Raw genomic sequence first — 72,089 nt, forward strand, 5'->3', positions numbered from 1 at the left:
TAGCGATGCTTGGGGGAGAACAACAAGGCACGCTGATGGGGATGCGCTGGCAGTTGCTAAGAGCCGTCACCGAGGATAACTGAGTGAACGTTGCACCTTCTCACCTTCCCCGACGGAGAGGATCCGGCTGGATCTGTGACCAGCGATGAGCAGAGAGAGAGTGTGGCCACCGATGTCGTGTTTAGATCTGGAGAGGACGAGACAGTGCGAAGAGAGCAACACTAGCAAGCAAGCGCAGAGGCTCCTGCCTATATAGTGGAGTACTAGTTTTCTTTTCTCTACCGGAGCCGGCTTGACCTCGTTAATGACTGTCAAGAAGTCTTCATGCGTGTGCCCCGGAGGCGAAGTTGTCGTAATTTTGATCTGAAGCTAACATAGTATTAGACTAGCCATAGTGGGAGTAACTTCAGCAGTAACATCGAGTCCAACTCAGCAAATTTGCTTATGTGGTAATGAGTTAATGAGGTGAGAGGTAGTTTGAGTAACTTAGCTAGTTACTGTAACATCACGTGTCCCAATGAAATATGAGTCTATAACCTAATAAATGAAGTTTTTCATGTTACTACACTTATGTTACTACCCACTATGAAGGTAGTAACATAGTCTAGGGATATATGTATGTTACTAGTGTATGTTACTCTCCATTGTGACTAGCCTAACATGAAAAAATGTCACACGACAAGAAATCATAACCTCACTACCCAAAGGAGACAAGATGAATCCCGACGGACAAACAAGACTAGGATCAAAGCTCAAATTAAAGATAAACTCGTAGGAAAGGGGTCCGTCGATAGATGTCCTAATTAACATAGCCGCCTTGACCTAGATGGCAGCCGAGTAGTCTTCGTGCATGTGCCCCCAATGACTAGCCCAACTCAGTTGTCACTGTTTAACCCTCGAAGTGATCCGAAGCACATGCCACCTAATTTTGCGAGATGACAAGAAACCTTTTTTTAGATTTCTCACCAGAACTACATCCCTTTACAACACAGCATGCATGATATGTAGACGATAGTCAATCCAGGCGTGCATGCTGGAGTCTGGTCACATGCATGGATGAACTGATCTTCCATGACTTGCAGGGATCGTCCAGGCACCAACGTATGTACTCCCTCCGTTCCCAAATATTTATCTTTCTAGAAATTTCAACAAGTGACTACATACGAAGCAAAATGAGTGAATCTACACTCTAAAATATGTCTACATATATGTATATGTTGTGTCCATTTGTAATGCCTAGAAAGACAAATATTTTGGAACGGAGGGAGTACAACACTTCTCTCGTACTATCGCTCGTCTCTCTCTTCTATTAAGTCAGCGGACTTGCGGGGCTGGGGAGTGTGCCTATGGTCGGTTCTCAATTGCATTCCATTCAGAGAGCAGCGTGCCAGACCGACCGACCGTCTGGGGTGCGACACGAATGCGACGGGCGTGTTGTATACTCCGTACATGTGTACCGCTGTTTTCTTGAGGCTTTGCTCCATGGCGCAATCCATGGATACAAAATTAGTATACTATACTATTTAAAAGTCGAGGGTGGGGCTTTTCCTGCGCGGTAGGCGGGGAAGTTCCGCCTAGTCGGTTTGACAGAGACGCAAGAAGATGAGAGGGTAGGCTGCTGCAAATGTAGGGCTGTGTGATTTGACAGCGAGTTACTGCTGGACAGGTGGGGCCCCGTGATTTGACTTGCCATTATCATTTTAACTGCGGCGCTACGACCGACGTGAGTCTCCCGATTCCTGACCACCTCCATACATGTGCCTCTCCCAATTCTCCACCGTGTAGAGGCTAGCTCTTGCATGAGAGCCCACTTCTCCACTTTTTCCTTGCCTCTTTCCTCCACATATGCAAAAATGCCATGTAAAGCGGGCTTGTAGCCCACTATTGTACTTACTTGCTCCTACAGGTGCTAAGCTTGCCACATAGGCATAAAGTCTGATTTGGCAAGTTAATTGAGAAGAGAGAGACTAGTTTGGTGACCCAAGGAAGAAGCGGTGCTAAGCGCGTGTACCTAGGTGAAAAGACAATTTTGAGTCTATAGCTAATTAAATGAAGCAAACTTAGCAACAAAAAACTAAGCACCTATGCATTGGGGACTTGATTGCTAAGCCATTTAATGCCCTTAGCACCTCATCTAAGCACCATTTCATTGGAAAAGGTCACTCCTTGGCAAATGCAATAAATACTATGAAGAAAGAGATAGAGAGAAGTAAAAAAATACACTTATAGCCAACCTTATAGCTAACCTTGTAGTATGAGTGACTAAGTGATGACTATGTATGACATGCCAACATCAGATAACCTAACGCACCGTGTTAAATCTCCAAGGGCGCGACCGCGCGAGCGAGGTGACAGTCATGGTAGGCGCGACCATGATACGGGCTGCTGGCAGCCCTTGGATCTGAGATCGAACGGTCGCATGCTAAGTTGCGGAAAATTTGCAGAATAACCCTCCAGGATAGGATATTCACCCACAAGTCTAGAATCACACTATGCAACCATTCGATCTCAGATCCAAGGCCTCTCGGAAGTCCATATCATGGGAGAATGGAAAGCCACTACCCTGCCTATCACATGCTGGCAATTCGCTCCTACTCGTCCCTGGACGTCCTTTAACATTACGGCAGTTTGCTCCTAGTCGTCCCTTCCTTTCACATTATGGTAGTTCCACTAATACTAACCCTCCTCCCAAATCCATGGCATCCCAAATCTCCATGATCGGCGGTGAGTACAAGGTTAGAACCATCACCGGCGATGAGTTTGACGTCATCTACTCCCGTTCTTTCGCGACGGTGAAAGGATGCCTTGCTCGATTCAGACGCATGTTCGAAAACTCAAATGATGAGTGGGTCGCTGGGCTAGATGTTGAGTACACCACAGTCTTGGAACGAGAAAAGGATCTAAAGGAGGAAGAGAAGAAGAAGCCCGTCATGATCCAGGTTTGCATGCATGACTTATGCTTGGTCTACCACATATGCCATGCTGACGTTGAATGTCAGGATTTTAGGAACTTCCTCATGGGCGGCCGGGTCAAATTCATTACTGTAGACTTTACGAACGATGAAAGAGTCCTGGGTCGGATAGGCCTCGTTGTAGGCAACCCCTTCGACCTCCAGAAGAATCGGTTGCTGCCCTCCAGTGGTCAGCCTTCAATGTTGACCCTGGCAGGAGCCATGGTTCATCCTTCGTACGGTAAATTGGAGAAACCTCCGTACACGTTTCATCGTCATGCATGGTAGTGGAATGTACTATATATAGACCACATCCACTATGCTGTAATGGATGGCTACCTTTGTTTCAATATCTACAAGGGTTGGATGAAGAGCAAGAGCCAAGTGTGCGGTTCAAGCAAAGAAGTATCGGCCAAGAGGAAGAGGGACAAGGACGAAGTCGAGGACGTGGACGAGGACTCCGAGTAAGGTGGCAGTGTTGTTGCTCATGGTGGTTCTAATGCAGTGTCTACCGGATTAGTTGCATAGTTTAATTTTAGGTGTGCTTAGTTTAATTTGAGGGGTGTGTTGTGCTGAGCCCCCAGTAGAACTATGTTATGTTTCTTCTCATTACTTTAACTCTTCAGTACATACATACTAGTATTTCTTACATTTCATCTTTTAGTTGGTATAGTACTACCACTCGTTTCTTCACATTATATACACACAATATATATGGCCAACATCATATAGCCAGCAGTTTAGTTGTCAAAGAATTTCAGGGTGCTTAGTTTTGTCAAAGAATTCCAAGGTGCTTAGTTTTATTTGAGGGGTGGGTTGTGCTGGACACCATTATTGTGACTCAAATCTCTTCTGCCATGTTATAATGACATAAATACCGATGGACCAACATGCCAACTCTCCCTCTATCTCACTACAGTAAAATAAAGTGTGGGGCCTACTTCATCCCAACAGCGTTCTTATTTTCCTGTAAAATTATTCGCTTGGTTACTCCTGACAAGCAAGGCCACACTTATCATTGTGAGAATCGGCTTATTTTTGTCATGTAACATGGTCAACGGGGTTGACATGAAAATAACAACGTCTAATGTCCTTTTTGAGCAAACATCTAACTCAACGATGGCATTTTTTTGATATCTAATTGCATTTTTGAGCAGGCATCTCACGGGTCGATGGCATTTTTCAGTAGTTGTAACTTCTAATGGGAAAACTGAGTAGTGATACACAACTAGTGGCATGAATAATAAGAACCCAAGAATTAAATAGGTATGGTAATTTCTTTAATAGAATTTAGCACCCCATTTAATTAAGTACTAGCTTTTTTAATAGTACTATATGCATAATTTGGCGACGAGCGCTCTCTATATGTACCACTTTTTTTAATTTCAAGTTTTGCTCCATGGCGCGATCCATACTACTGTACAAAAGTATACATTTTTAAAAGGCTAGACGGCGGGGCGGTCTAGCTTGGTCGGTTTCACGAGAGGCAAGGGCCTTTGTGATTTGACGGCTCATTACTACTGGAAGGCGGAGCCTTGTGATTTTGACGGCTCATTGCTGGTGGAAGGCGGGGCCTTGTGATTTGACTGCTCGTATAAATGTGCCGACGACCTGAGGAGGAGCAAAGAACCGTGCGGTATACTCACGTTTTCCACTAGAGTAGTACTACGACGGAGGAGCATGAAACACGGCAGCCTAGTGCCATATGGCAATAAAAATGATCTAATTTGCTAGTCATCTCATTGTTAGCATTGTTCTATGCCTCGCAGAGAACATGACACGTGCGGCGAAACACCCAAAGAAAAAGATGAAACACAGGAGCAAAAGAAGAAGGAAGATTATCACCCCAAATGATCTAATTCGCCATGGAGTCGTAACTGCTTCTTCATCGCCTCCACGACCTCCATCTCCTTGTGCGTCTCCTCCGCCATCTTCTTCATTATGTCATTGACGCGGGATTTCTTGACACGAGCCTTCGTCATCTGTTCCACGGCCGCATTACGTACCTTGACAGCAGCCGGGTGCTTGATGTGGAGCTTCGCCAACTCCTCCTTCTGTTCCATGACAAGGGCCTGCAGCATCTTCATCGAGGAACTACTATTCTCATGCAGCTTCTTCCAGCCGGCGTTCTTCTCCTTCAACAGGTCGAGCTTGTCGTAGAGCTTCTCCTTATCCTCCTGAAGTTGTAGGATTTCGCCGGTCGCCTTCTTCTCCGAGGCAATGCTCTTCTTCAGCAGCATCACCAAGCCGGCGGTCAACTCCCCCTGCTTATTAAGCTCAGCGGGCATGTCGTCGAGGCTCTCCTTCAGCAGCTCCACCAAGCCGTGGATGAACTCCTTCTGCTTATTGAGGTGCTTATTGAGCTAATCGAGCATGCTATGACGGATAACGACTCCAGCGCCGCTGGCTCAGCATATTCGCCCTTCGTGGCTACGACGCTCCTGGGAGCCATCGCCTGCCCGTGAGAGATCTTTCGAGGTCTCTGCGTGGCGGCGAGCCCTCTTTTTTTCCACAACCTTGGTTGCCACTCCCTTGTTACGGGTAGTTCTCGACCTAGAGCTCTTCTCACCGGCCATGGCAAGTACGGACGAAGAAGAAGCACTTATGAAGAGGAAAGGTAGACTAATTTTCGGTTAGGTAGTTCCCCTTTTTATAACCTAAGTACTAGCACTAGTACTAATACCTGCATAGTGGGAACACGTTCAGGTTTGGTATGTACTAGTAGGTGTGAGCAGGCTTGCACTTAATTGTAGCACTAGTACTTATGAATGTGATGGGAACAAGATAATATTAATTGATGGTTTTGGTTTCGCGGCCCGAAATGGCTCCCGATGAGTTTGGTGGAACATAAATTTCAAGTAGACTACACTACTCAAATGCGTAAATATTGTGTTACTGTCAAAAATTGCCACAAAATACGAAGGAGACCAATGGAAGTACTACTAGCAACCCATGATTTAACTACTTGCATGCACGCAGTGGAGTAGTAATGCCTTTCTTCCGCCCTCACGTCCACTCAATTTGCATGCGCTGTATTAATTGACCATCAATGAAGTGAACGACTTTACACGAGTCAAATTATCACATGGGGTGGATCTTGGTACAAGATTGCGTTCGCCCATGTACCCGTGTGTGCGTGCGAGGGAATGAGTGTGTGCGTGGCATGCGTGCACATCTTCGCTTCGTGCATGTACCGCCAGTATGGCTTAGGGAGGACGAGTACATTCTTCTGGAACCAGCAGCACCTCACTATGATCAATCCACACAAGGAGGTCACGACAACGCCTCCACATGTGCCATGTGGCTTCATGAACTGTAAGAGAGAGACTGTGTAGCGTGCCATTGGAATTCTAATTTACGTGTTTTGCACATACTCGATGTACTAGTAAGGTACACGTGCATTGCACGCATAAGATTTTGCAACCAAATTATGAATAAATACCACACTATATATATCATGTAAGCTCTGAGTCATATATGCCTGATGTAGACCTTCGTTTAATTCTTATAGCTCATCTCATTCAAAATCAATTAGTTTTTATAAAAAAGCTAGGGCCTCTTGGATTCGTAGGATTTCCAAAACGCGGGAATAGGAAAAACATGGGATTATTGTGGAATGTCGTCTTGAATCCTACAGGATTGTATGAGTGTTTCCTTGTGCATAGAAAAAATGTAGAATTCTTTCAAAGAGGTTTGAGTGGATGGGATGTTTCCTATGAAATCTAGTGCAAATGAATCATATGGAAAAATTCCTATGGTTTACAATCCTACGAATCAAACAACCAAGATAGGAAAAATTCCTAAGGATTAGAATCCTTCTAAATTCCTTTGAGAATCTTTTGAATCAAAGAAGCCCTTAATCTATTTTATGATTCATGGAGTTGTGCATTGTAAAGCATAAAGTAAAAACAACTAATGGAAATTCAACTAGAAAAAAAGTTTGGGCAGTTATGATACGAAAGATTCTAGAACAAAAGAGAACCAATGTTGTTTTGAGGTTGTGCATTATGCTTAAGTTTAACCATGGAGTCTTCTAGATTGTACATGTGGCAAAATCCGGTGGGGGGCTAGAAGATGGTGCGAGGGGCCGAGTGGAGGGAGACTATGAAGGAGTGCACAGGTGCGAGATCGATATTTAGAGAGAGGGGGTGAGAACATGTGCTGTTGCGCATAGTGGCAGAGCCATGATAAAAAAATGAGCTAGGGGGCCAAGCATTGCTAATCCTTTACGAGGAGGGCCAATTCATGAACTTAAACCATTTTTACCAGCAACTGTCTAATGATCACATTCATATTAGCCTCGATATATACTGATGTTATAGGGGGGCAAGGCCCTTGCTGCCCCCTGTCTTCGCCATTGTGCGCGCGTCTGAGAGATGAAGCGGAAGGCATGGATGATGAGAGGGGAACGTTGGATATATAATTAATGTGGGTGTAATAGCTATATATGTAGGGGTTGTTTGGTTCTAGGCCTAGGAGTGCCACACTTTGCCATAGAATGTTGCCAAACTTGCCTAAGGTTAGTTCTTCAAAATGAGAGCCACAAGTTGGCAAGCCTAAGGGAATCTTGCCACACTTGTTGTGTGTATGTGATGTGGGACCATAGTGTGGCTTGCCTAAGATGTGGCTTGAACCAAACACACACCTAAGTTGGTCAAATTTGCCTAACCTCAGGTGTGGCAAGCTTTGGCAAACTTAGTCTCAAACCAAACAACCCCGTATATAGAGAGGTATAGATTGATCAATGTGGACGTGGGAAAGAGGGTGAGACCTCAATAGATATATAGATTGATCGGTTTGTGTGGAAAATTATGAAAGACCTAGCTATATACACACACACACATAGATGAACATCGATCGTTGCGCATGCATGTGTGAGAGATAAAGAATGCCCGATATGATGAAGAGGGGGATATGTGTGTGTGTGACTTCATGGGAGACCAACCTAAAGAAAAAGATTGCATGTGTGCGATGGATAATGCCGACTGGTAGTGTGTGTGCATGCATGCACGAGATAAAGTTAGTGGTACAATTATAAAGAGAAGACGACTGTGTGGGTGTAAAAGACTAGGTGAGGTCATAATCAATGTAAAGTTGAATTCAAATATTTGAATAAGAGATCATGATGTTTGAAACCCATGCATGCATGAATATAACGGATATCTGCATGGTATGGTTTGGAAACGAGCATGTTGTAATGTATACACATTGAACAAGGTCAGACTGATTTGAATTTGAGATACCGATGGCAGACATCGTTTGGCCACATTGCATCTGTGCATGGACACACTATTCTAATTGGAGATGATGGGTGGCTTTCGCATCACATATCTATGTCTATACCCCTATATATTATATTTTATATTTTTTATATTATGCACGGGTAACTTTAACTTTGAAAGATGGTCGTTGGATGAGGCGAATCCGATGGTGCAGAGATGGCAAATTTGAGCACTACTGGCCGTTGGATATCATCTAGATTCCACCAGATTTCGCCACATGTACAATCTAGAAGACTCCATCGTTGAACTTAAGCATAACACACAAACCTCAAAACACAAGCACTTCTTCTTTGTTCTAGAATCTTTCGTATCAGAATTTCCCAAATGTTTTCCTACATGATTTGCCATTATTTGTTTTTACTTTATGTCTTACAACGCACAATTCTATGAATCTTAAAATAGATTAGCTTTCTTATAAAAACTAGATGATTTTGAATGAAATGAACTATAAGAATTAAACGAACATCTACATCATGCATATATGACTCAAAGGTTACATGCTATAATGTGGTATTTATTCATAATTTGGTTGCCAAATCTCATTCGTGCAATGCACGTGTACCTTACTAGTCTAAATGGTGTTTGTGTGTGTGTGTTGTGCGTGTTGAGGTGAGAATTATCTTTTTTTGGGTACACGTTAAGCTTGTTCTCCCGAAATTTCAAGCCACGCCTTGTTATGCCGAAATTTCAAGCTAGCGTCTCTGTCTATCATGCTGCAAAACTCCCTCCTATTAAACCCGTGCCTTGTTACCCCGAAATATTTAATATATATCTTTGTCTCATTGTGCTCTGACAACTCCCTCCATCTCAACCCGCACCTTGCTATTCCAAAATTACAACACGCGTGAAAACTCCCAACTCCTGTGAAATCTCGACATGCGAAATGCCCATGGTAGACCTGAACCGAAAGAATCGCCTCAAATCGGTGGGGGTACTTTCGTAACTTACCCCACATTTCGGACAAGCGCGTCCCTAAGCCATGGTTCCCCACTCCCATCCCAACCGCCCACCCATTCGTACACTGAGGCCGCGAAAACCCGTGAAGCCCCACACCCTCCTCCGTCCGCCAGCCAGCCGGAGCCTCTTCCCCGGCGACGTCGTCCACAACAACACCTCGACGTCACTCATCCACCGTACCGGATGAGGATCCATCGTCGATCTTGTTGTCCTGCCGGTTCAGCCACCCCGTCCTCCACCTCCAAGGAGCTGCCCCGACGATCCCCTCGTCTTTCACGCCACCACCATTCCCACACCGCCGTCTTCACCTGCACCACCGGAAGAGCAGCATCATAATCGTTTCCTCGGATGAAGCTGTGGCCTAATCGGCGCCACCAAAGTGGTTGTACACTAATCGCTGCATTTTCTTCTTGATTCGATCTCACGATGCCGCTAGCGCTCGGTCCCGAGCCGACACGGCACGGCTCCATCCACAACGGCGTTGCCGGCCACTTCCTCCACGGCATCGCTCCCTCGGCGGCGACATCCACATCAGTCGGAGCTGTTGCTACTTTAGCTCTTGCTCACGCTGCTGCTCTGCTCTTGCTCTCGGTCCCCTGCCTGGTCTGTTCTTGCTATTGCTCTTGCTCGCGCTGCTGCGCTAGCTCTTGCTCTTGCTTGCGATGCTGCTCCGATTTAGCTACACTTCAGTCGACTGAATCGACTTTTGGGTCAGTCGATTTTCAGGGGGTGTGGGGGCTCGCCGGAGTGAAGGAAGAACCAGCCGCAGCGGGGAGGGGGGCTCTCCGGAGAGGTACCCCACTATCTATCTTAGGGTTCAGGGTGGGGGCGGTGGTCGCCGGCGGTGGTGAGGTGGTGGTGTGGGGATCACCGTAGAAAAAGCTCGGCACGGGGGGGCCTAGAGGGATGGCCAGGGCGGCGGCAGACCGGCGGTGGGGAGTGTTTTCAGGGCGGGCGGGGGGCGGCTGTTTGGCCGGTGGTGGCTGGCGGCTCAGGGGGCTGGAGGTTGAAGATGAACTGCAGGCCCTTGATTTTGTATCCAACGGCTGCAAAATCGACTGACCAGAGATGAAAAAGTCAGTCGACTGACGTGTAGCCTCACCTCTAGTGCGTTCAGTTTCGACAGTAAAATTCAGTTTTGACAGCAAATTTCAGTTTCGACAGTTAAGTTCAGTTTCAACAGTTAAATTCAGTTTCGACAGATAAGTTCAGAGATGGGCGGCTGATGTATTTTACATCTAGCACTTTATGGTTATGTACTTTATGTCATCTATTGGGGATGCCATTAGAATTCCACTCGGGTTAATGTTGTCTCTCTTGTCCTGCTTCAGCCTCGGCGTCGTACAACTCACCGGAGCTGCTCCAATGACAAAACCCTCCATCACAGCGGAGCAGTACCTCGGGCTCCATCTCCAGACTCCTAAGATCTTCTTCCCCTCCTCCGATAGCCAAGTCAGCCAGAGCATCCTCATCGGCCAACCCAATCACGTTGAGATCGACATGGCTTCGCCAAAGAGGTTGTACACCTGTTGAATCTCTTTTTTACTCTACATGTTATATATTGTCCACTGAGCACACGTAGTAACGTGAAATACGACTATTTTATCCTACTATATGACAAGCGGTGAGGTACCAAGCAACTTAGCTATCCATGATGGACTCTCTTGAACGCCATCATTATTTATCTCTGCGCGTTTGAGTTGTGCATTTGTCTATGGGCCTAGGAGTTGAGCTAGTAGGGCAGTGGCATGGTTCCAAAGTAATAGAACTAGCATAAAAACATTTTTTTAGTGTAGGCTTTTCCTTGCTCAAGCCTGCCTACTAGAATCGCCAGTGCTTGAAAGGAAAAGTGAATGAAAAACATAGGAATTGGAAAGTTTCCTATGGTACTACTTTTCATGAATTTGGTGCAAAGGAATGGAGCAAAGGAAAACTATAGGATTTGTTCCTTTAGTGTCTCCTTGAAAGAAAAACCCTAGGAATTCTAATTTCCACTTGCCCTCCTTTTCATATTCCTATTCATGAAGCACAAGACTAAGAGATAGTAGCATAATAGCATTATAACCGTACATTTTCTTGTGGTTTGACTTAATCTCACCATGCTTCTTTGCATCCTGTGATCTTCCAATTCTTGTGAATCAAACACCCAGATTGGCAGAAATCATGTGTTTTTAAATTCTCTGTTTTCCACGTGCATTCCTATCCTATTCCTGTCTATTTCCTATCCCTGCATTGTTAGAATCCTCAAATTCAAACAAGCCCTTACACAATTATTACTGTTACAGATATGTGTCAACAAAAACCTTGTGTGGTTTGTCCTGCTCCGGCGGCGCTGTGTTCCACCCCAGCTCAGCTACTCCAACGATGGAAGGGTTCACCACAACAGGGATCCTCTCTCCAGACTGTCTTTCGCCGCCTCAGATCTTCTTCCCCGCCCCCGGCAGCCACGACAACTGCATTACCATCATCAACTGAGCAGATGACCTTAAGGACTACACGGGTCCGCAAGAGAGGTCACACTCTTTCGTGTCTGCTTACGTTATGCATCGCTTAATAAGATGACATGCTACATTATCATCGTGTTCACCTATTAGACTCCGAGTCAGGTCCAAACTAATGATGAAACTTGTGTTTTTAAATGGTTGTGGGGTACATATTGGGGCATCAATCAGTACTATTTGTCTACTATCTGGTTAATCTCGGGTGTCTACTATGAGTTTCATGTTGGGTGCAAACAAACATTAAAGTAGCCATTATCTGTATTTTTTAACTAAAGCTATTATCTGCCTACTATCATCGGTTTTGGGTCTATCCACAGTTTGCTACCATCACTCTGGATTTGTGCATGCACTCCTTACATAATCTCACTATGTTTTATTCCTATGCATGCCAATTATTTTACATAATGGAACTGATCATGTAGAGCAAAAGAGACGAGCCTTGCATGGCAATAAAATTTCATGCAGACGTCGCTCCATGGTGGGTGCAAAGGCAGCCCCCCCCCCTCCACCCATTTCGGATTGTAATCAAGAGAAAGATAACTGTTCTAAGGGAGATTCATAAGGAGAAGAGCACTCCTATTTACCCCATGAGGTCTTCGCTCTAACTTGGCATGCTGATGTTGGTAATATCATGCATATGGTGCCTTGCATTGCTTACTGTATACATCAAAGATGTCATCTGCTTAGTTTAGACATGCTTTGTGTCAACGTCATCTGTTTAGTTTCTTTATCGTATATGTGATTCATGCAATGCCATCTTGTTTAGCTAGGCATCATATATGTGAATTTTGCAATGCCACCCTGGTTAGCCAGTCATCTTATATGTGAATTATATCATGCCATCATTTTTTTATGACATGTTAAATTTGTCAACAATTTTAGTACATTCAATTACTCTTCCTGTGCATCAACCATTCGGCACGGTCATGGAAAAATCTGGAGTGGAAACAAGGTCTTCAGAGAAGACAATGCTATCTGACGAAGCGCATGTCTTGCTGGTTAGAGATAGCTCCTCAGAGGAGGATTCAGAGACAGATGACCATCCTATTCCCCCCGAGGTGCATGCTCTAACTTGGCAGGGTTAGGTTGCTCATATCATGCGTATGGTATCTTGCATTGCTATGTCATTTGCTTAGTTTAGACATGCTTTGTGTGAATGCCACTTGTTTAGTGTCTAATTACCATATCTGTGAATTGTGCAATGCCATCTTGTTGCAAGACATTATATATGTGAATTATGCAATGTTATCTTGTTGCAAGGCATTATATATGTGAATTATGAAATGCCATGTTGTTTAGCCAAGCATCATATATGTAAATTATATCATGTCGTCCTTTTTTGCATTTCTCATTGCTTTTGTTGACAATGTTTCTATATTCAACTACTCTTCCTGTGCATCAGCCATTTGAATTGGTGATGGAGAAATCTGGAGTGAAAATAAGGTCTTCAGAGCAGACAATGCTACCTGCTGAAGCAGATATCCTGTTGGTTACATATAGCTCTCCAGAGGAGGATTCAGAGGCAGATGACCAGTCCTATTATCCCCCTGAGGTGTATGCTCAAACTTGGCAGGGTTATATTACTCATATCATGCATATGTTGTATTGCAATGCTTAGTTTTTACATCATATACATAATATTGAATGCCATCTCCTTAGTTGACACATCATATATGCATTTGCCCTCTGCTTACTTCCTTAGTATATAAATCATATATTTGAATTATATCACGTCATGATGTTTACATAGACAGCATGTATCTGAATTATGGCATGCCAACCCATTTTCTAGAGACATAATATAGTTATATCATCTCATCCTGTTTACATAGTCATCATATTTTAAATTATGTCATTCTATCCGTGAATTATATCATGCCATCATGTTTCCATCGACGGCATGTTTGTGATTTATGGCATGCCAACTACTTTAATAAACACATTGTATAGTTATATCATGTCATCCTGTTTACATAGTCATCATATTTTGAAGTATGTCATTCTATCCTGTTTAGTTAGCCATCATACATGTGAAATTGTGTCATGCTATCCTGTTTAATTAGCCATCATATATGTGAAATTATGTCCTGCTATTCTATTTGGTTAGACAACATAAATGTGAATTATTTCATGCCCTGTTTTCTTTCCTACTATCCATTGCACATGTCTATCTTACAATGTCTGTACATTCAATTACTTTTCTTGTTTATCAACCATTTCAACTGGAGGGGGTGATGGCAGTATTTGTGGGAGTAAAAACACGGTCTTCAAAAAAGATCGTGCTACCTGTCGATGCAGATAGAACCATGGTTGCACTTGCCCAAGAACCAGCCCCACCACACATAACCCAGACTCACGCAGATTGTACCCCTACCCAGTTGGACAGAGAACTTGCTACACCACTTCTAACCCCAACCCCAGCAGATAGTAACCCAGTTCTCATTGAGACAGCACCGTCTCCACCATAAAGCACACAAACACGAACAGTTAGTAAGGCAACTGCAGTGCCCAAAGCACGAGGACCACCACTCTGAACCCCAAGTCAATGCTTAAAGCAGAAGAAGAATTGTTCTTAGGTCAGGTTCTGTAGCTATGGTTCATACTACTTTGCTCTTGCATCACTATATTTACTCATACCAACTAATTTCAAATTTGAAGGATGCAATTGAAACTCCAATAGTGCAACAGCTATGTTTTAAACCTTTTTCTTTAATGTGTTTGCTGTTGTAACTTGCTCTATGTTGATTTCAGTTTCAATTGAATAAACAGTTATGCTCTCATGCCATGCACATGACAAGTGTTGTTATTGATGTGTAGTTTACCACACTTATATTCTATCTATGTTGCTTTGTCTTAAATAGATATGATACAAACTGTATCTATCTTGATTTGGCAACATAAACTAGAATGATATAGACCATACAGTGACCATACTATATAGATATGTGTTTGTTTCATGTTGTTATCCTGTCCACCTTACTACTGAATTGGTTTTACCAAAATGAGTTTCATATACTACATTGTAAACATGTGATGTGTTTGTTTATTTCTCTTTTAGAACGCGAATAAAATATTGGAGAAGAGTACCCTGTTATGCAATGGTAAAGGAAGTAATGCAGATAAGGTTCAAGATAGTGAGACATCCTTGTTGGTCTCCAAGAAAGCTGATAAAAGCTATATTGAAGACACTAAGACAACCCCAAAGTCATGTCTTGATGTAGTGTTCGAGTTACTGGCTACTACTACTGGCACCAGCTCTTCGAACTCGTTGCCTGAATCAGTTCGGCTTCTTGAGTCTCAATGTCAAGTTGAAATACATCGATCAGATGTTATGCGACAGGAAGCCGAAGGACTGAGGAAATCCCAGCAGAATTCAGATGCATACTTTATGGTGCAACAGCAAGTGCTGGAGGATTTAAGCACCAAACAAGAGAAAGTTAATAAGCTTGTTACGCATCTTTCCAGCATTATGGGTACCCAGGATATTGCTTCTTGAGCTCTTCTAAAGTGGTTTCAGTTCTGGACTTGTTTTGCTACGGCGTTTATATGCTGCTTTGTTCCCTATATTTGCACTAGTGGCGAACTTTGATGCCCAGTGGATGTAATATGTCTAATAGCCGTGATAGCCTAGTGTAAGTTGCTTCCTTATTTTTTCCTTATTGTCTTGTTTATTTCTTTTCTTGTAGTCAGTGCAGTTCTTTTTCTGCGGCTTGATAGTGGCCGCAATAACCTATTTTTTTAAACTAGGCCACAATAACCATGGGCTACATATTTACTTTAGTTACCATGGCCCTCCTATGGGCCGTAGAAACAATGGGCCTTCTACGGGTCGTAGAAAGAATGGGCCTTATACGGGTCATAGACAGAATGGGCCTTCTACGGGCCGTATTATCAATGGGCCTTCCATGGGCCGTATGATCGGTTGGCCAAACATGGGCCAATAACAGACCGCATTATGGCCGTAAACGGGCTAGAGTTGGAATCGTCCGTTCATGGGCCGACCAAAACGGGCCATTGTTAATCGGCCGTATTTGATGACGCTATGAAAACGGCCCAACGTATGAACGGGCCCTAAACGGGCCGACTGTAACCTCAGGCTGAATTTGGCCCACAAGCAGAAAATGACAGTAACGGGTCGTAAGTAAATGAATGCTGGAAATGAGCCCAAGAATAAATGGGCCCTGAGAAGGCCAAAAGATAACATGGGCTGGAAATGGCCCAACGAAATAACGGGCCATTAATAGGTATAAAGTGATACACTGTTCATTATGGGCCAGTTTCACCATGGGCCATTAATGGGTATAAAGTGATACACTATTCATTACGGGCCAGTTTCACCATGGGCCGTTAATGGTTATAAAGTGATACATTGTTCATTACAGGAAAATTTCACCATGGGCCATTAATGGGTATAAAGCGATACACTGTTCATTACGGGCCAGTTTCACCACGGGCCGTTAATGGCAATAAAGTGATACACTGTTCATTATGGGCCAGTTTCACCACGGGCCGTTAATGGCTATAAAGTGATACACTGTTCATTACGGGCCAGTTTCACCACGGGCCATTAATGGGCCAAGAGTTACAAAGGGCCTCATATGGGCCGAAAGACGTCATGGGCCATATGTGGACCAGAAGTTAAAACGGGCTGGAATCATATTGGACGGCCGAGATGACGCGACTGGGCCTAATTCGGATAGGTCGTAATGGGCCATGGGTTAGCGGGCTATAAATGGGCTATATGTGAACGGGCCATTAATAGGCTTCCCATGGGCCGGCCTGCCACCTTTTAACCAAGTCAAACAGACCAGCCTTTTCACAGGAATGGGCCTCTATTGGGCCGTGCCACGTGTCGACGTATCATAGGCGCCTTCTGTCCAATGAGTGGATGACATCTGTCCCAACGGTGAGCCGACACGTGTTTCCTCCAACCAATGATGATTTTACACGTGGAAAATCCCCATTGGTCGGGGCTATTAACGGGTTATCGGATCCAAAACCGTACCTGATAGCTTAACGGCATTCGTTTATGGTGGATGCCATGTGTCGGTCACCCTTGACGAAAGCACTTCTGCGACACACGATTTATTGTCATGGAAGTGGACACTTCCGTGATGATAATTTTGGTACTTTCGTGGAACACTTCTACGACAGCACAGGTATGACTATCTTGATTCTGTCAAAAAATCGTCATGGATGCACATGCATGACAAAAAACGCGACTGTCGGTGTCAAAACCGGCGGATCTCGGGTAGGGGGTCCCTAACTGTGCGTCTAGGCGGATGGTAACAGAAGACAAGGGACACGATGTTTTTACTCAGGTTCGGGCCCTCTCGATGGAGGTAAAACCCTACTCCTGCTTATTTAATATTGATGATATGGGTAGTACAAGAGTAGATCTACCACGAGATCAGAGAGGCTAAACCCTAGAAGCTAGCCTATGGTATGATTGTTGTTCGTCCTACGGACTAAAACCCTCCGATTTATAAAGACACCAGAGAGGGCTAGGGTTACACAGAGTCGCTTACAATGGGAGGAGATCTACACATCCGTATCGCCAAGCTTGCCTTCCACACCAAGGAAAGTCCCATCCGGACACGGGACGAAGTCTTCAATCTTGTATCTTCATAGTCCAGGAGTCCGGCCAAAGGTCATAGTCCGGCTATCCGGACACCCCCTAATCCAGGACTCCCTCAGTAGCCCCTGAACCAGGCTTCAATGATGAAGAGTCCGGCGCGCAGATTGTCTTCGGCATTGCAAGGCGGGTTCCTCCTCCAAATACTTCATAAAAGATTTTGAACACAAGGATAGTGTCCGGCTCTGCAAAACAAGTTCCACATACCACCGTAGAGAGAATAATATTTGCACAAATCTAATCTGCTGATGTATTCTGCAGCGTGACATCATGCAATGGCCAAGCCTTTATTAGTTTTACTATCCCACCTCAGCACATTTAGCGAGGCGGTTTCCTTGGCACGTCTTGTAAAAGCAGAGATCGTGTCCCCTTATTCCGGGATTCTCATCAATACGGGCGTGGGTAACCCAACCGTGCATGTTGGTATGTCTCCTCAATCGAATGTGAGCCCCAAACGGTCACGGGGAGGGCTCTTGGCATTCAACCCCTTTATAAAGGGACCAAGGCTCGACTCCTTTCTTTCAATCTCAATCAAATCCGCCTCTCACCTTGAGTTCCAACACCCAAAGCTCCAGATTCAGGCGCTTCGGACTTTCGACGATGTCCGACTCCGACCTTCGAGGCCGGTGGATGTCCTCCTCTGTTACGGAAGAAGACGTGTTAAAGCTAAGAGATGCCAGGTATCTAACCGGCGAAATCTCGCATAGGCTGCCTGCTCAACGATAGGTTATTCCCACTCCCAAGCCTGGTGAGAGCATGGTGTTCGCGCCTCACTTCCTTCAGGGGCTAGGCTTCTCGACGGACCCCTTCGTGAGGGGGCTCATGTTTTACTACGGGATGGAATTTCACGACTTAGCCCCAGAGTCCATCCTACATATCTCATCGTTCATTATCGTGTGCGAGGCCTTCCTCCATATTACTCCTCACTTCGGAGTGTGGCTTAAGACCTTCAAAGTAGAGCCGAATATGATCGAGGGGCAGCACGCAGAGTGCGGAGGTGCTACTATAAGCAAGATTGCCAACGCTCCATGGCCCGAGGGCTCTTTTCAAGAGGAGTTCAGCTTATGGCAACGAGAGTGGTTTTATATCATAGTTCCTAGGGGCACCAAATGGGTGGCGCCACCTGCCTTTCGCTCGGGTCCCCCACCACAACTAGCGTCATGGGTCAATAAAGGGCTTAACTGGGGGCCGTCCAAGGACGTGCCCTTGTTGCAGGGCCGCATTCGAGATCTCCTAGAAAGAGATATTAATCTGGCCGTAGTGACGCAGGTTATGTTAATTCTCTGCATACTGCCCTATAAACGTTGCCCCCTCCGCCTATGGGAATTTAATCCGGAAGGACCGCGAGCCCTCCAACATTTTATGGGCGCGACGCCCATGGAGATGTACAAATTGTTCTTCGGATCACAAGCAATGTGTCCAGACTCGTCCGAGGACGCAGGTCTGAGCTGCAATCGCCTGGATAATCAAGTAAGTAGCCCTGTACCCGGACACGTTATCCGTATATTTATCATAAAATTGCCCTTAAAAGAGCTATCCTTTAAACAGGAGTGGATAGCGAAAGCAAAGCTTATCAGGTTTCCGGCCCCTCTCCCTGAGACCACGCCGGATCCCGTGTTAAGCAGGATGCTGGAGGTTGCGCCTTTGGAAGAAGGCGAAGAGGGGAACAAGGAAGCTACCGCCTCCGCGAAGGAGGCTATCAGGAAAGGAGGAATCGAGAATTCCTCTAACCAGGGGAAGAAGAAGACCGTCTCTGAAGACCCGGAGGCGATGGCCTCCAAGCGGGGGAAGAAATCTTCGTCAGAGGGTCCGGCGCCGGGGGGTGCCTCGGTCGCATTGCGCCCCCAAGGGGATCAGCTCTCCACCGAGCCGTAACTAAAGAGAGGGGTTTTTAAAATGAAAGACATCCCTGCTCTATTTCGGAGGAAGATAACCGAAGTTTTACCTTGTAGTTCGGATCTTAGCCCTTCTCAGCAGAGCTCATCTTCAGGGGATCTTCGTCCGGAGATGATGGAGAGCGGAACGCCTCCCCCTGCCGTACCGCCTAGCGAGGCGGGCGACCCTGAGGTGTCGTCACGGAGGGTTTCTTCGAATCCGGCGGGGCCGGAAGGCAGTCATATGGCCCCCTGAGGCCCATCGTGTCCGGCCTTTGAAAAAGGCCATCGGACGAGTCCGGCACCGTCCGGTGCACGGTTGGAGGAGCTGAAGGATCAGCTCGGGCGAGCGTCTATCTCAAAAGAACATCGTGCGTTGATGGATATGGTGATTGGAAGGATTTCATTCTTGGAGAGTGGGTTGTACGAGGTCGTTAGGAGTTTACTGGCAGGCTTTGAGGTACGCGAAATGATATACCTTTTGACAGATCCGCATATATAAGATGCACCCTGTATAGATAGTAGCCCCTGAGACTCTGTGCGTTGTCAAAAATGACGGCACGCCGAGGATCATAATCCCAGGTATAATATGTCGCCTTTCCTATGTAGGTGGCGAAGTGTCCGGTGGCTAGCCGGACTGATGAATTTGCCGAGCTAATGCGGCAACTTGACGTGGCAGATGCCGACATCGCGCTTGTCAACAAGCGGCTGGACGAGACACAAGGTATGTAATTTCTCCGAAGACACCTGGTAAGAGGAGCTTGATGCTCGTACCTTACATCATGTGTGCTTGATGCAGATGGTGTCACTGCCATGGAGGACCTTCGGGCGGAACTTGCCCGAGCCAAGGAGCAGGCCAGGAAAAGCGATGCGGTTGCCTTAAAGCGGCTGAAGAGCTGAAAGCCAAACAGGCTGCTCACTGCAAAAGCAAGAAGGAAATGGCCGATATGGTTGTAAAGTTGAAGAATGCTGCCGACCGTTGCAAGCTTTTTGAAAAAGAAGATCAGGTGGCACAAAAGGACCTAGAGAAGGTCACTACCAAGGCCAAGGATGCTCGCTCTGCGATGAGAGCTATGAAGGAGGAGCTACGTCAGGCCGGAGATATCACGGCTGGAAAGCCCTTTATGCTGCGGATGAAGTTCGGGGATCCTAAATATGCTCCGTTGGACCTGCAGTGGAGTGCGGCGAACACTTATCTGGACTTGGCGGCGAGTGTCGCGGACGCGGCCGAACACTTCCACGATCAGAAGGACCACGAAGTGGACAAGCTTTTTTGGTCGCAGTTCCACAATCCAGAGCGCCCACTTCCATTAACCGATCGTTTGGCCGCGTGGGCGAAGCTGAATAAGTTATCCGGACTCGCCATGAAGTATGCCGTGATTCATCTGTGGCCGAAAAGGCCCGAGCCAAAGAGTTATTTTAGCTTGGTGCAGCAGTTCCTTGGTGTCGTGCCGCATATTAATGCAATGAAGAGGTCAGCGTGTATAGAGGGTGCGCAGATGGCTCTTGCCCGTGTCAAGACATACTGGGCGGAGATGAAGGCCATTGCTGTTGCATCCCAAGATTCGGACGAGAGACGAGTACCTGCCGCGCACTATTTTCAGGAAGTTCTGCAGGGTGCTCGTTTAATAGAGACGCAGTGCTCGAAGGATGTTATGTTCGAGTAACATGTATTATTGTAAAACAATGTTTCGATGGAATATAAAAGCTTTTTATACTTGTGCCTTCAAGAATTAGAATACCTCCTGTGCGGCCGTTAATGTATATGTGTATATAACCTGAAAGATGGCAGTCTTCGGCTTCAGCCCCCGCGCATATAATGCGGGGGTGTTCACAGAAGGCGCATTTTCACACTTGATCCAGCGTCTTGGTCCTATTAAGGAGGTGGTAGTGTAGCGAACGAGGCAACTGGACTATAATGCTTTATCACTTTCACTTAGCCATAGGAGTTTGACTATGGGGCTACTATGTAGCCCCTAGGGGCACCGCGCTCACCCGAATTCGGGGAGCATGTGTGCCTGGCCGGGAAACGGCCCTTCGTTAATGCAGAGGAATCCTAAAGATTCCAGCGGGTCATCGAGTGGTTGACCAGTCTCACGCTATATCATAACAGTCAATTTTCAGCTTTCTCTACTAAGGTGCTCGCCTGGCCGAATCGGGGCACAATCGCAGTAGTTCTCCTGGTGCCGCCTTAGCCGATAGAGAGGAACGTAAGGCAGCAAAACACAGGAGCCGGGCAAACCCAACGTTTGACCAAAGACATGATTCGGAGCTGATGCATATAAGGCCAAACTCGCGACGCCGAACACTCCCTAAGGTATTCGGTCTTTATGAAAACGGGCTGAACAACACCCTTGGTAAGAAGCCCCTGGTGTCCAGGTATGCGCAAAATTCTGACGTGGCCACATGCCAAGACACCAACCTCCTCCTCGGTTATAACAAGAAACCGGGGGATGTGTATCAACAAGAGACAGTAAAAAAGGTTTACGCAGGGTCTTAATCTGAAAAGAATCCTTGGAACGGGTCCCTACTGCACGTCTGCGCCTGTGTCTCCGTTGTGCCGTATCCTGGACGGGTGTAGCATGGTGTTCATCTGTAAAAGAGAGGAACTTAGTTGAAATAGATCATGCGAAAATCTATGTTATATTAAATAAACAAAGTATAATTCAGAGAATGGGTAGAATTGAGCTTTATTGTCTCTTGTTGTAAACGCGCAGGGCCCCTTGTACGGGGGTATGCGGCTAGTAAGCCCTTGTATGTGTACATCGGACTCGTCTAGCCATGTCCGGGGTCTGAACGACCTGTTTAGGTGCTTTGACTACTGAAACTGGTTTAGTGTGTGGCTGTCAAGGCAGCCGCACAGTCCTCCGTACTCGAGGAACACTCGATATTTCCCTTTAATGAGATGATGCCTCGCGGACCGGGCATTTTAAGCATAAGGGATGTATAATGCAGTATTGAGTTAAAGCAGGCAAAAGCTTCGCGTCCCAGTAGTGCTTGGTAGCTACTTGTGAATGGGGCGATGTGGAAAGTTAGCTTTTCGCGTCGGAAGTTGTCGGGGGAGCCGAACATAACTTCCAACAGGAGAGAACCCGTACAACGGGTATCTGGGCCTGGCGTTACCCCTTGAAAGGAAGTGTTGCCATGGCAAATTTTTGTTGGGTTTATCCCCATTCTACGGATTGTGTCCTGATATAGCAGGTTTAGTTCACTGCCGCTGTCCATTAGGACTTGTGTAAAGTGGAGTCCGTCAATTATCGGATCTAATACCAAGGCCGTCCAGCCTGCGTTCCGGATACTTCTAGAGTAATCCTGATGGTCGAAGGTGATTGGCTGTAACAACCTGTGGCGGGACTCCTCTGGGACAGGCCGTATGGCACGTATCTCTATAGGCGCCACTTTGTTTTTCCCTTTTGTCACGTGAAGTGAGTTTACTATTTTGACTTCTTGTGGGAATTTCTTTTGTTCTCTGGTGCTCTGCTTGTGGGGTTCGTCATCGTCCTCGCTTGGTATGTCGAGCCCCTTGTTTTCGGCGTTGAGTTTTGCCGGATTGCTTGAAGACCCAACAATCTGTGTGGGTATGGTTTGCAGGCTTCCCGGGAGTACTGTGGATTTGGCATATTTTGTCCAAGATTTTGTTTAGGTTAGATAGCTCGTCTCTGGTATCCTTGAGGGGCAGCTTTTTCTGATTCTGCCGAGAGCTTTTGAATCCGGCATTGACTGTCGTGCTCTTCGGGCTGTTTCCCTTGGTCCGGCTCCGTCGCGGTTTCCCGTTTCCATCCCTAACTTCGGATGTACTTGGGTCGCCGGTGCTGCTTCTTGCCAACCAACTATCATCTCCTGCGCAAAAGCGAGTCATGAGGCTTGTTTATGCGGCCATTGTTCTTGGCTTTTCTGGGCCGAGGTGTCTGGCGAGCCATTCGTCTCGAACGCTGTGTTTGAAAGCTGCTAAGGCTTCGGCGTCCGGACAGTCGACTATCTGGTTCTTGTAAGTGCATCTAGTGCCCCTTAGTGATTTTGGTGTATTGAAAACTTATAGGTTAAGGGACTAATGCGTCTATGAGTGTACACAGGTCTATAAGTCTATGAGGAGTTTGATATTTACAGGGAAAGTTGACCCCTAAAAATGAATATCTTGGACTGAAGATTTTGGTATTTCTGAAGACTTTCAAGAAGACTTTGAAAGTGAAGAAATTGGTGTTACCGTGAAGACTTAATATTCATGCGAGGAATATGAAGCTTGAAGACTTCGTTTTAATAGTTTTGTTTTTCTCTTTCTTGAGTCATAGGAAACACCGCACTGTTAAAGGGGGTCGAGGAAATACTAAGGAAAAATTTCCAAGTGATGCTCAACTCAAAATCCTACACCTACCAATCCCTTCGAGTGAAGCAATTGGAAATCTCATACAGTTCAGTCAATTTCTTCAGTGACAGAGACAAAGTTCTTCTGGTTGCTGAGGAATTTGTTCTGACTGAGGAGTTAGGAATTCGCCAGTGCGGATTGCCTACACAGGGAGAAACATGGTAGCCCTGAGGAATTTGGTCAAATTTCCGACCGTTGATGTGCTACGCGCCAGCTGTCCCAAAATATCTTATCCACCTAACGGTCATATCAGACAAGGGCATTTATGTCTTATCATGTCGGGCTGCTCCCTAGGCTATAAATAGCCGCCCCCTACAACCACTAGTTGGTTGGCTGCTCCGAGAGAAACTGACACTTGTCATTTGAGAGCAACCCATCCTCCGAGGACTTTGAGCGAAAATCATCGAGTGAGGAAAAACCCCAAACCCAAACACCTACAAACCCAAAGTGATTGAGCATCACTGAAGAGATTGATCCTGTGTGGATCCGACGCTTGTTACCTTTGAAGACTGTGCTTCTTCCAGACGGTTAGGCGTCATGGTCTAGAGCATCCAAGAGGAATTGTGGATCGCCGAGTGACCGAGTCTGTGAAGGTTTGGAAGTCGCCTGAAGACTTACCACGAGTGATTGGACGAGGTCTGTGTGACCTTAGTTCAAGGAGAATATGGTGAGGACTTGGTGTCCTAAGCTGCGTGCTCAGCAACTGGGTGTCTGGGACTGTGTGTCCTCGAGTTTAAGTACTCAGCCGCTCCAACCAGACGTACAACTGAGACAGCAGTTTGAACTGGTCTAACAAATCATTGTCTTCACCAACCTTACTGGTTCTATTTCCTCAACTCTTTCATTTCCTCATTACTGTGTTGAGTGATTGTTCATATCTGTGTTTGAAGACTTTGACTGAAGACTTTCTCAATTTCCTCAGTTCAATTTCTTCAGTCTGTTTGTCTTCATCTAGTGTTATCCTGTGTTTACGCTTTCTGTACTCTATGCTTGTCTTCATTTCATCATGATGACTATGTCGGTATCCTGTTATGCTTACTTCTGAGTACTTATTCCGCTGCTAGTAGTTCTTCGCTAAGGAATTTCCTCACCGGCAAATTCCTCAATGAAGAATTCATAAAAATCGCCTATTCACCCCCCCACTAGTCGATATAATGCACTTTCAAGTGGTATCAGAGCAAGGTACTCCCTTGTTCTGTGTGATTTTGGTTTAACCACCTGGAGTTCTAGTTATGTCGACCGCAGGTATGATCAAGGTCTCCGCTGGGTGTCCTACCTTCCATGGCACGGACAATCCCTACAGGAAGAATAAGATGCGAATGCATCTTGAAGCAATTGACAACGATCTCTGGTACGTTGTGGAAAATGGTGTTCCCTCGGTCACACCTTCTCTGAATGCTGCTGATGTGAAGAGATTCAAGCAACTCGATTCTCAAGCGAAGAATATCATATGTGGCCATCTGAGCAAAGGACAGTATGGAAGAGTGAGTGCTTTGGAAACTGCTAAACTTATCTGGGATAGGCTCTCCAAAGTAAACGAGGGGGTCTCAACTCAACGTGACTATCGTGTTGACGTTCTTCGCAATCTCTTCAACCGCTTCAAAAGACTCGACAACGAAAATATTCAGCAAACCTTCGATCGCCTCACTGACATCTCAAATGAGCTTCAAGCACTTGGCGCCACTGACATCACCGACCATGAGGTGGTGAAGAAATTGCTGAGATCGCTAGATTCCTCATTTGATACTCTGGCACTGATGATTCAAGAGAGAGCTGATTACAAGTCACTAGATCCCGCTGATATCCTCGAGAGGCTAAATACTCATGAGTTCCAGCTTGTTGAAAAGAGAGATCTCTATGGTTCAAGTTATGGAAAAACACGTGCCCTGAAGGCCAAGGCTGTGTCTGAATCTGAATGTGAAGACTCTGGTAGTAGCCTCCGTGATCCTGAAGAATTGAGCCAGGAGCTAGCACTGCTCATGAAGAAATTCCAGAAGTTCTCAAGACGTGGTCGCTTTGGAAAATACTCAAGAAGCAGTGATTCCTCATCAAGTGACTATAAGAGAAGACTTTGCCACAAATGCAAGAAACCTGGTCACTATATTCAGGATTGTCCTTAATGGGAAAAGGAATTAAAGAAGAAGAAATACAAGGATTACAGTTCTGATGACGCTAAGAAGAAGAAGAAATCTTCAAAATCTTCATCATCAAAATCCTCGAAGTCTTCATCTCACAAGAAGAGCAGCTCCAAGAAGGCTCGGGCATTCATTGGCAAGGAAATGGACTCTGAAGCTGAATCTGAGGAACATGAGGAAGAGGAGGCTTCTGAGGAGTCCGAGTCTGGTGTGGCGAGTCTGGCTCTCGCTACTGCTTTCGTCAGCAAGTCTATCTTCAACTCTGAAGAAATTGACCGCACCAACAAGGCTGACAAAGACAATGATGACTTCACTCCCACCTATTGCTTCATGGCAAAAGGTGCCAAGGTAACAAAATACCCCTCCTCTGAATCTAGTGAGGATGAATCTGATGAAAATATTAAGCCCAGTTACTCTAAACTTGCTAAGATTGCTGTGAAACAACAAAAGGCTATTGAAAAACTTCAAATCATGTTAGACAAAAGTGATGGTATGTTGGGTGATGAAATGGACCGCACTAAAGACTTAACTGAAAATCTTCAGAAACTTCAGTCTAAGTTTGACAACCTTCAAAGTCATCATAAAACTCTTTTATCCGATCACGAGAAGCTTTCCTATGAATTTCTTCAAAGGAAGCAAGATCTTGAGAAGCTAAGAGTGAGTTATGAAGATCTTCAGAAGGAGCACGATTCATTGCTTGCTCAACAAATCAGCGCTTCTCAGGAAGAATTTGTTCCTCCATGCTTAAAGTGCATTGAACGTGAATCTGCTAATTCTTCACCTGAATGTTCAAATGCTTCAACTGTTACAAATTCTTCACCTGCCTCTGCTATCACTAATTCCTCATCTGAGGACATTGCTAGTATCACTAACGATGCAGGGCTGAAGGAATTGTACACGACAGGCATGTACAAAAGCCTCAAAGGGCATCAGATTCTTTGTGATGTGCTCAAAAAGCAGATCCTCAACAGAAACCCTAGGAAAGAGGGTATTGCCTTTGAGAGGAAACTCAATGCTGATGGAACATATTGGAAGCCTGAGCAGTACCCCAAAACCTCATGGGTTGCTGCAAAGGGACCTCCAGTTGATCCATCTAACTTATCTGGCTTTACATGTGAATCTTCTCATTCTTCTGATGAGTCATTTGACTCCAACTATAAACTGTTCAAAAATCAGAATCGTGAAATATTTGCTAGATATGTTGGCACTAACTGCAGGAACGGTTCCCCTATGAAGAAAATCTGGGTTCCCAAAAGTTATGTTGAAAGTCTTCAGGTGAATGTCCTGATGACACCACCTGTGAAGAACAGGAACCCCAGATCCAATTCTTCATATGGACCTAATTCTTCACATGGATCAAATTCCTCAAATGGGTCAAAGTCCTCATATGATCATAATCGTGCTAACCCCTCTGTTTCGCAGGGTAGAGCTAAGGGCTATGAATATGCGCATTATTCTTCAAATCATTATGTTCTTAAGTGCTTATTCATATGCTTACCCTAACCCCTCTTATGTGAAACAAAATGGATTGGCCTCTATGCCACCTTTCTCATATGGTGCTCGCAGAGTGATGAACTCTTTGCCACCCCTTCAGATGTGGGTGGTAAAGAAAAAGAACTAATCTCTTATGCAGGGTCAGGTCTCCAGACGTGCTTTAAACATCTGAAGAATTTGCTGGAGGCCTGACAAAAATGCCTGAAAGGACGCAGGCGAATCATGATGAAATGAACTTTCATTTCACACGTCCTCATACTGAAATATCTGTTTTACTGCTTGATGAAATTCATCTGATGAACTTGATATCATATTCTTCACTGATGAAGTATATGAGATCGTAAGTGGCACTAATTCATCTGCAGGATGATCAGCCCAAAGCCAACGAGTGGGTTCTAGATAGTGGATGTACAAATCACATGACGGGTGACAAGAGTCTATTGATGGATGCTCCCTTAACACCATCACATCTGAAGCACATCATCTTCGCTGACATAGGCAAAAGTCAGGTATTGGGTCTAGGTAAGGTTGCGATCTCAAAGGATCGACACATGGAAAAGTCATGCTTGTCGAGTCCTTAGGATACAACCTCATGTCTGTCTCAATGCTCTATGATCTCGATATGGTTGTTGTCTTTGGAAGATATCGATGTGCTGTGATCATGGAAGCTGACCATTCCAAAGTCTTCGAAGGCTTTAGGAGAGGAGATCTGTATATTGTTGATTTTTCTACAGGACCACAACCAGCCATGTGCTTACTTGCAAAAGCCTCAGAAGGCTGGCTATGGCATCGACGACTTGGTCATGCTGGCATGAGGAATCTGAACACGCTTGCAAAGAAGAAGCATTTCATTGGCATTGAGAATGTCAAATTCCTCAAGGATCACTTATGTGGAGCTTGTGAAGCTCGAAAGATGACAAAGGCCAAGCATCCAGCGAAGACTATCATGACCACTACTCGTCCACTTGAATTGCTTCACATGGATCTCTTTGGTCCTAATCATTATTCTGCTGTTTCGAATGATGCATCTCTATATGGCTTTGTTATTGTTGATGACTATTCTCGTTACACATGTGTACACATTGTTACTTACAAACATGAAGTGCAGGAAATCTTCAAACGATTTTCCTCGAGGGCTTCAACCAACTTTGGTGTGAAGATCAAGTACATCAGAACTGACAATGGAACCGAGTTCAAGAATCCCGGTCTTGATGGCTATCTTGATGAAGTTGGTATTACTCATGAGTTATCTGCTGCTTATACTCCTCAACAGAATGGCGTCGTGGAGCGCAAGAACAGAACCCTCGCTGAAATGGCTCGCACTATGCTTGATGAATACAAAACGCCTCGTCGTTTTTGGATTGATGCAATTGATATTGCGTGCCACATCATCAATCGGGTATATCTTCACAAATTCTTCAAGAAGACTGCCTATGAACTCCTCACTGACAAGAAACCCAATGTGAGTTATTTCAAAGTCTTCGGTGCTAAATGTTGGATTAGAGATCCTCATCACAATGCTAAATTTTCACCGAAAGCACATGAAAGTTTTGTGCTTGGTTACGGAAAGGACTCGCACACCTACAGAGTCTTCAACAATGTTCTTCACAAGGTTGTTGAAACTGTAGATGTGCGGTTCGATGAAACTAATGGCTCGCAAAGAGAGCACCTACCTTCTATGATAGATGAACCAGAACCTGAGGATTATATCAAGTTCAAGGCTACTGAGGATGTTATTCCTACCGAAGAATCTGTTGAAGAATTCATTCCAGAACGTGAAGAAAATCGAGCTAGTGCACCTGAAGAAAATGATGAAGAAAATGGTGCTGAAGAAAATGCTGATCAAATTCCTCAACGACAACCAGCTCATCCTCGCATTGCAAAAGAAGTGCAAGTTGAAAACATCATCGATGACATTCGAGCGCGAGGTCCTATCACACGCTCAAAAGCTTCATATTTGTCTAACTTTTGTGGGCACTATGCTTTTGTCTCTATTACAGAGCCCACTAAGGTAGATGAAGCATTTCTGGAGCCTGAGTGGATTCAGGCCATGCAAGAAGAATTACATTAGTTCGAGCTCAACAATGTCTGGGAACTGGTCAAACGTCCAGATCCTCGCAAGCATAATATCATCGGCACAAAGTGGATCTACCGCAACAAGCAAGATGAAAATGGCCTTGTGGTGAGGAATAAGGCACGACTTGTAGCTCAAGGCTACACACAGGTTGAAGGAATTGATTTCGATGAAACTTTTGCACCTGTTGCTAGACTTGAGGCTATTCGCATATTACTTGCTTATGCTAACCATCATAATATTATCTTACAACAAATGGATGTGAAAAGTGCATTCCTCAATGGTAAGCTTGAGGAAGAAGTATATGTTGCTCAACCCCCAAGTTTTGAAGATCCAAAGAATCCTGACAAAGTCTTCAGACTCAACAAGGCCCTGTATGGCCTCACGCAGGCCCCTCGGGCGTGGTATGACACTTTGAAGGAATTCTTCATGAAGAATGGCTTCACACCCGGTTCACTTGACCCTACTCTCTTTACTAAATCTTATGATAGTGAATTGTTTGTGTGCCAAATATACGTTGATGATATTATCTTTGGCTGTACTGACCAACGTTATAGTGATGAATTTGCCTATATGATGAGTGAAGAATATCAAATGTCTATGATGGCAGAGTGGAAATTCTTTTTAGGTCTTCAAATCGTCAATAGCACAATGGCATATTCATATATCAGGAGAAATACCTCAATGAAGTTTTGAGGAAATTCGGCATGCAAGACTGCAAAGGCGTCAAAATTCCTATGCCCACAAATGGCCACCTATGCACTAATGAAAATGGTATTGACTTCGATCACAAGGTATACTGCTCCATGATTGGTTCATTATTGTACTTATCTGCATCTAGGCCAGATATAATGCTTAGTGTTTGCATGTATGCCCGATTTCAAGCTGCACCGAAGGAATCACACCATAAGGCTGTGAAGCATATTCTTCGATATCTAGCTCACACACCAACACTAGGATTATGGTACCCCAAGGGCTCTACTTTTGATCTCATTGAATATTCTGACTCTGACTATGCTGGTGATCGTGTGGACCGCAAGTCAACATCTGGTACTTGTCATTTCCTCGGACGATCTTTGGTCTGTTGGTCCTCAAAGAAACAGAACTGCGTATCACTGTCTAATGCAGAGGCTGAGTACATTGCTGCTGGTTCTTGCTGTGCTCAACTGCTATGGATGAAGCAAACCCTCAAGGACTACGGCATCAACGTGAATAATGTGCCTCTCCTCTGTGACAATGAGAGTGCCATCAAGATTGCTCACAACCCAGTTCAGCACTCGAAGACAAAGCACATTCAGATTCGTCATCATTTTCCTCGTGATCATGTGTTGAAGGGCGACATCTCCATCGAGCACGTGAAGACTGAAGAACAACTAGCCGATATCTTCACAAAGCCCTTGGATGAGAAGAGATTTAGCAATTTGCGGTGTGAGCTAAACACCTTAGAATCTTCGAATGTTCTCTGAAAAGGACACACATCCAGACACTTATGCAAAATTGATGACTTAGATGTGCAACACATGAAGAAACGTTTTTCTTCAAATCAATGAAGAATAACACTCTAAGTGTGAAGAAATTAATGAAGAATTTGATTCTCAGAACCCTACGACAATTGTACGCGGTGTCTGAAATCATCATTCTTATACGGTGGGTCACGCCACCACCAAAGTTGAAAATCTTCATTTTTGAAATTCCTCAGTTTTTCAAATTCTTCAGTTCTTCAAATTCTTCAACTTTGCAAAAGCTTCAATGTTTCCGTCGTGTTCTTCATTGGTGATATATAAATATATGAGTTTAAGTCCTATACAGCATTCACTTATGGCTAATTCTTCAAGTTGCATTTTCTGCTAAGTGAATGTGATCGGACCCTTCCCCCTCTATGCTATACTCAACCCAATCTATTCACAAATTCTTCATGTGCGTTCTATTTGAAACTCGTACAAAATCTTCACTGTGTCCTTGACAGCTGAAGAATTTGCGAACGAACTTTAAAATTAATCTTATCCAAATTTTTTGGTTTTACTGCTCAATCCGTTCTGGATCTCACGAAAGACTTATCTATTCACCCATGATCTAACACGATCTCCACTTCTTAGTACGTGGGTGACACATGTCAAGCGAAGGAGAATGGTCAGGGGCAGGTTCGTCCTAAATCTTCGGGCAAACAGTTTTTTTACTGCGACTATAAATACCCCATCATCCCTTCCTCACTTCCTTTACTCCGCTCGACCGCTCTCTCTCTCACTCGAGCTCCTCAAACCCTAGCGCCGCCGCTACTCCATCGTCGCCGGTGAGGAAGAACTTCACTGCCTGACCTCATCGCCGTCGTACTCGCGCCGACCGCGGAAATCTTCACTCTGCCGCCGCCGTAGCTGTCTTCCTCCGCCAAGTTAGGGCGTGCAAGATCTACACTGACGAACTTCACTGTTCTGCTTCTCAGTTCATCGTGTTCTTCATCCAGGGTAATTAAAAGTTACTTTTACTACCCCTTTTTGATTCGAAATTTCACAACAAAATCTTCAAAGGTGTTTTATTCTTCAAATCCTCACACACAAAACACCTCACCAGTCATCTACTCTTGATTCATTTCTCTAAGCATCATTTTTCTTCAAGATTCCTCAATTGTGTGGATCCTCGATCTATACAACTCTGGAACCTAAGATAAAGAACGCTTAGTGAATTCAAGGCTCATCTGGTTAAATTCCTCAAACTTGTTCTTTTTGAAAAACCTTCTGAGAACGCATATGACCTCTCCAAATTCCTCGCAACTATACTCTGTTCACAGGTACTCATGTCCGCTGCTGAATCACTAGGTTCTCATCAACTTAACTCATTTGCAACGTTCCTCGAAGAAAAGTTGCATACTTCTTCAGAAAATTCGATTGTTCAAATTCCTCATCTGAAGAATATGGCTGATGGTAAGAGGCCGCAGAAAGGAGGAAAGAAGCCTGAGGTCATGACTGCTTTTGAAATACCCGACGCCATCTATGCTGATTATTGCACACCTGATGAGGCTAAGTACGGAAAAGAAAATAAAAATCAGCGCAAGGTGTGCATACAGAAAATTGAAAGGAGATGGGCAAGAGAATGGAGGGAGTACAGATATGTGACTCCAAAATATATGAAGAAATTTGCACTTAATCCTCCATGCCCAAGAGCTCCATTGGCACCTGGCCAAGAAGCTGACCCCACCAGCATCAAGCGTGGTGAGGATTTTCCTGAAGAATGGGCCAAACGCCAAGCTAAGTTGGCAAGACAAGCCAAAAAAGCAGTGACGAAATTCAATGAAGACTCTGCTGCTGCTACTGCCACTGAGGCCTCTGTCAAGCCAAGAAAATCAATGGCAAAGAAGCCTGCTCACAAGCCAACTGCTTCACCAATAAAGCCCACACGGCCAGAATCTTCAAAGCCCTCACGGCCAGTTCCAACTACTGCTCCTCCTCCAAAGTCCTCAGTTGCTCCGGCAAAGTCCTCAACACATGTACATCTGGCCACGTCCCAAAGGACAATAGGCATCTCTATTGCCTCTGGTGCCTTAGCAAGTTCCTCGGGCGCACCAAAATCTTCATCAGGCCCCACTCTATTGAAGACTAAGGCAACGGCTGGTCGAGGTCCTCTGCCAAGTCCGAAGAAGAAACAGGTTGCCTTCCACGTGCCATCTGACGATGAAGCTGATGATGATGAACTTGCAGAAATCATCAGAGACCGACAAGAAAGGGCCGCTAGAGCCAAAGGCACAAATGTGCCACTGCTTTTGGATCCAAGGGCGATCCTTGATTGCATTGATCTCTGGCACAAGGATCCAAATACTCCTATGCCTGATTTCAAGTGGACTCCTGGTCAAAGCCACATGCTGACCCATTTCATCACTGAAGAGAAATGGAAATTTGAGAAGGCCAGGAAGATCAAGAAGACTCAGTTCGGAAAAGCGAAGTTCCTGAAGAATAACGTTGTCAATATGACACCTGATGAACTCCTCAAGATCCAAGCTGAAATCAAAACCATCAGCGATGACTTCAATGCTTACTATGCTGATTGGCAAGGAGCCAAAGTCAGGTTTGTGAAACTGACTGAGAAATTCACAAATGTTGCAGCCCCATCGCAACAAGAAATTCCTCATGCTGAAGCGTCTGCTCAGCCAACTGAAGAACATGCCAGCACCGCTGATGACATTCAGGTTGTTGAAGAAAATGCTAGTTCCAGGGCTGATGACTCCATTCCAGCCGCTGAAGAAATTGTCAGGGCATCCACTAGTGGTGCGCCTGAAGAAACTAAAAAAGTCATGGCAACTGCATTAGTTGCGCCTAAGGAAATTCAACCAGAAACCTCAGTTCCATCTGCGCCTACCCCAACTCCAATTCTTCCATGTGCATTCGATGTGAAGAAGACAAAGGTTGCAGAGCGAGCTGCAGTGAAGAAAAGGAAAGCATCCAGTGCTTCAAAATTTTCAGCTCCAAAGAAGATGAAGCCTTTGACAAGCTCTATTGACAATCCTATTGATGATGCTCCAATTTCCACCATGTCATCAAAGGACCTTGGTCCTTTTGGTGAGGAATATGTGATCCCAAGCGAATCTAATGAAGAACCTCAATCTGCTCCTTCGTCGGAGCAGGTTGATGAAGAAATTGAAGTGGATGCGATCCCTTCAACGCCTGTTGCTTCCTCGCCAATGCCTCAGTTCACAGCTGAAGAGGCTGACGTTGAAGAAATTGAAGATTAAGACGTGGACATTGGCTGCACAACGCCCGTGATGAATGATGACTTTTGGGAAAGTCAGCACCCCAATACTCCACTCTTCACCCCACTTCAACAAATACCTCAGTCCCCTGCACCAACTGTTCAAATGGGCTCTGAAGAAACTCATCCCACCTCGTCTATGCAAGAATACATTCCAGCCGCTAGTGCTGAAGAAGTTGTTGTTGTTGAATCCTTGAACATGCAGCCTGCCACTAAAGAGGAACCAGAAATTCCTCAGCCTTAAGAACCTGAGATTGCGATCCCTGAGGTTGTGATGCAACTCACAGACACTCCAGTGCCCAAGCCAACGGATCCATTCTCAAAGAAGCAAAAGTTCAAGGCTGAAGATTTCTTCAGCGAGCATGTGTTCTTCACTGATTATAACCCCTATGACTCTGCTCGCATAAGGAAGAGGCGTTTCTGGACTGCGAGTCAAGCAAATTTCTATTCCTCGGTACTGTTCAACAAAGACAAAGTCTTTGATCATGAACATATTCCTCATGTAGACATGGAGTCTCTGTCGTGCTTCGAGCCAGTCCTCAGTGTTCTTGACGATGCTGGATTGCTAAATTTCTGCACTGACATCTGTGACTGGAATGAAGAACTCATTCTTCAATTCTATGCAACGATGCACATCACAGGAAACTCTGAAGATGTGAATTCATTGGTGTTGGACTGGATGTATGAAAATACTCACTACAAGGCACCAGCAACTGAATTGCTTCGTGCCCTCCCACTCAGTCCTCCCCTTGACGGTGCTCGTTGTGTCTACAGTGAACCTGAACTTTCAAATCATTTCATGCAAGTGCTGATGAAGCCTTTGAAGCCAGGGCAGGCTCCTCGAACCAAATTCCTCGTCAAGGAATTACTATATGTGCCCCGGAGTTTCTATCGCATTCTGACGAAGACAATGAGTCCTATCAAAGGCCACGACTCAAATGATGAAGAGGTCATTGGCATCATGAAGAATATGCTTTTCAATATCATTCACGGTGTTCCTATCAACTTTCATGATTTCTTCATGAGGACTCTGGCGAATATTGCTATGTCACCATTTGAGCTGAAGCCTTATGCACCATGGATTATGAGATTCATCAGGACAAGGGCTTCACTAAATTACAAAGCTGACACTTTGAACCATGGCAGCTACTTGCCCCTGATTGAAGTCCTCAAACGAACATATTCCTCAGCTGATGACAAAGGCAAGGCAACTGCTGTGATAGATGAAGGCATTCGTCCATTGGATGGTCAATTTCACAAGGCTGCATCCTACTCCACCAATGATGACTCTGCGACACATGACTCTGCCGCCAAGCAAAATCCTCAAGCCACAGCACCCAGGGTGATGACTGATCGTGAGTTACTCCTCAGTCTTCATCAGAAGGTTGATCGCAATCATAAATGGGTCAAGCGTCAGTTTGGTTCAATACTTCACAACATGACCTCAACACACAATGCAGTGAAGAAAAACTAATACTACCTCCATGAAACCTTCAACCGTACCTGGGTTGTTCTATCTCATGTCTCTGCAGATCTGAAGAATATGGGTCTCAAGGAAGAATTTGACTGGTCTGCACCTCCACCGAAGAAATTCAAGAAGGTCAAAGTTCCTTCCTTGGTGGCCAGCTCCTATTCTTCATCGCGTGACACAGATGAAAATGAAGATTTGGACGACACTGCAGCAGGCCCTACTACGACTACCGACCCCAACAACACTGGCGCTCCTCCATCAACTTGATATTCTTCAGGGGTGTTAGTCCTCAGTTTCAATCCTTTTGGTCATTCAATGACAAAGGGGGAGAAATTTGAGTTAGTCTTCAAGCGGGTCTATTATATGGGCGTTTTTTTGCTAAGTTACAACTCTCGTTCTTCTGAAACTTTATTGGATCGAGTTGTAATCTTAAACCCGATGGTGCCCTGATACTTTTGATGCATTGTGCTTTGATACTCTCGATATGTTATTCTGCATGCTTGTTCCTCATTAATATTATTGCACGCATGCTGAATTTCATCAGGCACCATATTTCATCATGCATTTCAAATTCTTCATATCATATGTCAAATGCGTGTATGAATTACAAGATATAGGGGGAGATCTCCATGATTCAACTCTTCAAGTGTGCATTGCTTCAAAAGCAAATTCCTCACTATGCACATCTTCAGGGGGAGTTCTTCTATATCTTGCAATCAAATTCCTCAATATCAGTACTTACACTTCACATGTTTATCCCCGTTGAAAACTTAACCTATATTGTCATCAATCACCAAAAAGGGGGAGATTGTAAGTGCATCTAGTGCCCCTTAGTGATTTTGGTGTATTGAAGACTTATAGGTTAAGGGACTAATGCGTTTGTGAGTGTACACAGGTCTATAAGTCTATGAGGAGTTTGATATTTACAGGGAAAGTTGACCCCTAAAAATGAATATCATGGACTGAAGATTTTGGTATTTCTAAAGACTTTCGTGAAGACTTTGAAAGTGAAGAAATTGGTGTTACCGTGAAGACTTGATATTCATGCGAGGAATATGAAGCTTGAAGCCTTCGTTTTCATAGTTTTGTTTTTCTCTTTCTTGAGTCATAGGAAACACCGTACTGTTAAAGGGGGTCGAGGAAATACTAAGGAAAAATTTCCAAGTGATGCTCAACTCAAAATCCTACACCTACCAATCCCTTCGAGTGAAGCCATTGGAAATCTCATACAGTTCAGTCAATTTCTTCAGTGACAGAGACGAAGTTCTTCTGGCCGCTGAGGAATTTGTTCTGACTGAGGAGTTAGGAATTCGCCAGTGCGGATTGCCTACACAGTGAGGAACATGGTAGCCCTGAGGAATTTGATAGTCAAATTTCCGACCGTTGCTGTGCTACGCCCCAGCTGTCCCAAAATATCGTATCCACCTAACGGTCATATCAGACAAGGGCATTTATGTCTTATCATGTCGGCCTGCTCAATAGGCTATAAATAGCCGCCCCTACAACCACTAGTTGGTTGGCTGCTCCGAGAGAAACTGACACTTGTCATTTGAGAGCAACCCATCCTCCGAGGACTTTTAGCGAAAATCATCGAGTGAGGAAAAACCCCAAACCCAAACACCTACAAACCCAAAGTGATTGAGCATCACTGAAGATATTGATCCTGCGTGGATCCGACGCTTGTTACCTTTGAAGACTATGCTTCTTCCAGACGGTTAGGCGTCATGGTCTAGAGCATCCAAGAGGAATTGTGGATCGCCGAGTGACCGAGTCTGTGAAGGTTTGGAAGTCGCCTGAAGACTTACCACGAGTGATTGGACGAGGTCTATGTGACCTTAGTTCAAGGAGAATATGGTGAGGACTTGGTGTCCTGAGCTGCGTGCTCAGCGACTGGGTGTTCAGGACTGTGTGTCCTCGAGTTTAAATACTCAGCCGCTCCAACCAGACGTACAACTGAGACAACTGTTGGAACTGGTCTAACAAATCATTGTCTTCACCAACCTTACTGGTTCTATTTCCTCAACTCTTTCCTTTCCTCGTTACTATGTTGAGTAATTGTTCATATCTGTGTTTGAAGACTTTGACTGAAGACTTTCTCAATTTCCTCAGTTCAATTTCTTCAGTCTGTTTGTCTTCATCTAGTGTTATCTTGTGTTTATGCTTTCTGTACTCTGTGCTTGTCTTCATTTCATCATGATGACTATGTCTGTATCCTGTTATGCTTACTTCTGAGTACTTATTCCACTGCTAGTAGTTCTTCGCTAAGGAATTTCCTCACCGGCAAATTCCTTAGTGAAGAATTCATAAAAATCGCCTATTCACCCCCCCCCCCCCTCTAGTCGATATAACGCACTTTCAGTTCTTTTTAGTAAGAAATCTGTTCCAGAGTTTCCGGGCTGACTCTCTGGGTTGTTGAGTTATATGACTTAGATCGTCTGCATCCGGAGGTCGGACATAGGTCCTTGAAAATTTGCCCGAAAAGCATCCTCGAGCTCTTCCCAACTTCGGATGGTGTTTTCGGGAAGGCTTTTAAGCCAATGCCGGGCTGGCCCTTTGAGCTTGAGGGGTAAGTATTTTATGGCGTGGAGGTCATCTCCTCTAGCCATGTGTATGTGGAGGATATAATCCTCAATCCAGACTCCAGGGTCTGTTGTTCCGTCGTATGCCTCTATGTTTACGGGCTTGAATCCCACTGGATATTCATGGTCCAGCACCTCATCGGTGAAACATAGGGGGTGTGCGGAACCTCTATATTTGGGTGTGCCGTGATGTTCGGATACTTGTTGCGTTGCATTGCTTACTAGAGCTTGCTTTCTTGGCCCGTAGATAGATCTGGCTGGGCTGTCTTTTTGATGTGAATCCTTGCGCGGCTCACGTGCCGGCTTGTGTGCGGCGACCTTTGCCGCTCTATGTTGGCCATGGGGTTGTTTATCCGACCGGGTGTCCTCTTTTTTTGATTGTGGGGGCTCTAAGGCCTCCTCGTCGACAGTAATTTTCGCTTCGGATAGCTCTTTGTGTGGCGACTGTTGTCGTATTTATCTGCAGTGTTGAGTACTTTGCCCCATCTAATTCTGAGTGCATCTTCCGCTATTTTGAGCTTCCGCTTCTGCTTTTTTAGGCTACGCGCAGTGGCGATGAGCCTTTTGTGAAGGTTCTTCTGTTCCAGCAACTTGTCCGGTGTGAGGTCGTCCGGACTATTATCTTCGCCGGGGACGGTTTGTTCGGTTGTTTACCCAAGTTGCCCTGTTCAGACGGTTGCTCAATGGCATGTTCGTCGTCCGCCGGTTTGCCCTGCTCTATGGCTGGGTCTCTGTCGAGGTGGGCTTTGGCGCGGCGCTTACGCCGCCACTTTGATTGCTTTTCGAGGGAACGATCCCTCACTGCGTCCCTTTGTTCCTCGTCGTCGTTTCTTTTAGGTGTGTCCACCATGTATACATCGTGAGATGAGGTGGCTTTCCAGTGCCCTATAGGCGCTGATTCATGTTCGTCTCCCGCATCGGCGTCCATACCGTTGATGTCTTCGGAGTCGAAGTCGAGCATGTCGGTTAAATCATTGACAGTGGCTACGAAGTGGGTGGTGGGTGGGCCTTGAATTTCTTCGTCATCCACATCCCATCCTCGCTGACCATAGTCCGGCCAGGGCTCTCTTCATAAAGAGAGAGACTTTAGTGAATTCAGAATGTCGCCGAAGGGCGAGTGCTGAAAGATGTCCACAATGGCGAACTCCATGATCGGCGCCCAATCGGGTTCGATCGGTAGGGGCGCGAAAGCTTCGGAGTCCGGAAAGGAGTCCGGCACCTTGGACTCACGAACTTCGCAAAGCACAAGGCTAGTGTTCGGCTCGATCGCCATAGAGATTGCAGCCCCCGAGGCGGTGTCCAGCCACCCATCCTCGATTGGCGCAGCCGGCTCCGAACTAAGGGTCGGAGCGGACACTAGGGCGGCCTCCTGGGCACTGTTCGGTGGCAGAGCTAGATCATGCCCATCGTGACAGTGCGGCGCGCTCGGCTGTGGCTCGACCCCGCCGAAGATCAAGTCTCCGCGGATGTCTGCCATGTAGTTCAAACTTCCAAACCTGACCTGATGGCACGGGGCGTAGCTTTCGATCTGCTCCAGATGGCCAAGCGAATTGGCCCGCAGTGCAAAGCCGCTGAATACGAAGATATGTCCGGGGTGAAAAGTCCCACCCTGGACCGCATTGTTGTCGATGATCAGAGGAGCCATCGGGCCTAAAGATGACGACACAGAGGAACTCTCAATGAAAGCACCAATGTCTGTGTCAAAACTGGCGAATCTCGGGTAGGGGGTCCCGAACTGTGCGTCTTGGCGGATGGTAATAGGAGACAAGGGACACAATGTTTTTACCCAGGTTTGAGCCCTCTCGATGGAGGTAAAACCCTACTCCTGTTTGATTAATATTGATGATATGGGTAGTACAAGAGTAGATCTACCACGAGATCAGAGAGGCTAAACCCTAGAAACTAGCCTATGGTATGATTGTTGTTCGTCCTACGGACTAAAACCCTCCGGTTTATATAGACACCAGAGTGGGCTAGGGTTACACAGAGTCGGTTACAATGGGAGGAGATCTACACATCCATATCACCAAGCTTGCCTTCCATGCCAAGGAAAGTCCCATCCGGACACGGGACGAAGTCTTCAATCTTGTATCTTCATAGTCCAGGAGTCCGGCCAAAGGTCATAGTCCGGCTATCCGGACACCTCCTAATCCAGGACTCAGCGACCTACTGTGACAAACATGTATCATCACGAAAGTGTATTTTTTTGTAGTGTAGGAAACTTAACCATCTTTGATCAACGAGCTAGTCAAGTAGAGGCATACAAGGGACACGGTGTTTTGTCTATGTATCCACACATGTATCAAGTTTTCGGTTAATACAATTATAGCATGAATAATAAACATTTATCATGATATAAGGAAATATAAAATAACAACTTTATTATTGCCTCTAGGGAATATTTACTTCACTTTTTACCCGTGAGGGATTGACAACCCTTCTCTTACGTCGGGTTGCAAGTATTTGTTCTTTATGTGCAGGAGTTGTTTATGTGGTGTTGCGTGGTTCTCCTACTGGTTCGATAACCTTGGTCTCATTACTGAGGTAAATACCTACTGTCGGGAATATACCCTGCGGTATGACCGGGCCGGAATTATGACCCGGCCGGACTTGGCGATTCACCAGAGACCCGGCTGGAGCTTGGCGATTCACTAGCGATCCGCCCGGACATGGTAGTTTACATATAACCCACCTGGACATTGTGACTCACTAGAGACACGACGGGCGGATCAGATGGATAACAAGGCCCAAGGCCCAGCAGGGTAGATTATACTCTGGTGGGCTGGTTTACGAGGAAAGGCATAAGGAGTTTTCCCTTAAGGGGGCAGACTAGGATTCCACTTGTAATAGACTAGTCCTAATCCTAATAGGACTCCACATGTAACCCGCCCCTTCAACATATATAAGGAGGGGCAGGGCTCCCCAAGAGGGACAAGCAAAAATAATCTCTAGGGCTAGACACAAATATCTGGCTTACCGGCGACTCCCTGATGATCATAATGAGACCTAGCCACAAACAGCATGTAGGGTTATTACCGGATGATATTTCCCGGGGCCCGAAGCTGTCTAAACCCGTGTCTTATGTTGCGTCTCTCGATTCGTCCTAACCCCTCTCAAGCTACCACATAGATGTGTTGGCCTCGCAACTAAGTCCTCACACTAAGGACATCTGCCGTGACAATTCCACAACAGTTGGCACCCACCGTGGGGCCTGCGCGCGATGGTATTATTTCTTGAGGGAATTTCTTAAGGGATCGAGAAGGTTGCGAAGAGCCGCCAAGTTGGTTACTGGTAAGAGAATCGTGATTTACTTTGGGACAAAGAGTACAAGGATCAAAACAAATTAGGGTGCGTCGAGTACGGCGCCGCTGCTATCGCATATCAAAAGCATGCCCGGGATCAATCAGACAAAGGTTCAAAATCACCATCACCGACAGGATTTAACGACTCCATCATCCGAGTCAGGACCAAGTTCGAAGATGGATTTTTCTTCTATAGCACAAAGACCCAGATAATGGACGTGATACGATGGACTCTGGCGGTTGTTGCTCCCGAGAGTAATCACGGCGGTAGCCCCATGTGGCCTTTGGTGCAGCCACCGACCATTTCCTGTTCATCACAAAAAAAAGGAAAAAGGCCCCAACCTCGAGGGAAACCCGGACGTGAATAATTCAAACCTGCTATGACTCGGAGAGCCACCCATGATCTGTGACTTGCCTTGCTCCAAATCTGACTCCAAGCCGCTCGCAGTCTAGCAATCTAGGCAAGGGAAGTCACGGTCCAAGGCAGACTAGCTGAATCAAAGCGGATATTTCCACATGGTTCCAGGAAACATCACGTAGTGGAAGCGTGGATTGTGGCAACTGAAAGAGACAAAGCAAATCACAGGCAGAAACAACTTCTGCGCATAAGGATGAGAGACAAAAAACGGAGGGCCACGACCCGGAAGCAGATTCTCCACGGGGCTCGGACTCGCTCTATTGACTCGCTCCGTTGACCCGCCGAGCCGCCCCGGGCAGTTCCGTTATAATGAAAAAACTTTTGATCAGTGAAAATTATACAAAGTACGGAAAACTTTGGCAAGGCCCTTGAATGGATCAACACAAAAATTCCTAGTGATCAACGGATGGCGTATAGTGATCATCCATCGCATAAAATCAGGTGATATTTATCCTATATATTTTGTTAAGTGCATGTTGATTTCCTTCGACAAACAACTAATCTGCCCTGCTGTATTTTTTATATATAGGATAATTATTCACTTCAAATGTGGTTTACACCACGGGTATGGAGCACGGGCCGACAATGTTTCCGCCTGGCGATAGTCTGTGATAGATTACCCAATGAATGGACGCGCACAAACTGCCGCCCTTGCAGCCCGGTCTACATCAACTCGCTCTCCCGTGTGGCTTACTGCGCCTGCGATTACTCGCCTCGCTGCACCGGCTTACGAAACTGATGTTGGCTCTTCCTTCCACGCCGGTTTGTGAAGCCACGACAGTTGGTGCCACGGCTGATGACTGAATTACCTGCCGGCTCCTGCGTCCGTGCCGTGTTTGAGCCTGTGGAGGCCATCTTGATCCGCCGAGGCCATTCTAAGCCGCCGTTGAGCGCGGGCCGCCGGAGCCGTGTTGAGCCACCTCTACTGTGTTGATCCGCTGGGGTCGCGTTGAGCCGCCGCCTAGTGGAGTTTTTTTTACAATCAGACAATGATCCATTATCAAGGTGGTGCCATGCTATGCCTATGGAGTGTGCGTTAGCATCATCATGCACTGGTGTATGTGCATGTTTGTTGTTGAACAGGCTTACCACGCCCGCGATTGACTCGCCCGACCGAACCGGCTTACAACACCGTGGCCGGCTCATCTGTCTGCTCCCGCGGTCGACTCGGCTGTGATTGATTTCAGCTTCACCGTGGTGATCATCAACTCCGCGATGGATAAGTTCTGGCCTGGCATATCAGGTGAAATCGATCCATTATGTTCTTATATATTATATATTGTTTTCTTTAAAAAGAGAGCAATTACTCTGGCTTGCGATGTTTTTGATGCAGGACAATTGTTCACTACATCAACACGACGTGGTTGATTCGCCCGTCCGCGTGGCTTACCATGCCCGCAACTGCCTCGCCCGTCTATGCGGCTTACCGCGCCTGCGATTGACTCACTCGTCCGCGCTGGCTTACGACACCGCGGCCGATTCATCTGTCTGAACTTCCTCTGATGTTGCGGTCGTCTTTTCCACCCATCTCTTGTGGCCTGGTCTACATCAACACACCAGGCCGTGCCCATCTGCATGAGCTATTTATTGAATATGAGAAAGTTATTGCTTGGGAAGCCCTGTTTTCTTCCAACAAATTGGAGGAAAAATTATCATGTATTATCAGCCGCCATCTGCACTGGACGGCACGATGGGCAGGCGCACAAGTCGCCCCACTACAGTTTAGTTAACTTCAAATAGCCAGTTGGAAGGAACCATTGGCCGAGTTGCTGACACAGCTCATACGGGTTCATTTATAACCCACCGCAGTCACCTCAACTTTCTCTGGATTCGCATCGCGCTATCGACACCAATGATATACAATTTATGCTATGGTCAAAATATCAAGAATCTCAAGCCAACTCTTTGAGTTGTCTTAAGACTCGGGGGCTATGATGACATGACTCAGCAAATATTGCCAGTTTCAGCAAAAATCAAGAATCACAGGTCATTGAAGGGAAGTAACCCAGTCCAGGAGGCTACTGCTGCATTGATTTAAAGGCCGTCAGAAACTTTCCGGCTTAAAAAAGGTGCCTAGCAAACAACAATTTCCGTCTCAATTGAAGAGTTCCGGGTTATCAAAAGAATATCCGGTTTAAAATCCGGCTCAAGAGACATCTCTCTCCTACAAAGCTTTGAAGCTCTCAATATCCGGTTTGAAGTCCTGGTTTAAAAGAATCAATCTCTCGCAAGTTCGAGTTCTCAGGAAAAATTAAAGGGACCAAAGAGAGTCTGTTTCAAAGCACAACTCAAACATAGGTACCCTGCTTTAATGACCACTGGGGGCTGATCGTATTCGAATCTAGCTTAACTCCTTTGGCATAGCTTCCTGATCGTATTTGACTCATACCTGTTCAAACAACTTGATTATTTGGGGGCTGGATCGTATTCGAATCATAGCTTAACCCCATTTGGTCCGACTCTGGTCATTTTCAAATCAGAGTCGTTAAAATATATCCCAAGGTCACTTGGGGGCTTCCTGTTCAAACATAGGTCATATTCGAACCAAAGAGAACATAGCTGTCAGTACCCTCTTGATCGGCACAATGCCAAAACCCACTAGGGGGCTTCTTGACTGTATTCGAATCATAGATCAACCCCTTTTGGGTCTGACCCAGATCGTATTCGAATCAGAGTCATTAAATATTCTCAAGGTCACTTGGGGGCTTCCTGTTCAAACATAGGTCGTATTAGAACCAAAGAGAACATAGTTGTCGGTACCCTCTTCATCGGCGCAACGCCAAAGCCATTGGGGGCTACATGGTCGTATTCGAACCCTAGCTTAGCCTCTTTGGGACGGTTTACTGATCGTATTCGAATAATAAGCCTTGATTGGTCTTTCTATTCTTTTTTGCTTAAGTCTTTTTGAAAGAGCTTTTTGAGTTTGTCTTGAGACCTTTTTTGCATTCATGATTGAGACATATATAAGGCTTGACTTCGAAACAACGAGTCGCCAGGCATGTGACAAACGTCAGTTGAAGTCATGACTTCAGAAAGAATGGGTTATCACCCTTACTACACAGGTAACATAAGCCGGCAGTACAAATCAATATCACAGGTATGATATTGTCATTATAGTTATATTTAAAAGTTCTGGTTCATACCAGCCCTTTCTATGACTATTTTAAAACATTAGTGGTTATATGTGAGATATTATGACCCGCCCTACGGTAAACCGCCAGGGTATATGTTGTTTAAACTCTGTGCAGGATTTGCAGAACTATGACTTATATAAATGATTAAATTCAAGATCATCATCAAAATTGATGCTTCAAAATGATTATCCATTCTGGATTTTCTCAAAGGCTATAAGCCGCCGGGTTATAAAAATTCTGGCTTACAATGAATGCGCAATAAGTCGCTATCAGCCAAGAGCCGCCGAGTATTTAAACTTTGGATCTACTTGTCAACCGATAAGGTATTCAAATTTCTAATAGCCAAACTTGGCTGGATTTTCATGATGATATTGAATGATCGAGGTTTTCATACCGGATTATATTGTTCAAATCTTGAATAGACAACATGGCTGGATTTTTATTATGGTTATCAATAGCCAATATTATGATGGAGGTCTTCAAAGTCGCTTCAGCACAATGGTTATTATCTTATTAGTGGACATGATTTATTTTTACAATGAAGAGAATAGTCCTGAGTCGCTGCAGGCTTACGACCCGGCACTTGGGGTCTACATTATTCAAGTTGAGATTACATCAAGTATGCAAGTCCCATGTCACTGCCAGCATGCACCATGGTACTTGGGGGCTAATGCAAAATCATTTTTTGCTCAACTTATTGAAAACCCGACTCGTCACATTGTAATGAGCCGGCCCTTGGGGGCTACACGTTGCTGCACAAGTCTACATGATCACATTTACAAAGTCCCTGCTCATTATTGCATAATGACCTGGCCCTTGGGGGCTAGACTAGTTGAAGTTTTTATGAGCATAAGGCAATTACAAGTCCCAGGTTGCTGCAAGCATGACAACCCGACACTTGGGGGCTACAGGTGATATACATATGAGGGAAGGATAAACTTCAAATTCTCAATTTTGTGTAAAACGGGTATTATATTATTGGAGAAATCTGCAAAGTTTGTGACCCGGTGTCTGCAACAATCATGACCTAGTATCAGTATCATTTATTTATGACCCGGTATCATTTAGTTATGACCCGGTAGTTTTGGCAATCATAAATCGACAAGATCTACATCTTTAAGCCGGCTAAATATCAGTTGAATATTTCTAGACCAATATTTTTGTCAAGTCAGAGCATTCAAGGCCGACTCAAATAGATTATTTCTCTACAAGAGCCAATGTCAGCAAATTGATTATGAAGTTGTCCTATTGACCCAGATTTTTCAGAAGAAGTGCCTGGATCTATTGCATTGGCAAAGCACTGAAGCTCAATATCCGACTTCAAATCTGGTTCAGGAAGATATTTAACCCGGAGCACAACCTATCAAGTTTGTTTTTGTGTTTATTTTACAGCATCAGTTTAACATGGATAAATCCAAATTAAACTCGGGGCTAATGTCGGGGATATACCCTGCGGTATGACCCGGCCGGAATTATGACCCGGCTGGACTTGGCGATTCACCAGAGACCCGGGTGGAGCTTGGCGATTCACTGGCGATCCACCCGGACATGGCGGTTTACATATAACCCACCTGGACATTGTGACTCACTAGAGACCCGGCGGGCGGATTAGACGGACGACAAGGCACAAGGCCCAGTAGGGCGGATTATACTCTGGTGGGCTGGTTTACGAGGAAAGGCACAAGGAGTTTTCCCTTAAGGGGGCAGACTAGGATTCCACTTGTAATAGACTAGTCCTAATCCTAATAGGACTCCACATGTAACCCACCCCTTCAACATATATAAGGAGGGGTAGGGATCCCCAAGAGGGACAAGCAAAAATAATCTCTAGGGCTAGACACAAAGATCCGGCTTACCGGCGACTCCCTGATGATCATAATGAGACCTAGCCACAAACAGCATGTACGGTTATTACCGGATGATATTTCTCGGGGCCCAAAGCTGTCTAAACCATTGTCTTATGTTGCGTCTCTTGATTCCGCCCAACCCCTCTCAAGCTACCACATAGATGCGTTGACCTCGCGACTAAGTCCTCACACTAAGGGCATCTACCGTGACAATTCCACGACACCTACTGTTGTTGTGCTGCGTCATCCCTTCCTCTTTGGGGAAATACTGACGTAGTTCAAGCAAACATCAAAAGAAATTTCTGGCGTTGTTGCTGCATAGACATCATCAACATAAACCAGGTTCCTAATCACAAATCTCATCTCCTTGGAATTTACATTATTTGCCATTTGGCTCTCGTTTTCCTCTCCCCCACTTCACAAAAAATTGTCGATTTATTCGCCCTCTTTTTCGTTCGCCGTTTTCTTGTCAGATCTATTCGCTTTCTTGCTTTCTCGTCAGAATGGATGGTTTGACCACTCCTCCTTTGTTACCAGATTTTGAAGCTTTATACTTCAAACAAAGACAAGGAGAAAATTTGAATTATGCTTGGTATAGGCTAATGGAATCCTATCATGTTTGCAACTTAAAGGGAGACACAAAAATTTTGCTTCGAAATTTTTATATAGGATTGCTTTTGCATCATAGACAACTTTTAGGGCTCCTTTGATTCAAAGGAATTTCATGGGACTTTTGGAGGGTTAGAATCCTTAGGATTTTTTCCTACATTTGTCGTTTGATTCACAGGATTGAATCCTATAGGATTTTTTCCTATGGAATCAAGTGTACTACATTTCATTGGAAATCTAGCATCCACTCCAACCTCTTTTTTCAATTTCTTTGTTTTTCCTGTAGCATCAAACACTCTAGGCTAATCCTATAGGATTCAAGTGGACATGCCACTCAAATCCTGTATTTTCCCTATTCCAGCGTTTTGAAAATCCTGCAAATCAAAGAGGGCCTTAGATTTTGCCGCAAAAGGGAATTTTATTGAGCTTGATGTCAATGCTGCCTATGAAATCTTAGAAGGAATTTTGGGGGTTCCACCACAAAAGAAAGGGTTTTATTTCACCCTAGAGGGAATTCAAATTTTGGACAAACTTGGTGATTTTCATAAGCATATGGTTGAATTGCAAAAATATAATGAACCTCTCAAACATCTCAATGGTAGTATCAATCGTTTGAACACTTAGATAACCCTTTGCAATAAACGTTTGGATATTTTAGATCTCAAGATGGTTTCTATCGGCGTTCTGGGAATGGGGGTCCCCAGACTTGCCTGCCTGCGGCCTGCGGCGTGGCTCAAAGGGGGCCCAGCACGGCCCATCTTCATCAGCACAAGCTCAAGACCCTCGCGAGGGGCCAAGCCTCGCGGGGCGGACGACAAGGAGCTTCCTCAGGCACGGCCTCGTTAGGCTGGCTCACGAGGAGGCGGAGAGTTCGATGCGGGGTACCTCGTGAGGTGCCCATGAAGAAAGCCATGACGACCAAGGGCGACTGCCGGGCGCCAGCCCGTGCAGTGTCCTTCTTTCCTCTTTGGTGCAAGGGGAGCAAGCGCAGGCGGGAGCATCAAGCAAAGGCGTCCATTTCGGTGCAACAAGACCAAGACCAGTGCAACGGCAGGATGGAGGTCACCGTGGAGCCCAAGTCGGCGTCACCACCAGAGCCTTTGCCAGGCGAGGACCAACTTTAGTCAGGATAAGTGTACTAGATGTTCCCTTCAAATTGTCCAATTGTTGGCGCCCTTCCCGCTCAATATTTGGGAAGAGGCCCAGGGCCTTCACCTATAAATAGGACTAGCCACCCACAGGGTAGGGGGGGTTGATCCATCCGGCCGGCAAAGAGAGGGAGACCACAAGAACAGACCCTCGCGAGGCTGTTCCTCCTTGTATTGTTCATCATCAGCCCAAGAGGCAATCCACCACACCACACACTGGAGTAGGGTATTACACCACAATGATGGCCTAAACCAGTATAAATCATGTGTCTCTTGTGTTGTTCTTCTCGTAGTTCAGATCTAAGCGATTCGGCGAGGAACAGGTAGGTAGAAGGCGAAACCTCCGCGTGCACCCCAGTGTTCGAACCTCAAGGGTCTGTCGGAACCCTAAATCCGACATTTGGCGCGCCCGGTAGGGGTGCTCCGGAATTCGTCTTCCGTCGCCCTGTTCTTCTCCGACCGTCACGACCATGTCTGACGCACGTCGGGTTCGCGCCGAGCGCTGGGCCGCCCTCGCTTCCCGCGTCGCCCAGACGGCTCCCGTCGGCGGGCGCCCTCGTCGTTCCCCGTCGCCTGCCGTCAACGCCGCCACCGGCCCGGCGGGGAACGAGTAGCAAGCATCATCCCAGCACCCGTCCATGAGGCGAGACGGCCGCACCGCTATGCCCTCGCTCACCCCCGCTGGTTCTTCATACCGCGCGCCCCGCACGGCCATGGAGGCTCGAGCTGTGCTCATTGCGGCAAACGAGCTCCTGCACTACCGCCCAGTCGACGACGTCTACGAAGAGTGGCTCGACCGAGTCGCCGAACTCGTCCGCGCCGCTGGGGGCTCCCCGCGCCAACTTTCTCGCTGCACCGCGCCCCGCCATGCACGGGCAATGAAGCTCCTGGGGCGCCTCAGCTGCCCCCCCCCTCAAGAAGGCGCCCTGGCTCCAAGGCGCGTGGCCCCTGGGCGGAACCCGCCCCGTCAGGAACCAGCACGGCAGGAGCAGAGCTGCCAAGAGGTCCCACGCCCTCGAGAAGCTGCCCGAGCGCTCCCTACTCCGGCTCATCCCGACCATGCTCCTGCTCCAGCACGTCAAGACCCCACGCTGCACCCAGCTGCGGCGCACGGGGACCCGCAAGACCGAGCCCTTCGTCCTCCAAGGCCTCCTGTGGCCACAGCGGGCTGCCGCGCCTTCACCACCAAGCTACGCACCGTCGCGTGGCCCGGCAAGTTCAAGCCAGACCTGCCTCATCGCTACAACGGCACGGCAGAACCTGCAGAGTTTCTTCAGCTCTACGAGCTGGGCATCGAGGCTGCCAACGGAGATGAGAAGGTCATGGCGAACTGGTTCCCCATGGCTCTCAAGGACGGGGCCCGCACCTGGCTTCTGAACCTGGCCCCAGGCACGATCTCCTCCTGGGGCGAGATGCGCACCCGCTTCATCGCCAACTTCTAGGGTACTCGCGACCGACCACCCGCCGTGAGCGACATGCGCCACATCAACCAACAACCGGGGGAAACCCTGCAGAAGTACATCCAGCGCTTCAACAACACGCGCCTCAAGATTCCCAAGGTGACCGAGGAGGCCATCATCTCAGCCTTCTCTGACGGCGTGCGTGACGTCAAGATGAAGGAGGAGCTTGCGATGCATGAAGATCTGTGCACTTCCTTGGAGCTGTTCAACTTGGAGACCAAGTGCGCCAGGGCTGAGGAAGGGCGTCTCTCCCTCCTCGAATTGCCTGCCGGAGACCCTGAAGAGAAGAAGCCCAAGGCCAAGGACGTGAAGCGCAAGGGGGCTGCCGTGCTCGCGGCAGAACCAGACACCAAGCGGGGCAGAGATCAGCCCGAATCCTCCAAGGGCAGTCGGTACTGTGTGTACCACGACCTCCACAACCATAACACCAATGAATGCCAAGAGCTCAGGGCCGTGCGCGAAGGATGGACTGGCCGGTGTCCCGACCGCAATGACTGGGGCTACGGACGAGGAGGAGGAAGGAACGCAGGACGCTAGGAAGACCGCAGCCCACGTCAAGGGTGGCGCGACCAACCTCGCGAGCATCGCTGACAGGACCCGCCTCGCGAGGGAGGCTGGAGGGATCAGCCTAGCAAGGATCGCCCGCAAGGTAACGCAGGCCTCCCTCCGCTACCGCCGCAGCCAAGGAGAAATGAGGACCGTCATCAGGACGAAGGGGCTGGGGGCTTCCAGGAACCACGTGCGATCGCCTGCATCCTAGGCGGAGCTCAAGCCCCAGCCTCTCAGTGCATCTTCAAGCAGTTCGCCCGCGAAGTGAATGTAGTCCTCCCCAAGCTCGAGGCCACGCGCCCTCTCAGGTGGCCGGCGTGCGCCACCATGTTCATCTCACCGGATCAGCTCAAGTGCGCGGCCACAGCCGGAGTCCTCCCGATGCTTTGTTCCCCAATCATCAGCAACGTGCTAGTCACCAAGACCCTCATCGATGGCGGGGCAGGGCTCAACGTCCTGTCCGTGGAAACATTCAACAATCTCCAAGTACCCTACAGTCAGCTTCAGCCCACCAAGACTTTCTCCGGAGTCACCGACGGCTCCACGGTCCCGATTGGGCAGGTCCGCCTCCCTGTCACCTTCGGGGCACGCGACAACTACCGCACCGAGCTCATCGACTTCGACGTCGCACACATTCGCCTGCTGTACAACGCCATCCTCGGATACCCAGCACTGGCCAAGTTCATGGCCGTAACCCACCACGGCTACAACGTCCTCAAGATGCCAGGAAGTGGCGGAGTCATCACGGTGCCCTGCGAAGAGAGAGACGCAGTTTGCTCCCTGGACAGAGCCTTTCAGGACGCATCACTGGAAGACCCGGATCGCGGAAGCAGGAGGCTTCTTGAGGCCACCCCCAAGAAGAAGAAGACATCGACCGGCCCGGCCCCTCAGGAGGCAGGTCCCTCTAGGCCCGCGCCTGCTCAGCGGGAAGTTCCTTCCATCGCATAGGGAAGCGTGCCCGGCGCCCTCCTCAGGCAGGGCTCGGGGGCTCTCCCCTGGAGGGCCGTCGACCTCGCCGAGGTCATGAGGGAGGCGCTTGGGCACCACGTGGAGGCGTGTTTCGAAGCACGTTTCCATCAAGAAGGAGCAAGACAAGGAGGGCCAAACCCTCAGGAGTTTGTCAGCAAGGCTATTCAGGAGCTACAGGAGTCAAGGGTCATGAGAGGCAGCCGCCGCTTACCCGTTGTGGCCCCCCATCCAGGCGAGGATGGTGGGCTGCGCGTCTGCATCGACATACTAGGGCTCAACCAAGCCGCGTCTCAGGAGCGCCTCTGGCCTTCGCGAGTGGGACGCTGCGAGGGCCCGCCCCACAGCTACGTTTGCATGCCTTACAGCTGGCCGAACGCGGCTGCTACGTACCGGCGCATCATGAGGGCCATCCTGGAGGCTCAAGAGGTCAGGCGTTCCACAGCCCTGGCGGAGATGGAGACGGTCCGCGAGGAGCCACCAGCGCCTCCGGAGCCTCCCGAGGCCCCAGGGCCTGGGGGCTCGTGAGGATCTGCCTCCACAGCACACCAGCGACGGCTGAGACCAGCCCGAGAGTCGGGACCCAAGGACGTAGAGTTTCGACATCTAACCCAGCTTGCGCGTTAAAGGGGGGTGCCTAAGCATCACGACTCAGGGCTCCTACCGGCTCTCCGGCCCTCACCCTCTGGTCTGCCCACTATTGGGGAATGTAGTAATTTCAAAAAAATTCCTACGCACACGCAAGATCATGGTGATGCATAGCAACGAGAGGGGAGAGTAATGTCCACGTACCATCGTAGACCGTAAGCGGAAGCGTTATGACAACGCGGTTGATGTAGTCGTACGTCTTCACGATCCGACCGATCCAAGTACCGAACGTACGGCACCTCCGAGTTCAGCACACGTTCTGCTCGATGACGATCCCCGGACTCCGATCCAGCATAGTGTTAGGGATGAGTTCTGTCAGCACGACGGTGTGGTGACGATGATGATGTTCTACCGGCGCAGGGCTTCGCCTAAGCTTCGCGACGATATGACCAAGGTGGAATATGGTGGAGGGAGGCACCGCACACGGCTAAGGAACGATCACATAGATCAACTTGTGTGTCCTAGGGTGCCCCCCTGACCCCGTATATAAAGGAGGGAGGGGGAGGTGCGGCCGGCCCCCAAGGGGTGCGCCTGGAGGAGTCCTACTCCCACCGGGAGTAGGACTCCCCCCTCTTGCCTTGGTGGAGAAGGAAAGGGGGGAGGGGAAAGAGGAAAGGGGGGCGCCGCCCCCCCCCTTCTTGTCCTATTTGGACTAGGGGGAGAGGGGGGCGCGGCCTGCCTTGGTCGGCCCTCCTCTTCTCCCTCATGGCCCATCTAGGCCCAATAACCCCCGGGGGGTTCCGGTAACCCCCTGATACTCCGGAAAAATCCCGGTTTCTCCCGGAACGTTTCCGATATCCAAATATAGGCTTCCAATATATCAATCTTTATGTATCGACCATTTCGAGACTCCTCGTCATGTCCTGGATCATATCCGGGACTCCGAACAACCTTCGGTACATCAAAATATATAAACTCATAATAAAACTGTCATCGTAACGTTAAGCGTGCGGACCCTACGGGTTCGAGAACTATGTAGACATGACCTAGAACAATTCTCGGTCAATAACCAATAGCGGAACCTGGATGCTCATATTGGCTCCTACATATTCTATGAAGATCTTTATCGGTCAAACCGCATAACAGCATACGTTGTTCCCTTTGTCATCGGTATGTTACTTGCCCGAGATTCGATCGTTGGTATCTAATACCTAGTTTAATCTCGTTACTGGCAAGTCTCTTTACTCGTTACGTAATGCATCATTCCTTAACTAACTCATTAGCTACATTGCTTGCAAGGCTTATAGTGATGGCATTACTGAGAGGGCCCAGAGATACCTCTCCGACAATCGGAGTGACAAAACCTAATCTCGAAATATGCCAACCCAACATGTACCTTTGGAGACACCTGTAGTACTCCTTTATAATCACCCAGTTATGTTGTGACGTTTGGTAGCACCCAAAGTGTTCCTCCGGTAAACGGGAATTGCATAATCTCATAGTTACAGGAACGTGTATAAGTCATGAAGAAAGCAATAGCAATATACTAAACGATCAAGTGCTAGGCTAACGGAATGGGTCATGTCAATCACATCATTCTCCTAATGATGTGATCCCATTAATCAAATGACAACACATGTCTATGGTTAGGAAACATAACCATCTTTAATTAAGGAGCTAGTCAAGTGGAGGCATACTAGTGACTATATGTTTGTCTATGTATTCACACATGTATTATGTTTCCGGTTAATACAATTCTAGCATGAATAATAAACATTTATCATGATATGAGGAAATAAATAATAACTTTATTATTGCCTCTAGGGCATATTTCCTTCAGTCTCCCACTTGCACTAGAGTCAATAATCTAGATTACACAGTAATGATTCTAACACCCATGGAGTCTTGGTGCTGATCATGTTTTGCTCATGGAAGAGGCTTAGTCAATGGGTCTGCAACATTCAAATCTGTATGTATCTTGCAAATCTCTATGTCTCCCACCTGGACTTGATCCCGGATGGAATTGAAGCGTCTCTTGATGTGCTTGGTCCTCTTGTGAAATCTGGATTCCTTTGCCAAGGCAATTGCACCAGTATTATCACAGAAGATCTTCATTGGTCCCGATGCACTAGGTATGACACCTAGATCGAAAATGAACTCCTTCATCCAGACTCCTTCATTTGCTGCTTCTGAAGCAGCTATGTACTCCGCTTCACATGTAGATCCCGCCACGACGCTTTGTTTAGAACTGCACCAACTTACAGCTCCACCATTTAATAAAAACACGTATCCGGTTTGCGATTTAGAATCGTCCGGATCAGTGTCAAAGCTTGCATCGACGTAACCATTTACGACTAGCTCTTTGTCACCTCCATATACGAGAAACATATCCTTAGTCCTTTTCAGGTATTTCAGGATGTTCTTGACCGTTGTCCAGTGATCTACTCCTGGATTACTTTGGTACCTTCCTGCTAAGCTTATTGCTAAGCACACGTCAGGTCTGGTACACAGCATTGCATACATGACAGAGCCTATGGCTGAAGCATAGGGAACATCTTTCATTTTCTCTCTATCCTCTGCTGTGGTCGGGCATTGAGTTTGACTCAACTTCACACCTTGTAGTACGGGCAAGAACCCTTTCTTTGCCTGATCCATTTTGAACTTTTTCAAAACTTTATCAAGGTATGTGCTTTTTGAAAGTCCAATTAAGCGTCTTGATCTATCTCTATAAATCTTGATGCCCAATATATAAGCAGCTTCACCGAGGTCTTTCATAGAAAAACTTTTATTCAAGTATCCCTTTATGCTATCCAGAAATTCTATATCATTTCCAATTAATAATATGTCATCTACATATAATATCAGAAATGATACAGAGCTCCCACTCACTTTCTTGTAAATACAGGCTTCTCCAAAAGTCTGTATAAAACCATATGCTTTGATCACACTATCAAAGCGTTTATTCCAACTTTGAGATGCTTGCACCAGTCCATAAATGGATCGTTGGAGCTTGCACAATTTGTTAGCACCTTTTGGATCAACAAAACCTTCTGGCTGCATCATATACAACTCTGCTCCCAGAAATCCATTCAAGAATGCAGTTTTGACATCCATTTGCCAAATTTCATAATCATAAAATGCAGCAATTGCTAACATGATTCGGACAGACTTAAGCATCGCTACGGGTGAGAAAGTCTCATCGTAGTCAACCCCTTGAACTTGTCAAAAACCTTTTGCAACAAGTCGAGCTTTATAGACAGTTACATTACCATCAGCGTCAGTCTTCTTCTTAAAAATCCATTTATTCTCAATGGCTTGCCGATCATCGGGCAAGTCAACCAAAGTCCATACTTTGTTCTCATACATGGATCCCATCTCAGATTTCATGGCCTCTAGCCATTTTGCGGAATCTGGGCTCATCATCGCTTCCTCATAGTTCATAGGTTCATCATGGTCAAGTAACATGACTTCCAGAATAGGATTACCGTACCACTCTGGTGCGGATCTTACTCTGGTAGACCTACGAGGTTCAGTAGAAACTTGATCTAAAGTTTCATGATCAATATCATTAGCTTCCTCACTGATTGGTGTAGTTGTCACAGAAACCGGTTCCTGTGATGAACTACTTTCCAATAAGGGAGCAGGTACACTTACCTCATCAAGTTCTAGTTTCCTCCCACTCACTTCTTTCGAGAGAAACTCTTTCTCTAGAAAGGATCCGAATTTTGCAACGAAAATCTTGCCTTCAGATCTGTGATAGAAGGTGTACCCAACAGTCTCTTTTGGGTATCCTATGAAGACACATTTCTCCGATTTGGGTTCGAGCTTATCTGGTTGAAGTTTCTTCACATAAGCATCACAGCCCCAAACTTTAAGAAACGACAACTTTGGTTTCTTGCCAAACCACAGTTCATGAGGCGTCGTCTCAACGGATTTTGATGGTGCCCTATTTAACGTGAATGCGGCCATCTCTAAAGCATAACCCCAAAACGATAGCGGTAAATCAGTAAGAGACATCATAGATCGCACCATATCTAGTAAAGTACGATTACGACGTTCAGACACACCATTTCGTTGTGGTGTTCCGGGTGGCGTGAGTTGCGAAACTATTCCGCATTGTTTCAAATGTAAACCAAACTCGTAACTCAAATATTCTCCTCCACAATCAGATCGTAGAAATTTTATTTTCTTGTTACGATGATTTTCCACTTCACTCTAAAATTCTTTGAACTTTTCAAATGTTTCAGACTTGTGTTTCATTAAGTAGATATACCCATATCTGCTCAAATCATCTGTGAATGTGAGAAAATAACGATACCCGCCGCGAGCCTCAACATTCATTGGACCACAAACATCAGTATGTATGATTTCCAACAAATCAGTTGCTCGCTCCATAGTTCCGGAGAACGGCGTTTTAGTCATCTTGCCCATGAGGCACGGTTCGCAAGTACCAAGTGATTCATAATCAAGTGATTCCAAAAGCCCATCAGTATGGAGTTTCTTCATGCGCTTTACACCGATATGACCTAAACGGCAGTGCCACAAATAAGTTGCACTATCATTATCAACTCTGTATCTTTTGGTTTCAACACTATGAATATGTGTATCACTACTATCGAGATTCAATAAAAATAGACCACTCTTCAAGGTTGCATGACCATAAAAGATATTACTCATATAAATAGAACAACCATTATTCTCTGACTTAAATAAATAACCGTCTCGCATCAAACAAGATCCAGATATAATGTTCATGCTCAACACTGGCACCAAAATAACAATTATTTAGGTCTAAAACTAATCTCGATGGTAGATGTAGAGGTAGCGTGCCGACCGCGATCACATCGACTTTGGAACCATTTCCCACGCGCATCGTCACCTCATCCTTAGCCAATCTTTGCTTAATCTGTAGTCCCTGTTTCGAGTTGCAAATATTAGCAACAGAACCAGTATCAAATACCCAGGTACTACTGCGAGCATTAGTAAGGTACACATCAATAACATGTATATCACATATACCTTTGTTCACTTTGCCATCCTTCTTATCCGCCAAATACTTGGGGCAGTTCCGCTTCCAGTGTCCAGTCTGCTTGCAGTAGAAGCACTCAGTCTCAGGCTTAGGTCCAGACTTGGGTTTCTTCTCTTGAGCAGCAACTTGTTTGCTGTTCTTCTTGAAGTTCCCCTTCTTCTTCCCTTTGCCCTTTTTCTTGAAACTGGTGGTCTTGTTAACCATCAACACTTGATGCTCCTTCTTGATTTCTACCTCCGCGGCTTTTAGCATGGCGAAGATCTCAGGAATAGTCTTGTCCATCCCTTGCATGTTATAGTTCATCACGAAGCTCTTGTAGCTTGGTGGCAGTGATTGAAGAATTCTGTCAATGACACTATCATCAGGAAGATTAACTCCCAGTTGAATCAAGTGATTATTATACCAAGACATTTTGAGTATGTGTTCACTGACAGAACTATTCTCCTCCATCTTGCAGCTATAGAACTTATTGGAGACTTCATATCTCTCAATCCGGGCATTTGCTTGAAATATTAACTTCAACTCCTGGAACATCTCATATGCTCCATGACGTTCAAAACATCGTTGAAGACCCGGTTCTAAGCCGTAAAGCATGGCACACTGAACTATCGAGTAGTCATCAGCTTTGCTCTGCCAGACGTTCTTAACGTCGTCAGTTGCATCAGCAGCAGGCCTGGCACCCAGCGGTGCTTCCAGGACGTAATTGTTCTGTGCAGCAATGAGGATAACCCTCAGGTTACGGACCCAGTCCGTGTAATTGCTACCATCATCTTTCAACTTTGCTTTCTCAAGGAACGCATTAAAATTCAACGGAACAACAGCACGAGCCATCTATCTACAACAAACATAGACAAGCAAAATACTATCAGGTACTAAGTTCATGATAAATTTAAGTTCAATTAATCATATTACTTAAGAACTCCCACTTAGATAGACATCCATCTAATCTTCTAAGTGATTACGTGATCCATATCAACTACACCATGTCCGATCGTCACGTGAGATGGAGTAGTTTCAACGGTGAACATTAATATGTTGATCATATCTACTATATGATTCACGCTCGACCTTTTGGTCTCCGTATTCCGAGGCCATATCTGTTATATGCTAGGCTCGTCAAGTTTAACCTGAGTATTCTGCGTGTGCAACTGTTTTGCACCCGTTGTATTTGAACGTAGAGCCTATCACACCCGATCATCACGTGGTGTCTCAGCACGAAGAACTTTCGCAATGGTGCATACTCAGGGAGAACACTTCTTGATAATTTAGTGAGAGATCATCTTAAAATGCTACCATCAATCAAAGCAAGATAAGATGCATAAAGGATAAACATCACATGCAATCAATATAAGTGATATGATATGGCCATCATCATCTTGTGCTTATGATCTCCATCTTCGAAGCACCATCGTGATCACCATCGTCACTGGCGCGACACCTTGATCTCCATCGTAGCATCATTATCAATATGCCATCTATTGCTTCTACGACTATCGCTACCGCTTAGTGATAAAGTAAAGCAATTACAGGGCGTTTGCATTTCATACAATAAAGCGACAACCATATGGCTCCTGCCAGTTGCCGATAACTTCGGTTACAAAACATGATCATCTCATACAATAAAATATAGCATCACGTCTTGACCATATCACATCACAACATGCCCTGAAAAAACAAGTTAGACGTCCTCTACTTTGTTGTTGCAAATTTTACGTGGCTACTACGGGCTAAGCAAGAACCGTTCTTACCAACGCATCAAAACCACAACGATAGTTCGTCAACTTAATGCTGTTTTAACCTTCGCAAGGACCGGGCGTAGCCACACTCGATTCAGCTAAAGTGAGACAGACAGACACCCGCCAGTCACCTTTAAGCACGAGTGCTCGTAACGGTGAAACCAGTCTCGCGTAAGCGTACGCGTAATGTCGGTCCGGGCCGCTTCATCTCACAATACCGCTGAGCCAAAGTATGACATGCTGGTAAGCAGTATGACTTGTATCGCCCACAACTCACTTGTGTTCTACTCGTGCATATGACATCTACGCATAAAACCAGGCTCGGATGCCACTGTTGGGGAACGTAGTAATTTCAAAAAGATTCCTACGCACACGCAAGATCATGGTGATGCATAGCAACAAGAGGGGAGAGTAATGTCCACGTACCCTCGTAGACTGTAAGCGAAAGCGTTATGACAACGCGGTTGATGTAGTCGTACGTCTTCACAATCCGACCGATCCAAGTACCGAACGTACGGCACCTCCGAGTTCAGCACACGTTCAGCTCGATGACGATCCCCGGACTCCGATCCAGCAAAGTGTCGGGGATGAGTTCTGTCGGCATGACGGAGTGGTGATGATGATGATGTTCTACCGGCACAGGCCTTCGCCTAAGCTTCGCGATGATATGACCGAGGTGGAATATGGTGGAGGGGGCACCGCACACGGCTAAGGAACGATCACGTAGATCAACTTGTGTCTCCTAGGGTGCCCACCTGCGCCTGTATATAAAGGAGGGAGGGGAGGTGCGGCCGGCCCCCAAGGGGTGTGCCTGGAGGAGTCCTACTCCCACCGGGAGTAGGACTCCCCCCTCTTGCCTTGGTGGAGAAGGAAAGGGGGAGGGGAAAGAGGAAAGGGGGGTGCCGCCCCCCCCCCCCTCCTTGTCTTATTCGGACTAGGGGGAGAGGGGGCGCGCGGCCTGCCCTGGCCAGCCCTCCTCTTCTCCCTCATGGCCCATCTAGGCCCAATAACCCCCGGGGGGTTCCGGTAACCCCCCAGTACTCCGGAAAAATCCCGGTTTCTCCCAGAACGTTTCCGATATCCAAATATAGGCTTCCAATATATCAATCTTTATGTCTCGACCATTTCGAGACTCCTCGTCATGTCCTGGATCATATCCGGGACTCCAAACAACCTTCGGTACATCAAAATATATAAACTCATAATAAAACTGTCATCATAACGTTAAGCGTGCGGACCCTAAGGGTTCGAGAACTATGTAGACATGACCTAGAACTATTCTCGGTCAATAACCAATAGCGGAACCTGGATGCTCATATTGGCTCCTACATATTCTACGAAGATCTTTATCGGTCAAACCCCATAACAGCATACGTTGTTCCCTTTGTCATCAGTATGTTACTTGCCCAAGATTCGATCGTCGGTATCTAATACCTAGTTCAATCTCGTTACCGGCAAGTCTCTTTACTCGTTACGTAATGCATCATTCCGTAACTAACTCATTAGCTACATTGCTTGCAAGGCTTATAGTGATGCGCATTACCGAAAGGGCCCAGAGATACCTCTCCGACAATCGGAGTGACAAAACCTAATCTCGAAATACGCCAACCCAACATGTACCTTTGGAGACACCTGTAGTACTCCTTTATAATCACCCAGTTACGTTGTGACGCTTGGTAGCACCCAAAGTGTTCCTCTGGTAAACGGGAGTTGCATAATCTCATAGTTATAGGAACATGTATAAGTCATGAAGAAAGCAATAGCAATATACTAAATGATCAAGTGCTAGGCTAACAGAATGGGTCATGTCAATCACATCATTCTCCTAATGATGTGATCCCATTAATCAAATGACAACACATGTCTATGGTTAGGAAACATAACCATCTTTAATTAATGAGCTAGTCAAGTAGAGGCATACTAGTGACTATATGTTTGTCTATATATTCACACATGTATTATGTTTTCGGTTAATACAATTCTAGCATGAATAATAAACATTTATCATGATATGAGGAAATAAATAATAACTTTATTATTGCCTCTAGGGCATATTTCCTTCACCCACGACATCGCGCCCCGGCACACCAGCGACGGCTGAGACCAGCCCGAGAGCCGGGACCCGAGGACGTAGAGTTTTGTCATCTAACCGAGCTTGCGCGTTAAAGGGGGGGTGCGTGAGCATCGCGACTCAGGGCTCCTACCGGCTCTCCGGCCCTCACCCTCTGGTCTGCCCATGGCATCGCGCCCCGGCACAACAGCGACGGCTAAGACCAGCCCGAGAGCCAGGACCCGAGGACGTAGAGCATCGGCATCTAGCCAAATTTGCAGGAACACACTCCAAGATAAGGCCCAGAGCCAGGCGCAACCCGCCTTGAGGTAGGGCCCCGTGAGTCCCGTGCTGGCTCACGGGTGCCCAGATACACCTCGTCAAGCCCTACCGTTCCGGCCACGTGTCAGGGCGGGGCTGTACACGCCCTGGGGGCTCCTCCTGGAGGGGAGCCCCCTCCCACGCACCAGTGGAAGCACCATGCTCCGCGCTGGCTGACGACACTGGCGAGGAGCGGCTATGCCCGTACGCATACGGAAGCGCTATGCTCCGTGCTGGTGATAAACAACCGAGGGTGGCCCCCCGGGCCGCATCAACCTCAGGGAGCCCAGAGCTCAGTGTCTAGCCTCATCGCAACGCCTCCCCTCGGGAGTGTCGCGCGAGGGGGCTGGGCACGGGGGCTACGCCTGGGTCATGCCCAGGGGCACGCCACCCAGCCAGGCCCCCCGGGCCTGGTTCGTCGCGCGTCCCTCCCCGAGCGGAGCCAAGGTATGAAGGCCGTTTAAGCATCAAGGGGGACTCCTGAGCATCGCGACTCAGGAGCCTAACTGGTCACGTAGCCCCTCACTCCTTTGTCCCATCCTAGTTTCCGGTCGGGACTAACGGCGGTTGAGGTATGCGCGGGGCCGGGCTCTGCAGACGTAGAACGGTAGATCCACCCCCACATCTCACCTCCCTACTTGTTGTTCGGGCGCCAAGGGGGACTCCTGAGCATCGCGACTCAGGAGCCTAACTTGTCACATAGCCCCTCACTCCTTGGTCCCGTCCTGTTTTCCGGTCGGGGCTAACGGCGCCTGAGGTATGCGCGGGGCCGGGCTCTGCCGGCGTAGGACACAAGCAAGTAGGAAGGAAATAGCGCAAATTTCAAGGAATTCAAAAGCAAATATTACAGTCCATACTGTTATCGCAGCACCAAATGCAAGTCTTAACGCCTCCCCGAGGCCTGATACATGTGCAGAAACTAAAAGCAGGGCGGAAGCCACAACGGAGTCACTTGCCGGCCCTTGAGTTGCGCGGAGCGGGTTCGCCTTATGGAGCTGCCGGGCTAGCAGCGCTCTGTTTCGGCCTCGTGCTGAAGGCACGGAACTTCCCCAGCAGAGCCTCCACACGACCCTTCACAGCCTCAGCGGCGGCAGCGGCATGCTCGCCACTCGTCGGCTCCAGCAGGCTGTCGAGGTCGACGTTGGGGTCCCAAAGATAGATGTGGGTGAACACCCGCGTCAGCGCCGTAGAAGACAAGACGCGTGCCTCGACCTCGGCCGCAGGGCCGAGGCCAAGGGTGACATCATCAAGGGCACGAACCAGGAAAGGAAGCAGCTTGGCGGGGCCATCCTCCTCGCCGGCCAGCGGGCTCTCCAGACCGCTCTCATAAAGCGTCTTCAGTGAAGCTCGGGCCTTCTCCTCCATCTCCGCAAAGGCCACACGATCCTCGGCAAGAACCCGTGCCTTGCCGTCCAACTCAACCTTCCTCGCCTCCAGCTCTTGCTCCAGCGCGCCTAGGCGGTCACGGCGCTTCTTGAGCTTGGCGTCCCAGTCCTTGACGGCCGCCTCATGAGCCTTCATGCCGTCCTCCTGCTCTAGGCGAAGGCGAGTCTCCTCGATGAGTCGGCCCTGCAAGCCCTTCAGCTCGCCCTCCAGCACCTAGCAACGACCTCGGGCATTAGCCGCCTCCCCCAAGGCGGCGTCGCGGGCAACCTTCGCCCCAAGGACAGCCTGTTTCTCCTCGTCGCAGGCTGTCGAGGCCTGGACCTGCGCCACCCGAATTGAAGCATCGGAGCGAATCCAGCCAGAGGCTAGCTCCAAGCGCCCGGCCACCAAACGAGGGTCGGTGCTCAGAAGATCCGCCGCAGACGGTCCAGTTCGGCAGCAGCACGATCCAGGATAGTAGGAGGAGACAGGGAAGCAACGGTCGGCGGGGTAGGAGGAGAAGGCGGCAGCGTGACCATGGTGTCCTGAGGTGGAGCCTGCTGCGCCCCAGCGGTTGTGGCGACGGCGTCAAACGGGGGCGCCTCAGGGGTCGCTAGGGCCATAGGAGCCGAGCTCGCCCCAGCCGGCTCGGCAGGGCCTCGTAGGGACGCTTGGGCAGGAGAGGCCCGCGCGTCACGTTCATCTTCTTTCGCGTGCAGAGGCGCTGCCGCGGATGGAGTCTCAGGAGCCCCCTTCGGCTTCTTTGCCGTGGGCGCCAGCCTAGCTGGGAGATACGAGCGTCAAGCCTCAACGATGAAACAAGAAACAAGACAGGGATCAAGCACTTACAAGTCATCGCCCGCAGACTCGAGCAGCCTCCGGCCGTACTTGAAGCCTGAGAGCCGGTTGCAAGGGTCGGCCTCAGGGAGCGCGGGTGCAGCTGGGGCGCCTGCGGATCGCCTCGGGGCTGGGGCGGACCCGTGGGGGTCAGCCCAGTCCGGTCCTTCTTCGGAACCGGGGGCAGGCTCCCGCCGCCCTGCTCGCCATCACCCTCGTCGTCGTCACTTAGAGAGAGGCAGAGAGTGCGGGACTTGCACCGAGGAGGTGGAGCCCTTGACTCTGCCTCGGAGTCAGCCCCCTTTTCCCGCTCCCCTTCCTCCCTCTCTTTGCTGGAGTCGCCAGAGGATACGTCTACCAGGTCCTCGGGAGCCTCCGCAGGCACAAGCCCGTCCCCATTGAGGACGGGCATGGACCCCACAACCTGCTCCCAGTTCTCACGAAGGAACAGGGGCGTCGGAGTGCCCTCCAACCTTGCCACGTCTCCCCTGACCAAAGACTGGAGGACCGCGGCCAGATCCTCATCGGCCAGGACCGCGGGGCTCGGGTGGGGCCTCCACATCGGAAGCGAGTACTGACGAAGTGGAGCCAGCTGATGCTCCAGGAACTCCCTCAGCAGCGAGGCGCCAGTCAGCTTTGCCGCCGCCATGCTGCCCGACCTCATATCCGCATCCATCTTCTCCAACACCAGCCTTGCGCGGGGATCCACAAGCTCCACTCGAGACCAATCGTCGAAGCTCGAGGGGAGCCCCGTGGGCAAGGCCAGCCGGGGGTGGACGCGCCCAGCATCAACCAAGACCCACTTTCTCCTGAAGCCCTCAATCCTTTTCCCGGGATTCGAAATGGCGATGGAGCTGCCGTACGCGATGAAGCTCGCACAAGCAGAGACGGAGCCGCGAGAGGGCCGGAGGTAGAAGTAGTGGCGCAGCAGGGCCACTGAGGGCTTCACCCCCACGTGAGCCACGCAATAGTAGGCGAAGATTGCTAGAAGGAGGACAGAATTGGGGTGGAGATGCAGAGCTTGAAGGTTGTAATGGAAGAGGACAGAAAAGAAGAACTCAGAGAAGGGAGGCACCAGACCGGCAACAATGGCGCTCACGAAGAGCGGATAGAAGATGCTTCCTTGGCCCTCAGGGAGGGCAGAGCCGGCCTTGAACACCTTCGCCCCGTCGACGCCCTGCGTCGCTGCCAACTAGCGCACCCGGGCAAGGCTCGCCTCCGACACGTTTGGCGAGTCCAGGGCGGACGAGTACCAAGCTCCGGTCGGGGCCTGTCAAGGCGCCATGACTGGCTAGGGCGCACGGGTGGAGTAGATCTGGAGATTTCAAAGGAAAGAAGGAGAGGCGCAAGAAAGGGGATCTGAGCAGCAATTGGAGAGAGCAAAGAAGGCAGAGGGCAGATGCCGCTCCTTATCAACTAGTGCGGTTGCAGAGACACCCACGTCCAATCAACCGCCACGTGGCGCCCAAGGCCGCAGGCTGTTAGGGCCCGCGACGCTTCGCACTTGCCCTTTCGCCTCTCTGCTCGGCCAAGTACGGGCGCGCCTTGGGCCCGGGGGCTACTGTCGGTGTTCTGGGAATGGGGGTCCCCAGACTTGCCTGCCTGCAGCCTGCGGCGTGGCTCAAAGGGGGCCCAGCACGGCCCATCTTCATCAGCACAAGCTCAAGACCCTCGCGAGGGGCCAAGCCTCGCGCGGCGGACGACAAGGAGCTTCCTCAGGCACGGCCTCGTCAGGCTGGCTCACGAGGAGGCGGAGAGTTCAAGGCGGGGTACCTCGTCAGGTGCCCATGACGCAAGCCATGATGACCAAGGGCGACTGCCGGGCGCCAGCCCGCGCAGTGTCCTTCTTTCCTCTTTGGTGCAAGGGGAGCAAGCGCAGACGGGAGCATCAAGCAAAGGCGTCCATTTCGGTTCAACAAGACCAAGACCAGTCCAACGGCAGGATGGAGGTCACCGTGGAACCCAAGTCGGCGTCACCACCAGAGCCTTTGCCAGGCGAGGACCAACTTTAGTCAGGATAAGTGTACTAGATGTTCCCCTTCAAATTGGCCAATTGTTGGCGCCCTTCCCGCTCAATATTTGGGAAGAGGCCCAGGGCCTTCGCCTATAAATAGGACTAGCCACCCACAGGGTAGAGGGGGATCGATCCATCCGACCGGCAAAGAGAGAGAGAGACCACAAGAACAGGCCCTCGCGAGGCTGTTCCTCCTTGTATTGTTCATCATCAGCCCAAGAGGCAATCCACCACACCACACACTGGAGTAGGGTATTACACCGCAATGGTGGCCTGAACCAGTATAAATCTTGTGTCTCTTGTGTTGTTCTTCTCGTAGTTTAGATCTAAGCGATTCGGCGAGGAACAGGTAGGTAGAAGGCGAAACCTCCGCGCGCACCCCAGTGTTCGAACCTCAAGGGTCTGCCGGAACCCTAAATCCGACAACAGTTATATTGCTACTGCTTTCTTCATGACTAATACATGTTCCTCTGACTATGAGATTATTCAACTCCCGAATACCGGAGGAACACCTTGTGTGCTATCAAACGTCACAACATAACTGGGTGATTATAAAGATGCTCTACAGGTGTCTCCGAAGGTGTTTGTTGGGTTGGCATAGATCAAGATTAGGATTTGTCACTCCGAGTATCGGAGAGTTATCTGTGGGCCCTCTCGGTAATTGATGAGGACATGACTACCTTGGATACGACTAAAAATATTGCATACATGTATATTTGTGAGGTGATTTCTAATGCAAACTATGCAATAATTTATTTATGTCATCCGGGATAAATATACTTCACAAACTTTTGTGTCATTTCTAATTGCAGGTATATGGTACATTTGTACAATCCAAATATGAAGATAAGGGGAAAAGAGATGTTTAAGTGTTGTTCAAAAAGTCCTCTCACGTCACTTTTGGTCCAAGAGAAGATAGAGTCCAAGTCTCTCACATTCAGGATTCAGATTCGGACTGCACAGACATACCTGACTCAAAACGCGAAGAACTCTTTCATACCGACTCTGAATTGGGTGATTTTTTTTGGAAAGTAGATTTCATGCTCTTTCCAACCCAATTGGATTCACCCTAAAATTCGACCGGAGCGTTGAGTTATCGACGAAACAATCTGACGCTGCAGCAGAATCCGAGTCAAACTACAAGTCCAAAGGTGTTGCATCACCTCCACTTGGGCCCATGTGCCTTGTACGACCTAGGGTTAGTTTTAGGCTGCCTTGGGACGTCCTCCCACCTCCTTGGCCACCACCGCTTGCTCTTATATAAGTATATCCATCTAGCTTTTTCCTTGGGATTTGTTTAGTTAAAAGTTAGCCAACGCAACTTCGTGTACTTCATTTGTGTCCAACGAGCACACCAAGACCGCTTTCGGATCCCCACCATTATCAATACTTCATCTATATTCGCAATATTTAGATTGCTTTATCATATTTTTGCTTGTTTTTCGGTTGCTTACAGGAATAGACCTTCATGGTCAAGTTGATCATGCTCCGACGTGGTCAATAACCTCTCAGAGCTGGTTTAGCGATTGCTAAGGCGCAACGTCGTGCACGTTTGTAGTCGGATTGTCAAAGTCAACTCCACCGAATCGATAGTTATCATCTCATCGAAAGATCGGGACACCCCGCCTCTATCAAGTGGTATCAGTTTTCAGGTTGCTCGGTGAGAATTTCCAGTTATCACTAGATTATATTTATTTTCTTACCTATTATCCAAGAAAAAGCCACAAAAAAGTTAGATTTATTCACGCTTTGTCCTAGCCAGTCTGAGCCTTTGCAATTTTCTTTTCATTGTTTGCATTATTGAATTATCGGTTGCATCCTCGTGTCGAGTTGCTGGTCTTAGTGTCTAGTTAGTTTAGAGTTTTATGTTCTGTTCACATTACTGACGTCATCGCTGCATCGTTATCCCTTCTGTTGTCCACCACCCCATCCATCAATTCCATCACGTGCTAACCATCGTTCATTGTCACAATCATAGTTGAGGTCGTTCACATCGTCGCTTGATCCAATTTGCATCTTATCTAGTTTGTCTTGGAAAGAGGGGGAGAGAAAAAAGGCAGAGAGAAAAAAAAAGAGAAAAAAGTTTTAAAAAGTGAGAAAAAAAGAAATTTCAGATCTATCTAGAATCAATCTCGTACCTGAATTCATATTGGAATCTGTTTTGCACTGTGTTCAGTAAAACAAGCATATCTTTTTCATATGAAGTCCGTTTTGGCTCCACAAGTACTAAAATTAAAGCTAGCGACGAGCCACATCTGAAAGCTAGTTTAATATTTGGCTTCTTAAAATTGGCTTCTAAATATGTCTTTTGCCCTCCAAAGTTTGTGAACACAGCTTGTTCCAGTTTTTCAGGCCAGTTTTAGATTTTTTTTACTCCTCATATCAACTCGGAATTGAGTGATTCTTTTTGCTTTGAAAGCTTGAGTCAGTACCATTCTTGAGAAGGGCACAAATTTTTCCAAAGGAAAGTTGGAGAGAAAGTTGTTGGTATATCCAGCTTGGCAGTTGTTTCACATCATTATCTTTACTTCTATTGTGATATTCACTTTTATCTTGTTGTCCAGAGCTACTTTATATCCTCTATTGATGCTAGTTGTGCTACATCATGACCTCATTAGTGTTCTAGGCTCGCGTCTCTAGTCTGGTCTAGCCTAGGACCAACACAGTACCGTCGTTGAGCGTTTATTCAACATTGCATCTATGAATTGATTATTGATAATCTTTTGCTACCAAATTTTTAAGCCTTCCAAACTCCACATATTTCTACATGGTGCATACGTATGTTCCCCTGACAATCGCTTTACTCAATCTTCGAAGTTAATTGACACTGCTGGTTGCCTGTTACCACCTGCTGCATGGTAAGAACTTGTAAGATATTGATATTTGCTATGCTGTGAGCGTTTTACCACCACATCCTAGTAGTTCATAGGAACATTATTCTCGGATTTTGTTTCTTGTTATCTACTAACTATGGCAGGTTCTGGAGTTGTTAGTTCTTGGGCTTCATCGATCGTGGGAGATTTGCCACCACCAAAGAAAATACAACAATCGTCACAAGAGGAGCAACAACATCAGAATGCACATAATCAGGTTAATGTTTTCATGCCACCATTTATTGGTCGTTTTAGGCCTGATTTACATATTGAATGGGAGTACAAAATAAATGCTATATTTGCTTCCCATAATTTTGATGAGCGTGGAAAATTTTCAAGCTGCGGTTAGTACTTTCATTAGCTTTGCTTTAGTTTGGTGGAGTGAATATTGTCGGTTAAACCCTGATTTTATACCTACTACTTGGGATGATTTAAAACTTGTCATGAGAGATAGATTCATTGATGTTTATTATACTCGTGGCATGATTAAAAAAATTATAACTTTTAAAACAAGGCACTGACACGGTAACAAAATATTATGATGATTTACAAACTGCATTGTTGCACTCATTTTTAGAAGAAAGTGAAGAAGATTTTATGGATAGATTTTGGGGAGGATTAAACCCTGATATTCAAGAGATACTAATTCTTGAAGAGTGTTATCCTGTGGACCATTTGTTTCGTCTTGCTTGCAAAGCTAAACTAGAAATAAAATGACGTGTTGCCCATAAGGAGAACAAGCGCACGGTGCACACTCCAAGTATTGATATAGATGTTTCTTCAACTACTAGGCATACTATGACAACCACATCTGTTGTTGTGAAGACTACATCATCTACACCATGTGACACATCACCACTGAGAGTGCCTACATCATCTGAGTTGATCATAAGAGGTAATGACAAAGGTACAGATTTTCCACTTTCACATGAGAATTATGCATGCCTAGTTAACTTGAATACATCATGTGTTGAGTTACCTATTGATTTTGTCACACCACCTATTTTAGAGAATTGTGTTACTGTCATGAATGCATCATGTGATCAAACAACTAAAATACCAACAATTTTGAGTGCACCCATTGAATTAACTGTTGATGCAAAAGAACCAATGTTTAATCATTTTGATATGACCTCTAATCTTGGTGATGACTCTGTGACCAACGACTTATTGCATGTTTGCTTATTTAAGCATGTTATAGCATGTAAATTTGATGCAAGTAAGGTTTATTCAGCAATGTTAGGATGGTTTAATGATGAACATTGTCAACCTTTTGAAATGAATAAGAGATTCGCTTATATGTGCAAACTGAGTTGCAATATTTTCATGCCTTCTACTTCTTGTGATAGTATTTTGGCTTTAGATTTTATGAACTATGAAGGTTACTCATGTATACATGTGTCATATGTGCAAAAACCAAGGGAAGTAAAAATGGCTGACATATACATATACAACATGTACACCTTGTCTCTTTTGTTAGCCACATTTCAGATTAAGCAACGCCGAGGACGGCTTTGTTTTCAAGAAGGGGAGGATGATGAGGACATGACTACCTTGGATACGAGCGCAAAAATATTGCATACATGTATATTTGTGAGGTGATTTCTAATGCAAACTATGCAATAATTTATTTATGTCATCCAGGACAATAATACTTCACAAACTTTTGTGTCATTTCTAGTTGCAGGTGTATGGTACATTTGTACAATCCAAATATGAAGATAAGGGTGAGGGAGTCCTGGATTAGGGGGTGTCCGGATGGCCAGACTATGACCTTTGGCCGGACTCCTGGACTATGAAGATACAAGTTTGAAGACTTCGTCCCGTGTCCGGATAGGACTTTCCTTGGCGTGGAAGGCAAGCTTGGCGATACGATATGTAGATCTCCTCCCATTGTAACCGACTATGTGTAACCCTAGCCCTCTACGGTGTCTATATAAACCGGAGAGTTTTAGTCCGTAGGACGAACAACAATCATACCATAGGCTAGCTTCTAGGGTTTAGCCTCTCTGATCTCGTGGTAGATCAACTCTTGTACTACCCATATCATCAATATTAATCAAGCAGGAGTAGGGTTTTACCTCCATCGAGAGGGCCCGAACTTGGGTAAAAACATCGTGTCCCTTGTCTCCTGTTACCATCCGCCTAGACGCACAGTTCGGGACCCCCTACCCGAGATCCGCCAGTTTTGACACCAACATTGGTGCTTTCATTGAGAGTTCCTCTGTGTCGTCACCTTTAGGCCCGATGGCTTCTTCGATCATCAACCACGACACGGTCCAGGGTGAGACTTTTCTTCCCGGACAGATCTTCGTGTTCGGCGGCTACGCACTGCAGGTCAATTCGCTTGGCCATCTGGAGCAGATCGAAAGCTACGCCCCTGGCCATCAGGTCAGATTTGGAGGTTTAAACTACATGGCGGACATCCGTGGGGACTTGATCTTCGACGGATTCGAGCCACGGCCGAGCGCGCCGCACTGTCATGATGGGCATGATCTAGCTCTGCCGCCGGATAGCGCCCAGAGCGCCGCTCAGGTGTCTGCTCCGACCCTTAGCTCAGAGCCGACCGCGCCAGTCGGGGACGGACGGTTGGACGCCGCCCCGGGAGCTGCAATCTCTATGGCGATCGAGACGAATACTAGCCTAGTCCTTTGCGAGTCCTGTGACTCCAAGGTGTCGGACTCCTACCCAGACTCCGAATCTTCCGCACCCCTTCCGATCGAACCCAATTGGGCTCCGATCATGGAGTTCACCGCCGCGGACGTCTTTCAGCACTCGCCCTTTCACGACATCCTGAATTCACTAAAGTCCCTCTCTTTGTCAGGAGAGCCCTGGCCAGACTATGGTCAGCAAGGTTGGCATGCGGACGACGAAGAAATTCGAAACCCACCCACCACCCACTTCGTAGCCACTGTCGACGATTTAACCGACATGCTCGACTTCGACTCCGAAGACATCGACGGTATGGACGCCAATGAAGGAGAAGAACAAGAACCAACGCCTATAGGGCACTGGACAACCACCTCATCACACGATGTATGCATGGTGGACACACCTAAAAGAAACAACGACGAGGATCAAAAGGGCGCAACGAGGGATCGTTCCCTCGAAAAGCAATCAAAGTAGCGGCGTAAGCGCCGCGCCAAACCCCACCTCGACAGAGACCCAGCCATAGAGCAGGGCGAACTGGCGGACGATGAACATGCCATTGAGCAACCGTTCGAATAGGGCAACTTGGATAAACAAACCGAACAACCCGTCCCCGGCGAAGACAATAGTCCGGACGACCTCACGTCGGACAAGTGGCTGGAGCAGAAGAACCTCCACCAAAGGCTCGTCGCCACCGCGCGTAGCCTAAAAAAGCAGAAGCGGAAGCTCAAAACAGCGGAAGATGCACTCAGAATTAGACGGGGCAAAGTACTCAACACCGCGCACAAGTACGGCGACAGCCACCACACAAAGAGCTATCCGAAGCGAAAATTACTACCGGAATTTGATGAGGAGGCCTTGAGCCCCCACAGTCAAAAAGCAAGGAAGCCACCAGGTTGGATAGACGACCCCACGACTGACATCGAGCGAAAAAAGGCGCCGCACTCAATCTGGCACGTGATCCGCACAAGGATTCGCATCAAAAAGACGGCCCAACCAGATCTATCTACAGGCCAAGAAAGCAAGCTCTAGTAAGCAATGAAACGCAAAAAATATCCGAACATCGCGGCACACCCAAATACAGGGCGCCGCACATCCCCTATGTTTCACCGATGAGGTGCTGGACCATCAATTTCCAGTG

This window comes from Triticum dicoccoides, chromosome 5B (genome assembly GCF_002162155.2).
Source record: "Triticum dicoccoides isolate Atlit2015 ecotype Zavitan chromosome 5B, WEW_v2.0, whole genome shotgun sequence".
NCBI classification, from domain to species: domain Eukaryota; kingdom Viridiplantae; phylum Streptophyta; class Magnoliopsida; order Poales; family Poaceae; genus Triticum; species Triticum dicoccoides.